This window comes from Telmatherina bonti, assembly GCF_933228915.1.
Source record: "Telmatherina bonti genome assembly, chromosome: 20".
NCBI lineage: Eukaryota > Metazoa > Chordata > Actinopteri > Atheriniformes > Telmatherinidae > Telmatherina > Telmatherina bonti.
Genome location: NC_136618.1, coordinates 26,502,835 through 26,573,324, shown reverse-complemented (window position 1 = coordinate 26,573,324; position 70,490 = coordinate 26,502,835). Strand labels below are relative to the sequence as shown.

Genomic DNA, 70,490 nt, shown 5'->3' with positions numbered 1-70,490 from the left:
GTGGATGGCTGTTTCAAGGTCTTGACGAGTGAGAAAGGATTTGATTTTGGCCAACTGGCGAAGCTGAAAAAAGCTTGCCCTGACCACAGAGTCTATTTGTTTATTGAGTCTGAGATTATTGTCCAACGTCACTCCAAGGTTCCTAACTGTCTGACTGAGATGGTTGGTGAGAGGTGTGAACAATGGAGCTGCATTTGCTGGGCTGGGGGCACCAAAGAGGATAAATTCAGATTTTGACTCATTCAGACAGACACTTGTACTGCTTGCTTCGTTCTTCATAGATAGTTCAGTTAAAGGCTTCAACCAGGATATTTCAGCCATTTTTAACTGTTTTTCACTTATTTTTTGCCATGTTCAACTGTCTTGCACTCATTTTACAACCTTCAAACAATTTCCACACCTATGCGCATTACAGTTTAGCATTACAGTTCAAGCTTTCAGCATGAAAGCATTCACACTGCTGTTCTGCAAGAACAGCAATTTTTCTAGTTCATGTTTATTATTATTCTTCCGCCGTTTTTCGGTCGTTCACTGCTTCCGCTAGGTTCTACCAATTTCAACAAGTTTGGTATCAAAACGTTCAGCTCATTCAGCAGAAGGTGGGAAACAAATGTTCTACTCTGTAACTGTTTTACTTTTTAAAATATTCTACTTTTTCTACTTTTTTTTCTACCATTTAAATTAATGGAAACAGCTGAAAATTCCACAAAAACTTTCGCCTTTTCAAAACGCTACTCCTTCCACAAATTTTCACCTAGAAACACCATTCAAACTTTAAACAAGTCACAAGAAATTCAGCTATTTAAAAATGACTTTTCTTGTCCATATGTTCTACCGTTTTTGAAATATCGCAGTTTTAAAATCATACAACTTTTTTCAAAATCAGATTTTTGCTGTCACTCTAGCTCCACTCCACTGTTTTCAGTTCAACTTTCAACCCCTTTTTACTCCTTTTAAACACCATTTCAGGCTTCAACACTTGTACTCAAGGCTTGTACACTTCAGCGAAAGGCTTCAACCAGGATATTTCAGCCATGTTCTACTGTTATACACTCTTTTCTGTTCAACTATCTACCCTCTTTACTCCTTTTAAACACCATTTCAGGCTTCACCACTTGTACTGCTTCCTTCATCTTCATAGATAGTTCAGCTAAAGGCTTCAACCAGGATATTTCAGCCAATTTGAACTGTTTTACACTCATTTTTCAGCCAAGTTCAACTGTCTTGCACTCATTTCACAACCTTCAAACAATTTCTACACCTATGAGCATTACAGTTTAGCATTACAGTTCAAGCATTCACAAGCATTCACACCGTGCTTCTTGACGGTCACTCACTCACACAACCAAAGTAACACTATTACACCCTGCTGGGATGGAGGTAATGAGCAGCTAATCCAGAGGTTTGGGACATGGCCAGATAAGACTTTTTGAGATACGGAGGTTTGTTTGATCCTTCATTTTCCCATAGGAAATGAATGGGAAATTTGGGTAAATTTTCCAAAAAATGGTCTCCTTTGAAAACTTAAATCTCTCGCATACTTTGGCCGAGAAACACCATTCAAAGTTTAAATAGGTCAGTAGGGTCTTGCCGATAAAACTTCTATTCAGAATTTTGATATCTTCTACCGTTTACGAAATATCTCAGTTTTAAAATCATATGAAACATCGTCCGATCACCTCATCTCTCCCACTCTCGCCCCACTCTGGCCTCACTCCAAATTTTTGAAAACTTTCTCTTGCTCGAACAAATTCTCATAACTCCTGAAGCTTTTGCCCTACAGACACATATTATACATCAAAACCTTGCAAATCTTCTTGGCTTTAACTCAGTCCAAGAATGAAAGAGCTCGGATCTACAGATTTTGAACTACGGCCCTCCAAGCGACTTAAAGTCTGCTTTTTCCCCATTCAAGCTGCCATAGACAACGGAAAAATGTCCTCTCAGCTCCACTTTTTTTTTTTAACTCGCTGTCATTTAAATTCAGTTCGCTCTGGGATCAAATAAATTACATCCCTGTGTTCCTGAAAGCCTTCTGCCACTCACGGTGAAAGAATTATTTTGATATCTGTTATGGTTTTCGTGTAACGTCGAGCAGTTCGGAAGGCTCACAGAGGGTCTGCGCAGCAAAAGTCTCCCCTCCACTTTGTCAGAGTGACAAAGGAAATCAGCAAGGGTGGGGGCCGTTGCCCCGGGCAACTGAGGAGCAGCTCAGGTGTTCAGTGATGATTCAGCACTGTTAATACACAGCTGTTTATGTCCTGTTACTGTACAGATCTTCCTCTCTGTCTGCTTCCTGTACGTGATTTACATACTGATCAGTTGAGCAGACCTCTTACTGTCCCATTTGTGTCCTTATCAGTTTACCTGTCCCCTACCTGTCTCCTATATGTGTCCTGATCAGTTTACCGGTCCCCTACCTATCTCCTATATGTGTCCTGATCAGTTTACCTGTCCCCTACCTGTCTCCTACATGTGTCCTGATCAGTTTACCGGTCCCCTACCTATCTCCTATATGTGTCCTGATCAGTTTACCTGTCCCCTACCTGTCTCCTATATGTGTCCTGATCAGTTTCCCTGTCCTCTACCTGTCTCCTATAGGTGTCCTGATCTTTGACCTTTAACCTTTAAATTGTCTTATCTCCCATTTGTGTCCTGATAAGTTGACCTGTCCTCTTCCTGCCTGCTGTTACTGTCTTGCACTCATTTCAGTTCAACTTTATACCATTTTTACTGCATTTAAGCAACATTTAAAGCTTCAACACTTTCTTCATCTTCATAGTTACTTCAGCAAAAGGCTTCAGCCAGGATATTTCAGCCTCGTTCAACTGTCTTCCACTCTTTTCACTTCAACTTTCAACCCTCTTTACTCCTTTTAACACCATTTCAGGATTCAGCACTTGAACTGCTTTCTCCATCTTCATTGATAGTTCAGCTTAAGGCTTCAACCAGGATATTTCAGCCATTTTTAACTGTTTTTCACGTATTTTTTGCCATGTTCAACTGTCTTGCACTCATTTCACAACCTTCAAACAATTTCTACACCTATGCGCATTACAGTTTAGCATTACAGTTTAGCATTACAGTTCAAGCTTTCAGCATGAAAGCATTCACACTGCTGTTCTGCAAGAACAGCAATTTTTCTAGTTTCTGTTTGTTTCTCATTTATATTTAACTTTATAGATTCATAGTTTAGTTACTATGATCTAAAGTTGGCTTGTATGTGTATGTATATGTGTTAATACTGGCGAGGGCGTATATGTTTGTACGTATGTATGTGTGTGTGTGTGTGTGTGCATAGAGGTGTGTGTGTATATGTATGTATGTGTATATGTATATGTGTACATATGTATATATACGTGTGTATATATATATATATATATATATATATATATATATATATATATATATATATATGTGTGTGTGTGTGTGTGTATACATGTGTGTGTATATGTATGTGTATGTATGCATGTGTATGTGTGTGTATATGTATGTGTGTGTATGTATGTGTGTGTATGTATACATCTGTAGGTTGTTTTTTTTCTTTTTGTTTTTGGGTTATTTTTTTAGTTTTTTTTTTCTCTCCCTTTTCTCTCCCTTTATCTCTTTCACTTTTCTTATGAGGTGTTTTTTCTCCTTTCTCTTTCTGTCTTTCGTCTGTCCTCTCTGGTCCAGCAGTACAAACTCTACAATTCAAACAACAATACAAAATAAATATAGAAATAAAATAAAAATTCAGAAAGTCAAGGGGATCATTATATCTATAAAGCTTCCCTTGGCAGAGAAAATTTGCTCAGCAGAACACAGCATCCAGACCATCATTCTGCTTGCCTAAATGCTGGACAAGACAAATAAATAAATAAATAAATAAATAAAATGATAACTGCCATGTCGTGGTATGAAGAAAACACAGGCATCATGAAAAACCCACCATCATGAATACTGTACTTACTGTGTAGTAGCAGACATGAAAAATAATAAATAAATATTTTACAAACATTTACGTGGCAGGGCATAAGAGAGATATAAGAAAATAAAACACAGGGCTGATTTGTACACAGCAGGAGGTTAAACCTTTAGGCTTGTCCCGTTAGCATTAGCATTATCTGCATTAGGTTAAGTCACGTCTCACCCAGTAGCAAAACTTACCGACTGCACTGATGGTGACCCGCTTAAAATTGCAAATGCCTCTCTCTCCAGCCACAGCAGGGTTGATGCCATCTGTGGTGGGATGTATGCGTATAGTGTGGTTTTAATATGTTACTCCTTGATTAAGTTTCTTTTATGTAGTACAAGATATATATTCTGCATAGTTAGAGTAGTTCAGTAAGCTTGCTTTAGTAGATTCATGCATAAAACTAAGTGTTCTGTTCAAGGCCTGTGTCAGCTTTGACTGTTGTTATCTTCAAGCTGGAAGTTGTTTCGACTAGTGCTGCCAGGCAAAGGTTATTTGTGTATGCTTAAAGAACACTGTAACACCCTGAGCCGGGGGAGAGCTCTCGAGACCTCTCGCTCGCAACATCTGTACATGGTCAATAAATTGAACAGAAAACAGTTGATTCAAAGTTTTATTTCTCATCGGATAAATTCCACGACAAACTGTTTACTTGGTATTTTCACAAATGTTTGCAAAATTCACAAGCAGGTCGTAACCGGCAGGGATGCAGGTGCATTATCAGCAAAATAATAATGTAATCCATCTGTCCCTGGTATTTCGTTCCCTGATGAAGGGGGAGCAAAAACATCCCGGTGTTGGACCGCTGTTTCCACATCTTCTCACAGCTTGTTGAAAACTGCGATTGAGGCAGGTCCAACAGGTGTGTTTAGGCGTAGAAGAGGGGTGTGTTTAGGCCTAGAAACAGGGGTGATCTCCGGGATGATGAATTCCGTGGGGCAAATTAAAAAAAAAAAACACGTTTGCAAGACTTAAACCTTGTGGACAGTTTTTCTGCGAACAAAGCACCCAGAAGGGAAAACCGTCTTCAAAAGAGAGACTTTCGGGGATGTTAACACGTCTGGTCCAATACACACATTTTAACTTGAAAAGCCTAAAATAGTCAATTTAGCTGTGGAATATTAAAGACACACTACAGAAATTTTGCCCCGTCACGTGCCCCTTATCGACGGCTAATCCGTTTAGCATTCTACCTGAGCTGTTGCTCTCTCCAGCGCACAAAAGACAACCTTAACATGACTCTTGTTTTGTCCATTTTTTTTCCTTTAATCTTCTTTTGTTTCTTTGCTAAATCAGCAACGTTGTGTGTTCAAAACAGCCAGTTCCTTATTATAGCGTGAAGCGGAACATCACTTGGAGGATAGTGTGGTTTCTCAGCCTTCTACCGGCAACCTGCTGGGTAACAGCTCCACTTGAAATGCACACGGCAGACGTCACTGTGTCATCAAACATCGGGATGCAGAGTTTTAAGGTCAGAAAATAAGACAAAAATATTTTAAAACTATACAGAACATAAAATTCTCCATAGCAGGATAAATAATGCATTACTTATAACAACGGAAATGTTTCTATTAGGATGTCATGTACAAAAACATATAAAGTCAACATAACTTATACATGGCTCTAACAGATTCATTGACCTTTTAAAGTCCATCTAGGTTTATCGGCCGACTCAAAAAATCAAAACATTACTATCACCATCAATTACGTAAACAGATTCACCTGGATGGGCAGATTTATTTTCTTTTAACGATTTTACATAACCTGCAAAAACAACAATAACACCTATGTGACACTAACGCTAAATAAACCAAAGTTACTGAGATAGTTTATTCAGAAGCTGTTTAAAGCGTCGCTTTCTCAGCAGCACACTGAAGTGGGAGCGCCTGCTAAACTTACATGGGAATTTGCTGTAACCTGGAAAACTGCTTGGGACCAATTCTCCATGGTTTATTTTGGGTTTTTTTTTCCCTCCTTTCACTTGTGACGCCTTCCACAGATTGCGCCCTGCACTTGCCCTCTTTGGACGCCTCTGGATTTTAGCTCGCTTTCATGTGTGTCCAAAGGTCATCTAGAAGTATCTGACAATTCCTTTCATCAGAGCCTATCTGTGTGGTGAGATAGCATTCAGGAAACAGATGGACATCCTCACATCTCCCTCCCTGGACATACTGAAGGTCAAGGCAGTAATGGTAAGAAGAAAAAATTGAGTGATTTTTAATTATTTTTGTCAGGGACAATGGCTACAGTTACATGGTGTTTTTTAATTCAGAATTAATAAATTGGAATTACATAATTAGGAATTAAAATAATTCTGAATGAAGGTTTACATGAAACACGCCCTCACTAATTCCTCTTTAGAGCGGCGGGTTGGGAAGGGTTCTGATTGGACAGAGCGTGACGTATATGACGTATACTGGAAATAAACATCATTTGCTCCCTGCTTCTCATCTTTTCAGTCGTAACTTGTAAAAACTACATAATAAGTACCAGTTTTGGTGCATTTTTTGTGATAAATTTGAAGTACCAGCTCAACACGAGCATACTACACTTTTTGCAGCAACTGAGAAGGAGAAGAAAGATAGACCACCTAACACGGGAGGCAAAACAACATGCGTCATTGGGACAGGACAAGGTAACGAGCATGCTCAGAACGACCAGAATGAACTTAGAGCAGAATTAAGGTTTAGATGACAGAGGAATTATATAGTTCGGAATTAAAATGTGAATAAACCCGCCACTTGAATCTGTCATGTTTTTCTTCCCTGATCTGCTGGCACTCGTCAGTGGAAACTCTATCCACCTGTTCACCTAGTTTTCATGTCTCACAACCTGCTTAAGTTCTCTCCAATCTCTTCCCCTCTGCCAGATTATCAGCAGTTTCATGTCTAGTTGTTTTCCCAGCATTCTACGGATTGGCTCCAGTTGCCGACCTACTGCTTCACGTCCCAGGATTACCCACCTTGCCTTGCCCACGATGAACACCTCTAGTTTCTCGGATTTTCTGGTCACAGACCCTTGCTTTGTCTTCGGATCCTCGAGCCTTGACATTTGCCCTGGATGAGTACTTGCCATTCTGTTTACCTCCTGCCTCCATCCAGACCTTGTCTCTGCAGCTTGGATTCTAACTGCTGCCCATTCACCTGGCTTGATCCTCTGCTCATTCTCATCTCGCATTCCTCATTTCCAATAAACTGGTTATTTGTTTACAGCTCCTTGTGTGTGACTGAATTTCCGGATCCTCACAGTAATTCATTACAGAATCAGAATTGGGTTTAATACCTAATAGAAATTTGCATTAGGAATTAAGTGTTTACATGGTTGTTTTTCATCAGTTTAAAGTGGAATTAACTCTTATTTGGAATTCAAGAGGAATTGAAACTCCCATTTAGAGTTTTAAATAAACTTAATTTTTTTATACTACTTGTTCTCCATCAACTCAGTTTGCTGCAACTGTTTTGGGATTATTTCTTCATACACTTTTATTAATGTCCAGTTAAGGTCAGAAAAAGGCATAGTTTGGCTCAAGTATTTCCAATTATTTTTTTTTTATTTACCAGAAATCATTTGTGGTTTGCAGGTGACAGTAAAAATGAAAAACATTCACAAATGGTGTTGCTGCTTCCTGATCCATAACGCTTCTCTTCTGCAGGTGGGCCAGACCACACCCATCACCACAAGCATGAAGCTGCATCTCCAACCTACAATCAGAAAACTTGACGAGTCTGACTGAACAAGTTTATCAGAGAAATGTTTCTAGAAGTTTGCTGGTAGCCCGGTCCATCTGTGACTGTTCATGGAGAAGCTGACAGAAAACACCAGGGCGGGTTTTAATTTAATGAAGAAGTAAATAAAAAATGTGAAAAAAATGAAGATTTTGTTAATCTGCCAGGACTCGTGGGCACATAGTCTGTAGGCTGTAGCAGGATTTGAAGGATGTGGAATTGACTCCAAAATAAACTGAACATAAGGTAACACAACAACACTGTAACATGTTTTTTTTATTTAATTAAGTGGTTTGTTTACGATTCAGATAAACAAGCTTATCTAAATATTTCATACTGTCTTTGTGATCCCTGCCATGTGTACACCACCAATAGCTAAATGCCACGCAGATTACCAAAGTAGGAACCAGTTCTGCTATTATCAGAAACGGGTCAGGACTAAGTTAAACAGATGAACAACTTTTTTCTTCTTTTTCTTCCTGATCAGATAGTTAGAAAGGAAGCATTTTTGAAATTCTTGATCTTTACTTTTACTGGTCAATAATTACATAGCGGCCATGTGCTCCGAACACTGAAGCTCGACTGTGTGAGCTTGGGGATGGAGGAGTCCAAGTCTGAAAACCTACTAATAACCAGTTTCCCTCTTCTGGTTCTGGGGAATGTGTGGAAGGGCCACAATGCTGCGAATCACTTTGGTCCCACTTGCTATCTCACCCACTAGATCCTGTCATGTATGTCTTGCATATTTTAAAAAAATGTAATGTCCAAAAATAAGAAAAAAAGAAAATTTCAGTGCGCTGTTGCACCTCTTTTCTATCAAAGTCTAGCAGCTTGAAGGATTTGAGGCATGTACTATGTTGAGCTCTCTACTGTTTGCTGGCAATGTTGGCAGCAGAGCTTCACAATAATGCAGACCCCAGCGCCCTGTCACGTCCAAAAAAAAAAAAAAAAAGGAAACACTGCTTAAATGCATGCATTATCCTGACCACTTAGTCTGATTAAGGGTCACGGAGAAGCTAGAGCCTGTCATTTTTACCTGCAAAACTGTTTTTGCAGGAGTATCCCACCGTGGTGGGCAGTTGTTTTAACTATGTGACGTTCTCCAGATGGATTGGTATGCTTGAGTTAAGTGCAGTTTGAACAAAAACCAAACCAAGTTAGAAAAACACTGTCCAATCCTGTGTGTTTGACAGTGAGAGATATAGAACTTATGTAGTTAGTAATGTTCATCGAATGAGCTGTCTTACAGATAGGATTACGATTAATTTCTTTTTATGACTCATAAAAACATTTTTCTCCCAGAGGGGAAGAGGCTTTCAGGTGTTACACTGAGATGGATATATTCATAATTCAAGAGCTCCATCTTACCTTGTTAATCTACAATATCAACGTTCTGACTGTGTTTGTGTCCAGTGCCATGAGGATGTCCATATCAGTGGCCATCGACATCAAAGCCTCCAAATTGTGTGTTGGCAGATGATAAACCTACAACATGTCGAGCTGCTGGAGAATTTAAAGCTCCATATCGGGCGGTTTCTGCAGTAAAAGGTTTTACTCACAACACCGGCCTTGTCCTTTCTTTCACTTCCATCTTTCACTGTTCTGGTCATGTATTTGTCAAGATGGGATGCTTTCAGCCTGCTCCATTGTCTTGGTAAACTCTTGAGTTGTGATTGGAAATTTCCCACTAAAGCACTGGCATCCAATTCAAATAGGTGTTTGCTTAAGTCTTCCGGTCCATAATTAGGAAGCGTGGTGGTGCTGATCTTTTTCCAGTTCCTAGGGTCCAGCCAGACCAAATCAGCAAAGAGAGCACCATGAGCACCATTCTGTGGATGACCTCAGTCCTTTGCCTTTTATTCCACTGAACTGGTGAAAATCTGCTCTTTTCGATTCAATCATTAATGTGCTTTTAAGCAGACCTTGTTATTGTCCTAATAACAAAATGACTTCCAAACAGTTCCATGGTGTATAATCTGCATGCTGCCTCATTCTCTGCGTTTTAGTAGCTGTGACCTGTCGCATGTCTTCTCTTCCCTAACACTTTTCACCACAGCGCGCTCCAGTACTCTTGGTTCTTCTGAGCAGACATACAGCTGACTTGTTAAAAAATATTCTGCACAAGTTTGGTGTGCAATGCTCTTCTCATGCTCTTCTGCACACCGGTGTACATGTCTTCAGTCTGACGTTTAAGTAATAGATATGCCGCTGTCAGTTCTCCCACAAAAAAATCTTACAAAGAAAAAAAACAAAAAAACAATGCACTGTCTCTTCACAATGTGAGCCACTGAGCCACTTTCTGCTGGTGCCATTTTTACAGTTGAATGCCTTCTGGACGACTGGATTCGGAGTATATACTTTCTGGATGCTGATCCAGAAAGTTTTGTAGCATGTAAGAACATAATGTTTCTCCAGTTCCCTCGCTGGCTTCTCCTTCTCCATGTTGACCCTCTCCTCTTCTATCTCAACCTGAACGCAATAAAATGATTAAACCTCTGTATTGACTAGGCATACGCGCAAAAATCTAAATGAATACATTTTTTAGTCTTTAATTTTTGTAAATCACCCATAAACACCTGCACACAAGCTGCCTCCAAAATCCATTCATCATCCCAATAATCAATAATACATGGTGAAACCTGAGAGCTGCCTGATGACTCACTGTTAATGTTAGTGAATGATTATTTCAATAAATATCAATCAGAAAATTTAGTTCAGGACGACTTAACAGAACTATTTTATAGTTTTTACCACTGATCACATCATGTAACCAGCTGTTCCCCTGGCTGGCATCACCAACGTCATTATTTAATTATTTTACTTGACTTCATTAACATAACACAGCAAAATTCAAAACGGTTGTTTATTGACGTGTTATCATATGATCAAAACTTTGTAAATAAATAAATTAATAAATATTGAAGTCCAAATAGTACATGTGCCCACTGGGAAAATGTCCAGTTTGCCAGATGGCCAATGTCTGCCTCCTTTTGAATCTGTTGGAAATATTTACACTCAGTGATTCTGATTAACGTTGTGATGTTTTATGTGTCATGTCTCTCTAACATGACCACACTGTGACAGCTGTGTACGTGAGTTTGTGTTAAGAGAAAGAAACATAACAGCTTTCTGTCTGTATACCACAGCAGCCACGCAAAACTCTTTACTTTGTGTATTTGAAAAAAGAAAAATAGGCATTCACACAACAGCAGAGATACAACTACCAGATGTAAAAAAAGGACCAGAAATGATGAAATGTGCATGCCAGGCCTTAAGTGGAGATTAAAACTTTGTGACCACAGCAGCAAACACATCATCAGATCCACTGCATGCCAGTTGGTGGTTATCATCATGGAACCTGTGCATGTCTGCTGACGGCATAAATGTTCTACAAGAAACAGAATCTGCTTTACCAGACTGAACAAACGAAAAAGATGCAGCAGCACAAACATGACACGAAAGTCGGCCAATGTTGTTATGCTGTTGCGGGTAAAGCAGGGTCTGAGTGTACAAGATGTGTGTATGAGTGCAAGATATGAGTTGTCACTATCACTAAAATATTCAAATTCTAGTTTACACGGACAGGACTCGCCTTGCAAGAAAATTACTCTGTAGTAGCACTTGTCAAATCTTGAGGGCTTTATCCAGCCATAACTCTTAAACCACGTTAACAAGACGAACGCAGCCAAACGTTTGCATTTAACTGTCTCAGCAGAGGCTACGGTTACATGATGTTTGTTCATTCAGGAGTAAGTAATTGGAATTATTTAATTTCAAATGATTAATCCAAATGAAAGTACTCCCCCTTTGAGTTTAAATACATACATATGAATGATTTGAAATGAATAAAATGTGAATAAACCAGCCATTAACATCAGAATTAATTCCAAATTGTCATTTTCACTAGGAATTCGGTGTTCACATGGTCATTTTTCATCTCTTTAAAGCAGCTTTCATTTCTATTTAGAATTAAAGAGGAATTAAAATTCTTTGTTGAATTGGAGTGTATCAGACACTGCCCCCAGTATGAAAGTCCACCCCCACCACTGACTGAAAGATAAATACCTTCACAGACATTTATTTAGGAGGAGTTGTCACTTTGGGTTAGCAGGAACAAAAGAAGCATTCAGACCAAAAAGTTCTAAAGGCTCTTTGAGGTTTATTGGGACTGAAGGGTGTCCCAGAGGGTAACACACCTCAGAGAGATTTTTCTTAAGAAATTCATGAAGAGATGCAACTGCCATGCAGAGGATAAAAGATAGGAGGAAAATCAAATCATTTCTTTCAACCGTTCTGGTAAACATGATGTTATTATATAAGAAAAAGGACAAGCTTGAAGTCCTAATCGTCACAGTGGCGTAGAAGTGAGGAACCAAGTGCAGGAAACTCCATCAGGTTTAATTAGTTAAACCAAGGCAGAACTAAACTTGAACAAACGCAAGACTAAACATAACGGACCAGCAACTGAGAACACAAACCAAACGGAGGAAGTAACTAGACACAGATGAAATTAATCGGAAAATCATGAATAGGAAAGTCTAAGAAACTAGACAAGAAAGAACTAAACAAGGAAATCTACAAACTAAAACAGGAAACCAGAACTAAAATACAAAATAAGAGACCATAATGACATGAATAAAGGACACAAAGGAATATTGGGAATGCAGTATTAGATACCTTTAGTAATGTATCCCAGACTCTAATGTGTCTCTACATTAAAACTGTACAAGCAGTTTAAAACAATAAAGTTAGAAGAAAGATAAAGCAGGAGGTCCTGCAATCCCTTTTAACTTTCACATGACAGAAAAGGAAAAACCGTTAGCCGTCAGTATTTTTCTACACTACCCTCCAAGAATCCAGCTCCAACAGTTCTGGATCTGAGCTGGAGACGGATCTGGATTGGATTGTCCAGAAGAGTCCTGAAAAGCTGCTGAACCTAACGGACAGTTCTTCACACCTTCTGCACAACACTGAAAAGGAACAACAAAGTCTGTTCAGACAGAGGCTTCTTCAAGTATGCGACGAAACGGAAAAGGAAGTCGTTGCCACCAACTGAGTAATTTTTAAAGAAAAGGAAGAAAACATACACCGTCATTATCCCCCCTCAAGGAATGAACGTTTTTCACATCACTCATACTTTTTTTTTTTCGTGTCATCGTAATGGAAAGTTCTTATTTTAGCTTAAATATTATACAAGGTTAACTTCATTTACATAATGTTCTATATTCATCATGTCACCTGTGTGTGATTACTGGAAAATGACGCACAGTGTCATTTCCTGTAAAAGCCTTAAAGTAACAGCATTGTAAAAGGACAAATTTTTGATTAGAACTTTAAAAAGTTTCTTGTGTAAAAGCAAATACTGTTTGACAATGTTCCTTGTGTAAAACTGAGTAGAGGTGTTATTACATCACTAGAGAGCTAGTCGAGCATTGGTGGTGCAAGTGACCAGAAAAGACCTCGGCACATGCACAAATATTACCAAATATCAAATGTTTTTGATTTAAGGTCCTTAAATATGATCAATGCTGCAGATGTTACTGTAATTTTAACACCAGCAAACTGCTAACTTTTTATTACCTCCATGTATATTGTTTACATCTTACAAATCAGAGACTTGTACATGGTCCAAATATAACAGTGAGACCCTTGTGGGAATCCTGCAGTTGCAGGTGTAACTAAAAGGTTGGTTATATGCGCACAAAAAGAAAAAGTAAGTGTATCCTCAGTCATGCTGAAATGTTTTATTTCTCGGGCTGACATTTCTCATCTCTGGAGAATTTCTCTCTGTTGCTGATATTGCCTCTTTATCAGTGCAGTGCAGTGTGCACAGCTTCCACAGTCCTGAAGGCTTTAACAGAGTCAGGAAGTGTTATCAGTTTGTCAATTGTCCTGTTAATCAATCCATACCATCGGCTGCTGCTTCAACCCAGCCTCAGCTGCGATTGCTGTGTCAGGTGGAGCAGAAGCAGGTGAGTCTGGACTGATCGATCCTCGACAGTCACAGGTACGGCCTCCAGCTGACTCTCGATTAGCTCAAAGGGCCTGACGTGGAGCCGAATGTCTGAAGCGCCCGGGGGAAATCACCGCACACTCCAGCGTCAACACCAAGATTTTAATAGATGCACTTCACGTTGCTGAGTCGAGCAACTTTTAGATGTTTGAAAAGTAATTACAGTTTCATTTACAGTGTGGAGTGAGAGCCCCTCATGAATCACAGGTTGATGATTTTCATCTTCTTTTTAATTCAGGAAATAAATCACCTCAGTTGGTGGACTAAATCGACTGTTCAGCTAATCAATGCCTTGCATAGTTACTGTTGCTGCTCTCAAATTTAGTATGTAGTTTACAATGATAACATCAACAGATTAAACTCTTGTTCCTCGACACAGACAGCATCAATTTTGCCCGCTGAAATGACAGCTGCTGCTGGATTGTTTTATTGCTGCCGAGATGGAAAACCATTCAAGTCAGTGCTGACTCAATGAGTGGTTTAGAAACACTGTCATCTGCTGACTTGATTTATAACCAGAAACTGATAAAGTGGTCTTAGATATGCACATTATCACTACAAAACCACTGAGACACTCCTGCGAGGTAATCTGGTTCTAATACATAGAGTGGTTTAATGCATAAATAGGCTCTAAAACTAAATAATTTTATCCAGATATAGAATTAATCTATTACAAACCTACTGTTCCAAATTATTATACATGTGCCAATTTTGTTCGTTCATCCTAAATAATAAATGTGAATGACAGTAAATACAATTTATTAACAAAAAATAGGTGTATAATATTATAGATTTTATTGAACAAAACTATGTTGAAAGAAGGGGCTGTATTTGTCAAGCTTGTTAGAATTGCTCCTAAGAACACTGTTAAGCTTTGACTTATGCATTGGAAAAAAAAGAAAAAAAAAAAAAAGCTGGTTAAAAGCTGCATTTAATTATCACATGCCTCACTCACATTTTTAGCAAAGTGTAAGACTGAATCTTTAAGAGCATGTCGCAGGTTAGAATCCCACCCTCCTCCCCTTAAATCAATATGTAGAAAAATATTGCAGGAACAAATGTTGAATAAAAACACGTATAAATGCACCATTTTGGGCTTTTGGAGTAGTTTCTGTTTGAATTTTACGACTGTATCTAAAACTGCAAGACAGGGAGTGACATAGGAAAATAGTTGTGCCAACAAAAGCGCCGCTGCTGTGAAAAGCCCCCAATCGCAAGAAGTGCAGTAACAGAAACTTGCCTGTAGATGGCGTGTATTCATAGGTACCCTTAAAGGGGCTTTATTATGCTATTTCTAGTTTTCTGAGCTTTCTACAGTGTTGTAGTGTTGAATACTCATCAGACATATGAGCGATGCCGTTTTTTTATCACCTAAACACGCTTGAGTTTTTCAGCACTCTATACGTTTGGTTTCCATGGCAATGGAAACAATCGGTTTTAAAGAGTTTTTTCTACTCAGAAATTTTAGTGACGTCCTGGGGGATGGACTCAGTGATTGGTCATCTTCTCTAGGTTGTGCAGGTTCACGAGAAGAAAGTCACGCCCACCTTCACTGCTCAGTATCACTACTCCTAGCAGATGACCAATCAGACGCAGCCTGCAGGCAGGACATAGGCCAGAGCTTTCTCTGTTTGCTTGTTTCTGGCAGAGGCTGATCAAAATGAATGAAGGGGTTTGTTAAAAATGGTTGATTATTTCTTGCCCTTCTGGTCTTGCACATAATAAATTGGACTGAAATGTGCATAATAGAGACACTTGAAAAAGAATAAATATACGCCATGTAAAGGTGAGATGCTGTTACTGTGTTTCCTGTGATTGGGTGCGTGTCATGGCAGGGGTGCTACTTTTTTCACAAAACATTGCCTCACTTCACCTTTTCCATTTGCTTTTAAATCTTTCCCTTCCCCAAGCTGCTTGGAGAATGTGATTTGCTTAATAATGTGGAACAACCTCCTTAAGTAGTTTCCTTTTAATTTAGCTCACCTGTGAAGCTAATTATCAAACAGACAAGAGAAACAAAGTAAGCTGAATCTTTAACACACAAACCAGAACTGAAGTGTTTAATGAAGTGAAGTCCTTTGCAGAATCATGTGCAGCACAGTGGAGCAGAAAAACCGAGTCTTAAGGGTTTTGATTTCATTTTAAGAAGCTGTTGTTTTAAGTCAACAGCTTCTAAAAGGATTACCTTGTCATTTTTGGTCACTAGGGGGCGCTAAACCTATAATTTCCCACAGGCCACATGACACAATTAAACAGTCTCCATCTATGTTGTATGAGGCAAACTCATTTTCATCTTTGTACTCATTCATTTCTGCTACTTTTTTTTAAAAGAGGATGGTTTTATTATAATCCCTATGTTGAATAGTAAATTACAGCTATCTATATTAGAAGGCTATTGAATTATGTTTCTTATTATTATGCTAACCGGGGAGCCACAAAGTTTTCTTACCATGTCGTCAATTGACTTGTTATCAGCAAGAAATATCTTATGATTGTAAATGTTGTGATGCTCTTGGGAAAAAAAACCCTTTAATTTATATTTAAAATCAATACTGACTGGGACAGGATGACTCTAGAATGACATCAGATGCGTATAGGCCACAACTACAGCTAGCAACACATGACACACACATATACACACACACACACTTAACACATTTACACAAAGAAAAAAAATGCATTATTACTATATTTAAGTATCAAATGAAGCAGTAACCTTGGCATACCTCATGTCCATAGGTTATTGTTATGAATACATCAGCATTAGCCTTTAGCTTATGGGACATTACAGTAGTGCTGCTCCCTATTGAATAATGTGTGAAAACCATAAAACTAAACCAGATCAGTTGCTAATCGTTCTGTTTCTTCATTGAGATTTACATGAATGAAGTGCATTTATTGCATGCAAACCAGCCCAAATTGCACAAAATGTTTAGGGAGTCATCTTAGCTTTGGTATGTAGCTGATTAGCTTCAACTAGCCGCATTTAGCTTCAACCACACAGCAAAATAAAGATGCAGATATATACGGCAACATTCTGCAGCTCATCAGACACTTACTGCCATTGTTTTGAATAAATGCTGTCAGAAAAATGTGAAAAGGTACGTCATATTTTTGTATATTTCCACAACAGCCAAAGAGCTAACTTACCAGTCTAATAATACAGAGGCAAACAGAGAGCGGGTTTTGCATTCACACTGTTATTTCATCAGACTCCAACAAACAAATTCTTTGTCAAAGTTGACTCATGTCTTTCCGCAGGAGCACTTCCTTTCCCACTTCCTCTTCCTGGCTTCCTCAGACACCGTTTTCTTACTTTGTTCAGTCATGACAAACTTCTGTTGGAAGAGGAGGAAAAAGCAGCACAATGCAGAGCCCTCTGTGTTTATAAAGCAAAGAGCTCCAGGTCACATGATCCCACAAGAGATGGATCCACTCCTGCAAAGTTATAATCTCTGATTTCTGAAGAGGGAATCCCCTTCGGATCACTGACATGCATTGAGAACTGTATATATTGACCCCAGAAATCATACATTATCGATTGTTTTAGGCTCATGTTGGGGTCAAAAGTTATACAAATGTCTGTTTAATTGCAAACTCAACAAAATGGATCATTTTTCTCCATAAAGAGATGACAAACCATATTTGTTCAATTTATTTGTGTTTTCAGAGAATGATTTCCCATTAAACCAATTTAACTGATTTTCTTTGGTCTCCTCCAAAAAGAATTCAAACTTTTGCTGAGCTTGTGGATGACGACACAAATGATAACATTTAAATGACACCAACAGTACTTGTACGCTACCTAGACCTATTTCAGTGATGGAGAACAGCGTCTTCCAGCAAATAACACTGAAATATTCACATTTGCACACACACAAATGGTTATTTAAGGCAGTGATTTTTGAGTATATAAAGCAGAAACATGGAGACACCCCTTGTTACAGCAATCCATTCTCTAGGTGTTTTGTTTGTGTTTGTGAGAAACAAAAGGTGCATGCGTGTTTGTGAGTCATGCATCCTCACTGAGAGTGACAGAGTGCTTACTGATGTAGCAGAGAAGTGCAATGCGAGTGTCCAGTCTCTGTCCAGGGATCACACTGAGCCATCAGACCACAGTGCTCTGCAGCTGCAATCAATTTGAGTAGGAGGCGAGGGTGTGAGTGACTGAGTGAGACTTTGTGTGTGTGTTGATTCCCTGCAGAGCAGAGACAAGACTTCCATTAGAGACAGGACTGCTGCTTACCAGCTGACCCAAACTGTGGAGCAAACTTCCTCCAGAAGATATTAAATACCAGAGAAGAAGCACCTCGGCTGTGATTACCATGGAAATCCAATGATCATTAGAAATTTCTTATGACAGTCACTTTACGGTGCAAGCCAAGAAGAGAAGAACTGATATATTGTAGTTGTTGAAAATACTAGAAATTTGTGCTTGGTGTATATATATATATTATTTATTTATTTATATATATTTATTGTAGCAATACCTATTGGAGGTTAGACCATTGGAAAATCAGTTTATTTTACTTTAAGGGTGCATTCTCATCGGATAGTCCGCTAGACTCAGTCATACCGCGGAATCGACTCAGTTGTAGGCAGGTCTGTCCATGCGGACCGAGATTGCATTCATGTTACACTTTGGTGAAACAAGCCAAACCATTAGAATAATAAATCCCCATTCTCACCAAAGGAGGTGCTGCACTCGTATTTAGCAAAAGAGAGGACAAGACTATATCTATTAGTGCTTTTACTTGTTATTGTTCCACGTTTGACTACCAGCCATTTCTAGAGATTTACATATGTTGTTATGGTTATTGTTTACCCACAATGCAACACTACGCTGATTGGAGGAAGTGACTTTTTTGTGGCTTGCACTTCCCGTAATTGAGAATTTGTTTGGAGCCTTCACATTTCCCCAAATGAAGTGGAGTTTTGATGTGAATGTACCCTAAGTGGTGCCACATTTGTAAGGAAAAACATTTAGGGAGGAGTGTGTGCCAATGCTGTACTGATTGCTGCTGGTGGGGGAAGTGTGATCATGTGGGATAGCATCAACTCCAACTGGAAAAAGAAGTGGCTTACAGTGGCAATAAGATATCTCCTGTTAAGTTTTTTTTTTCAACGTGTAGCAGTTGGTTGCCTGATTTTTCTGGTTTGGTTTTGATTGTATAGTTGTTTCTGTTATTTTATTTTATCTTTGTCTTCTTTTCTTAACTTTTTCCTTTTCTCTTTTGTTCTCTCCCTCTTCTTTCTAGCATCAATATGTTATTCAATAGGCATTTAAAAAAATTGGTAGTGATAAGTAATTATCAAAGGGGGTCTGATATTTCCAAAACTCTTTTCACTGTGTACACATGAAGCAAATCTGCTCAGCTCAACATGGACGCCAGATCATCATGCTGCCATGGTGCTGAACAATACAAGTTTTATAAGAAAGTGTTTTCACCCAATATAACTAAAGACCATAGACATGATTTCTAACCCTAACCAAACTGATTGCCTAAATTTGAACAACAAAGAAGTATCTGTCATAATGCCATAATGACAGTTTTTTCATAATGTGTTGTGTTGTATTGATACGTAACTATGGCAACCAGTTACAAAACACCCTGAGACGTTTGTGATGCTTTTCTAAAATGTATTCTACCTCAAACCCATAAACATTACTCCTAAAGTAACTAACCCCTAAACATGACTCCTAAAGTCTTGTTTAGGAGAACTTTATTTGTGACGCTCCAGGAAGTTGGAAAAAACTTTTAGTAAAGTGTTGTCTTGATCTCACACAAAGACTTTGTGATGAACTTGACAGCTATTTCTACTCTCAGGTAGAGTGTCTTACTGCTTGTTGGAACAGTATTTAACAGGTTATTGTTTGCTGTGTGCCCCTAAAGAGCATTGGGTCTTTATGAGAAAGTTGCCTGGCAGGAGAGGGGAAAGATGCGTGGCAGGGGCCTGAGCCAGACTCACGACTCACAAGCCAAGTTTGACAGCATCAAACAGCTTCAGCCTCTGTTAATGGGGCTCCTGCTCAACCAGTTGAATTTCCCACTGTTCCTCTGAGTTGTATTTAAAGATACGGACAAATAGCAGAGATGAAAACTTTCAGACAGAGGCTACTGTTGATGTAGCTTCGTGTCCTTTTGTGGATGACTCCACACCCGTTAGCTTAGAACTGCTCACTGTACAGCATGCTCCCTGGCTTTTAGTTTACATTTATTGCTAGATTATTGTTCTTTCCAGCCTGTTTAGTTTTTTTCTTGGGTGGCAGTGAGGTTTGATCCTTGCCTGTTCTAGGTTTTTCCCTCTCAGCCGACCTCTTCTCAGTGTCACTGTCTTCACATGGAGAATACACACTTTTATTTTATTCTTAATTTGGTCCTCATGTGTCAGCTGTTCCAGGTGGAAAGTATATTAATTTACTCTCAGGAGAAAAAAAGGTGCTTTAGGGGTAAAAATGTATATAAAAAACAGAAAATATTGCAGTCTGTTAATCCAATAACTGGTTCATTCACAACATGAGGCTGATCTTATTTTGTTACGCTTTTATTTAACATTCTATACTTATAATTTTGCATTCCTTCATTAACTTTAACATTTTTTTTTTTTTAGCTTCTTAATATTGTAAGAAAAATGTTTTTTTGAAGAAGAATCACCACAGAAAACTTCAGCAATTCTGAAAAGAAAATTTTCGTTTATTATAAAACAACATAAGCAGTTTGCATTTCACATTTTAAACCTCTCTATACCTCATAATACAGTCAGCGTCAAATAAAATAGTATCAGCATAAGCTCTTACAGCTGAGCATAAAACAGAAGGACGGCTCACCACTCACCACCATGTGGCTCTGAAATGCTTTTCCTTCATCTCTACATTTATTTTTGAGTTAAATACACCTTTTGCCTGATTTAAAAGCCTACATTGCTGCAACAACATACAACATGTAATTAATATCACCTTCTGTGTAGATGCTGATAAGCTCCCACGAAAGATGGCCTGACTGCAACAGCTGCCGGTGGCAATGAGCTCACTCGGCAGCATCCTGGTAATCGACTGAATGACAGTAAAGCTCTTCACTTTGTATTCATGATTATCAAACAGCAAATTCATAACAAGTTAGAACTGTTAGCCTTACAATGCAATAAATATCCCATTTGTGGTGATAAAACTAACACCCTGTTTTCACCCATCTTATGAAAAGCAGCACTAAAAACCTCAACCATCTCTTATTCAGAGTAGTGTTGTAAAGCAAAGCCTAAAACGCCTTTCCTAAAGGTAACCTGTGGAGCGTTTCACCTCTAATGGCACTGAATAGGTTTGTTTTTAAGAGTCATTAATCAAAAGGTGGCTGTACTTTGCCAGCAAAAGCAGCGAAGAAGACGGATTGCTGGTTAACTTGGATGTAATAAATGCAATACTCAGACTTTTAATACTTTGTCTACAAGAAAACTCCACAGGGAACCTTTAAAACAAACAATACACATGTATCTGATATATTAGCATTCATGTCAGCACCATCTTCACATTTATTACATAAAATGCTTATTTTTTTCTGACCAGCAGTTGGCATGTGTGTCGACACACTCAGCTACTTATTATGTACATATTATCTTTACATTTTCACAAAAAGATACAGCCATACATCGCATGATACTTCCCTGATTTTTTATATCGCTTTACTAATAGCTAAAAGGCATGGGTGTTAACAACATGCACGTGGTCCATTAAAATCTGCAGCAGTTTACCAGCAACAAAGTCTCAACACATAAACTGTTCAAGTAAATGCTGACTCATCCAACGAGCAGCTCTGTTAGCTAGTAATGAGCATGCATGTGTTTGGTGCAGTTAGTTAACAGGTATTCACAGCAGGGAGGGAGACACATATACTGCCTCTTGTCTCTCCGTTCATCAAGAAGCATTCTGAGTTGCTGAAGGGATGAGTCATCCAGGAAAACCGGTCCAGATCGGTTTCAGAGATGATCAGTGCTTGATTGGAGCTCACTATGTCTTCCTGTTGACCCAGAAAGAAGAAGTTGCATCTGTGTGATTGTTGCATACCCAAACTTAGGATTCAATCACAGAACTCTGTAGCTCCCACCTGCTTTTAACTTATTGTTGTGATTCTTATAATTATCATCGTTGTCTGTGGTGGGAGACAGAAGTTTTTATTTAAAGCAGTTTAGCTTTAAACAAAGCTAAAAAAAAGAAGCTAAGAGCTAACCCAGAAATAACAGGAGCTAACCAGCTAATGGATGTAAGCGGGCTAAAGCTAAGTCATATTGTTAACTGGCTAAAAACCAGTTCTACGTTCTTCTTACTTGAAGAGTGAGGTCGGGTACTTGTCAATCAAAAAAGACCCGCCCCTAAATATTCCAAACTTTGACATTAAATTACTTTAAAACGGGCGAGTTAGAAAAAAATTCACTCCCCCCACAGTTGACATGAAGGTAAACCTGACCTATAAACTAAAAATGGATTTTTGTACCAGGCTGTAAACATATTTATTTCTGCTGTGAAGTTGGTCTTTTTAACATGGGAGTCTATGGGGATTTGTTCTGTTTTGGAGCCCCTAGTGGATGAAGGGGGAACTGCAGTTTTGTGCACTTCCGCATAGGCTTCACTTTTAACCGCCGGGGGCTCCGTCCATCTTTCATATACGGTCTATGGGTTAGAGTTAGGGTTAGAGTTAATCCAATCAAAATGTTGAGGGGGCGGGGTTGGACGTACAACCCTGCCCAATATCCAGCCCTGCCTCATTCTCCAGGCTGCAGCCAAGACCCTCTCACTGTCACCAAAAACCTGTTCCAGGGGTCATAATAACGACAATGTGTGTCAGTCAGCTGGTTTTTGTTCATATGAGGTTAAGTTTGTGATGTGGTTAAATGTGTGTTGTGCTGTTGGAGTAAGAGTGCATCTTTTAGGATAAATATTTTTAAGGCTGATCATTAATTGCTAGTAACAGAGTCAGGCCGTGTTGATACTAATTAATCTTTGCATTTTAAAGCTGTTGAATAATATAATAGTTTTTATTTAATCTACTATTTTGAACAGCACTGTGTGGCAATAAAATCAATGCAAACACCTTTGAACCAATTTGTTCCATTTTGTTTAGCAACATGTATGATAACAGTAGTTTTCCAGTTGTTAATGGTCAAGCAAAAAGTAAAAACACCCCAACAAATTAAAATATCCCTTGCAATATACACTTAATACTAAAAGATAAATGTCCATTGATTTTACTGACATGTGACACGGTGTCTCCTGTTAGCCTGTCATGGTACTGTGTTTCACAGATTCATTTACAGTTGCAGTCAAAATTATTCAACCCCCAAACCAACTTAGGTTTCCTGGCAAACTGTCCAGCTGTTAGACATTAGACAAATCAAGCAAGACCCCTTTATATAGCTCAACACAACTGATATCACTTGTGGCTTCTCCAAATTCATTAGAAAATGACACTTTTAATGACCAATGCTGTCTCAAAAATGTTCAACCCCTTCATGACAAGCATTTCTAGTACTTCGCAGAGCATCCTTAAGCTTTTCTAACCAGCTGCACGTGTGATTTTGGTGACAAAAGTATTCATTTGCCAACGTTGTCTTAATAACTTTACATCTGTCTCAAGATTCAGGGTAGTGTATTTTTGTGATAGGGACCAAAGAAAATACCAGACTTGGGATGAATTAATTCTGATTTGAACATATTAATTTGCAGGTGAGGTTATGTACATCCCTAGAGCTTCAATGATCAACATCATATCGCCAAGGTCCCCATCTGTGGTCGCCACCCAGTCCAAGTGAACCTAGTAAGCTCATGTGAAGGGGGACACCTAAAGCTTTTTTGCTGAGACCCATGTGCCAAGGCTCAGCCACCAGGCACTCAGCTGGACACCTTCCAAGCCTGGCTCCAGGAAGGAGCCCCAGGCTCTCTCTTCAGGACAGGGTTTCTAATTTATCCTGGTGTCAGTTTACCTAGGCTTTTGGAATTGCTCTTAGAGTGACCCCTCCCCTGAGCTTACTTTGCCTTTGGAGACTCTCCCAGGAGCAGATGACATCAACAATACAGCCCTCAGGTTCATGTAGGAACTCAAACATCTCTATCATTGTAAAAAAATTATTAACAGAGGGGATTCGCCAAATGGAGAAGGTGGAGTCTCCTTGGCCGGTCTGTAAACAGATCCTGCACCAAGTGGAGGAGTTTAACAATCTCAGGGTCTTGTTAACAAGTGTGAGAAGAATGGAGCGGCAGATTGACAGGCGGATTGGTGCAGCATTTGCAAGTATATCTGCATCTCTTCTTCAGCCTGTTGTGGTGAAGATGGAGCTGAGCCAGATGATGAAGCTGTCAATTTACAGGTCAAGCTATGTCCCTATCCAATACTTGTGGCCACCAGATGTGGGCGGTGACGGAAAGAACAAAATTACATGTTCAAGCAACCAAAATAATTTTCCTCTGCAGGGTGTCTGAGCACTCCCTTCGAGAAAAGACGAGAAGCTTGGTCATCTGGGGGAGACTCCAACTAGAACCACTGCTCCTCGGCATCAAGAGGAGTTAGAATGGCTCCTCTATGCCTCCCTGGCGTGTCTCACCTGGAGGATGCCCCAAAGAAGAATCAGGATATGCTGGAGAGACTAGGTCTCTCAGTTGCCATGGAATGCCATGGGATTCCACTGGACAAGCTGGAAAAAATGGCTGGCTAGAAGAAAGCTTCTTTGCTTTAGCTGCTAGCTAACCATGGACATGTGGTAGAAAATGGATGGATGGATGGATGGACGGTAACACAAGAACTTGTCATCGACAGAGATGTTGTCTTCCTGTGGAGTAAAGTCTTACTTAACTGTTAACATGTGCCATAAATACCAGACTTGATTTTCTCTATGAGCTACATAATCTTAGTTATTGTGATCCGAAGCTTCTAACCAACGGTTAAACTTACTTTACTTTACTCCAGTTGGTTGCTTTGATGGATATAATTTAGGTCTCTCTATTGACAAAAACAAAAGTTTGGCCCCTCTAATTGAATTCTTAAGTGACCATTAATAAAATAAACTGGGATAAAGTCTTGCTTATTGGTCCAGAACCAATCAGAGCAGCGAGTTTAACCCTAACGCATCTTTATAGTACAAAAGAAAAAAAAAACAGTTATTTCTCATTTGTTCATGGTTGTACATTTCTTACCTGTTGCGGTGTGGTCCATATGTGTCCAGCATGACGGTGCTGGCCTGCTCCAGGTTCCACTGGCAGCGCTGCAAAAGGTCCTCACATTCGGCTCTTGAACGCAGTCCCAACCGAAACAGCTGCTCCACCTAAGATGTATACAGTTGGAGAGTATTTTAATACCTGAGCAGGTACACAAAGTTGCTCACTGTGTTGACTGCTGCATTATTCTGCTGTCATGGCAACCACTTTATTCATGTACTTTTGTAGTGCTGCTTGGTTTTTCAGTGATTGCAGTCACTTCAGAATCCAGCTGCTCCCCACTGACATTGATGCTGTACCGAGGGTGTTTACGCATCTGCGATCACCCCATTTTCCAACACCTAATTAAACAGTGAGGTACAGAGACGCTGGAAAAAGAAACTTTTAGCAGTATCAGATAAGAGTTCAGTAGTTTGCAACGTACAATAAAACCAGGATAACAAAATATAAACAAACATAAGTACATTATTGTAGTAGATCTGTTGTTTAAGTTTACCATTATTCTCTTATTACAAATGTTTTTTTTTGTTTTGTTTATTAAATAAGGAACACCTGCAGGATATTTGCACTGACTGCAGCGTCACAGATGAAATTCCCACAGCTTGAATATTATTTTTTTCAATATTTTTATGTAGCCCACTCTGTTTTATTTATGATTGAAGCAGTCTTTGACTTGCACACAAAACCCTTGCAGCACCTTGGCTGTAGTCAAACAGCCGGCATCAATGCAGAAACATGCCGGAGAGCCTTATGACCCACTTAAGAGGAGCTGGTTTGGAATAACACTTGACTTGCAGACCCTCAGAGCGCTTGAGTGAATATGGAGAAGAGGAGGGCAGTGGAGCCTTAGTTCTCACTTTAATGAACCTATTCTTGTGCACGTACAGCCTTTTGTCCTGGGCTCTGCAACCATCCCTTCAGCAACCGCAGCGTGCACTGCATCCAATATGAAGCTCCTTAGATGTTTTGTTGAGTGTAAACTCTAACATGACCATACTTCGTGTAGCCAGGTTTTTATTTTGCTTTTGAAATGACAAAAAACAAAATTTCTGAAACGCCTCAGGTTGTGATGAAATGAAGTCAAACCAAATACAGACATGTTCACGAGTTACGGCAACTTGCTAATGTTCAAACCAAGCATCAGAATGTGGAGGCATGGGGATTTAAGTTACTCTGAACTAATTATCGGTTTGCAAAGATACATCTCTGAACGCACAGGATGAACCTTGAAGCAGGTGGGCTACAGTAGCAGAGGACCATTCCTGCCAGCCCGGAATAGGAAACTAATGCTACAGTTCACACTAACTTATCAAAACTGAATGGTAGCAGACTGGCCTGGACTGATGAGTCTCCTTTTCAACTCCACATTCAGATGATAGTGTCAAACTTTGGGGAAAACAACATGAAAGCATGAATCCATCCAGCTTTGTATAACCAGTTTAGACTGGTGTAGGTGTAATGGTGTAATGAGGGGGACTTTTCTTGGCACACTTTGAGCCTCTCATTGCAAACTGAGCATGTTTGAACACTTGATTCTGAGTATTGCTGCTGACCATGTCCGTCCCTTTATGACCACAGTGTAGCATCTTCTAATCCACAGGTGTCTGTTACAGGAATGTGTTGTACACTATACTCCCTTCCCAGATGTTCCCTATTGTGCTGATGTGTGGCAGCCTCCTCCAGCCAATCCGGTCTGGGAGTGGCCTTTAAAAGACCTCAGGATCTGCGCATCTGGGCCTTTTGGCCACCTGCCATTCACACCATGTCTGTGTTGTGCGTCACCTTACTGACGTTGTGGTTTATCTGTTGGTTAGGGTTGTTTGGTATAACCCTTAGCTTTTTTTTTCCCAGATTGGCCTTGTAGGGGAGAGCTGCTATTTTATTTTGTCAAATGGGGTCCTTTTCTCTTGTTTATGTTACTGTAGGATAGGTTAGATGTAGGTTTGTACTCTGTTTTGTTTGGTGGGTAGGTAAGTTGTCCTTTTGTTTTGTAGGCAGGGGTGTTTTGTTTGTTATGTTGGCCTTGGCTCTCCCTGATGCAAACGGCTGTCTGGTGTTGAATCTGTGACTGGCTGTCTGTAAAGAGTGAATAAATGTGCCCAACTCTGGACTGTTCTCTGTGTTTTTATTTGAGGTTGTAAACCTCACTTCGTCAAGTGTCACTCCTTAAGGATGTAACAGTCAAACTCTGGTCTTCGGGGAACGGTATCCTGCAGGTCTTTGTTGTCTCCATGCTCCAACACACCTGACTGAAACTCATAAATAGGTTGACAAAAAGCTGCTGGATCTATTTGATTTGAATCAGCTGTGTTGGAAAAGGAAAACAACAAAAACCTGCTGCATACCGGCCCTCGAGGACTGGAGTTTGACACCCTTGTTCTAATGGATACTTCCAGCAGGATGATGCACCATGCACCACAAAGCTCTAATCATCTCAAACTAACTTTTTAACATGACGATGAGTTGATTGTACTGCGGTGGCCTTAACAGTCACTGCATCTCAATCCAATAGAGCATCTTTGTGACTGTGACTCACATATAAAGCTCTCCATGACCAAGCTCCATTGTACATAAAATATATTATGGTTCCATTTATTCCAAATAGAGCACTTCGCTCTCAGACTGCAGGTTTACTGGTGGTTCCCAGAGTCTCAAAGTACTATGGGAGGAGGAGCCTTTAGCTATCAGGCTAGGGGGGATTGGATCGAAGTCATGATTCGATGCAATCAGTTGGTTTCTATCATAGGATATGTATGAATTGGCTTGAAATGATGTGTGTGTACAATGCCCTGTGACATTGTTGTGAAGTGGCTCTGTACAAATAAAGCTGATTGAATTAAACTTGGAGGAATGGGAGATTGGTATCATTGATGTGCAGGAACTGTATGATGCTACCATGTCAACATGGACCAAAAATCTGATTGAATCTTTGCCACCAAGAATGAAGACAGTTCTGAAGTTAAGAGGTTCCAACCCAGTACTAGCAAGGTGGACCTAATAAAATGGCCCATGAGTGTATATTTGTACTTTAAATAAATATAGCCGCAACTATTTTCCATTTTCTTCCACTTATAAAAAGACATTTGACTTCTGCGTCCTTCTCTATTTCTTGGTCATTAGAGAGTTTGTCTGTTACCACAAACTGATATAAAAATGAAAATATATGTAGACTGATAAGTTTACCTTTAAATAGTTAACAGCCTGAGGAGTGTTGCAGTTGTGATTCTGCAGAGCCGTCTTACACTCCTCCGTGGTGACGCCGTGCACTGCTCCTTGGACCTGTCAGTGAAGTCACTCATTCAGCTGATTCATGTCTGACTCTATGGATTGTTTCATTTTAATGCATTGAAGGAGTTTCCCAGTAAGGGTTTCCTGGGTGCAGACAGCAGGAGTTACAGCTATGGCTGGAAGGAGTTAGTTAAAACTACTGTAAACCTGTCTAAATGTTCTTCAAACCAAATGGGTTCCAAATCTTTTTCATTTTAAACTTTGTCACTTTTTCTTCCCTGTATGAATCAAGATGCAACAGATTTCAAATTAGCCAAAAGCAACCTTAAGTTTTCCATCATTCACAGTCGCATCCACATCCTAATATTTTCAATTTAATGATGTTCTGTTTTAATCTCTGTTAAAAGTCATTTGAATTTGTGTTACATCTGCTGCTTTTTCGAGAATAGACCTCTGCTAATTAAAAATTTGTAGATAAAGGGAGACCAATCAGAGGCTTTCATTTGTTATTGTTAAATTGGTGACTTATCACTTTCCTCCCTGCAGCAACGACTGGCATATGGTTTATGCAAAAACAATGAAAAGCCATTTTAAATAAATAGCAAAAAGAAATATTTTCTGCTGCCCTTCCTCACCTGTTTGATGCTTTGGTCAAAGGAAACTGCAGCTCGCCCGTTGTTGTTGTTGGAGGAGGCGTTTGGTTTGGCTCCGCCTGGCTGATACTGCATCATGGGTTTAACTGCTGCCATGTTGGCTGCGCCGTATCTGGTTAGAAAACAAAAATAAGGAAAAGGACCTTTACTATGTTAAATGAAAGCTACATTTACCTTGGACTCAGAGTCACCAACTAACAAACCTCCCTCTGAAGGAAACAGTGCTAAATAGAGGAAGAATAAACAAGTTAAAAGCATATCTAGATATGAGAATCTCACCTTTCCAGGAAGGCTGGTCTCTCTGGTAGTGGAGCAGGAGCAGCGCTTGGAGAACTGTCAATTAATGGGGAGAGGCCACGCCCCTCGCGAAAGGTGAGTGGGTCCAACGAAGAGGTGGCCGAGTAGGATGAAACTCCCGGCCGTGAGGGATGTAAAGTAGTTTGATGCAAAGAAGCTGATGGTGGGGAGCTGGAGGACAATAAGGGGCCCAGAAGTCCAGATGCCCGGCGAGGAGAGACGGTCAGAGGAGGAGGGGGGAGCGCCATAGGTGTGGAGGACAGTGGCGGCACCAGAGGAAGAGGAGAGGAAGAGCGAGATCCTGGCTGAGAGAAAGCGTGGTCTCTGGGTGGGATCTGAGGAGGTGCTTCTTCCTCGTCGCCCAGTGAAATGGAGCTGGAGCGGGCCTGCTGGTTGGTGGTGCGGGTGGACACGCTGTGTTTAGAGGGACGCAGTGGGGGGATGGGGCTGCGGGGAGGCAACACAGGCCGATCCTCGAAACAGCAGGTGAAAGAGCAGGAGGAGGATGAAGGGGAGGGAGGAGGCAGACAGATCTGTCGGTGGGGACCCAAAGGAACCAGAGGCATAGGAGTTGGAGAGGATGGGAGGGAGCGTCCGGTTGCCATGGGAACCTGAAGCTTCACCATCACCTTTAAACGCAGGAACAGTAGCAGCAAAGGAAACATGGTTTATGAGTGTTTAGATCAAGTGACACTCTGCTGCCTCCTGTGTGAGAGACTCTACCTCTCTCTGTAACTCCTGGAAGAGGTCCGCTGACTGGGACTCGCTCCTGCCCGCCATGCTGGGCCCTGGAGTGACCAAAGCTTCTTCCGTCAACCCCTTGTTGATCGACCGCACCTCGTGGTCCTCCGACTGGTCGTCGAAGTCTGCCGTAACCTCATCATACGTTGGCTGAGGCAGAGGCCAGTCCAGGATGGAAGGAGTGTCCTGACAAATGGATGCAAATATTTGTAACGTTATCAGACGCACTGAGTGACGGACAGGAGAGGACTGGACATGATTTCAATTGAACAACTTTTAGTGGTTTTTGTTTCAAAAGTCAACATTGGGATTATACATTCAGCACATAAATGTCCAGCGAGTCATCAGCGACTCCCAGATTCAGCTAAATGTGGTCTGCCGCTTCCCAGTAGAAGGACAAGACTCATCTTAACGCTGTGTTTCTCAGTCCAGGTCTCCTGGACCTCGTGTCCTCCATGTTTTACATATGTTCCTCCTCCAAAGCACCTGAGTCAGACTATATATGTTCCTCTTTAATTTCTTTGCAGTCTGCTAACAAGCCCTTTATTTTATTCTGTTGTGTTAAAGTAGGGTTGCCTACAAAACATGCAGGTCAGGGGGTCATGAGGACCTGGATTGAGAAACACAATCTTATAAAGTGTATCCATGTCCAGGTGGCTTCAGAAAGGAGCACCTGGTGGCAGATGGTTTAGTACATATTTTTTAATCATTATGACTTTTATTTTCATCCCTTTCTTCTGGTCTTCAGTTTGTTGATTATTTTTTTCTCATCTGTGTCTGCACATGGGTGTTAAAACTTCATGACCTTATATGGGCGTTTACCTGCAAATTAGAGCACCTGTCAATCTAAGTGGTAAGATACATGCGGTTTTGTAGTCTATGAACACATTTGTGAGTCTATCGTTGCAGGGTAAGGGAGCTGGAGCCTATCCCAGCAGCCTTCTGGCGAGAGACAGGGTACACCCTGGACAGCTCGCTAGTCCATCGCAGTTTCTCTACTTCATTATTTCACATAATTGTTTTTTTTGTTGTTGTTGTTTTCTAGTTGTCTAGTCCAGCATTTAAGCAAGAATTAATGTCTGGATTGCTGTGTGCCACTGAGAAAATTTACTTTGCCAACTTTGGAACTTTTTAGATATAATATTCTTTATTCTTAATTTATTTTTCTAATTATTTTGAATAACAATTTGTATTACAGAGTTTGTATAGTACTGTTGGACCTGACCAGAGAGGATAGAATAGGGACAGAGGAGGACAAACAGTTTTAACTTGTTAGTTTCTGGAGCACCAGAATTATTGTTAAATATGTAGAAGACTTTGTCAAATGCAGGTAAAATCATTCAGGCACAACTATCAAGTGTTTAAGTGTGGAATGATCACATATTGTTTAGGTTTTTGTAACAGGGTTTTGCAGACATTAGGGGTCAATCTGATGTCCTGTTAGTTGTAGCTCTCTCGTTTTTCTTTTACTTAGAGCAGGTAAGTGTGATTCAGTCACAAGTGGTTATTTGACATGTTTGGAAATCCAAACCCTACTGTACAGTAGGGTTTGGATTGTCCACTTAATTGCCAGTGCATCGACATTGCTGTTGCTGCCATCAGTTATAAGAATGAAAATCAATCTAATGCCTAGCATAGGGAATAAAAAACATTATACTGCTAAAAAAACATACAGGAACAACATTTTCATTCCCAAACTTTGATCAAAAACAGACGAAAGCTGCGGGGTAAAATTACTGTGAAACCCCACTGTAGATCACTAAAGCATGAACATGTGCGCAATCAATCAATGAGCACCAATCACCATCAAACTGCACTTCCCTGGGTGCATCCAAGAGGAAAGGGGTTATTTATGACATTTGTAGGCTGAAGTGTGCACTCTGCCTTTGGAGAGTACACAAAGTGATTATAAGCACAGCCTGCATGCTCTTTTTTAAAGCTTTCTACAATTTTCTTAGTTGGAAGAATTTGTGGAGCTTGTATTGTTGTGTAAGGTCCCCAATGTGTCTTTAAAATCTCTGAACTGCTGCTAAATCATTTTTTGTGTGTGTTAGTAGGTTAATTTAAAAGGTCAGAAGCTCAAATTTACAGATTAACTAGAAAAAGTGAACAGAAGACCCTCTCCTCTTCTTGCTGGGTAGCTCCATTGGGGGTGTGAGTGTGCAGCAACTGGAACAAAACCAATCATCTTTCCTCCCAACCTCAGCTCAATAAGCTGTTCAAGGAAATTGTCTACATAAATTCAGTTCCCTGACTGAAAGTGAGGTCAATGACCTTTGTCAGTTAATTACAACACAACATTTGGCCATGATTTGTCTCCATAAGCAAGGTCATAAAGCTAAAATTAAATTAAATTAAATTAAATTAAATTAAATTAAATTAAATTAAATTAAATTAAATTAAATACTTTATTTATTATAGAAACAAATTACAATGTTAAAGTAAGATTCATTATTAATATTTATTTATTAAAATAAGAACAGCAACAATAATAATTATAAGAATTTAATGTTTTCTTCTAGTTGCTGCCAGGTATGATCTCTGACACATTTTTTTTTGTCTTGCAGAGGACAGATGATGCTTCCCACTGAACACACTGTAGTTTTTCAGTGTGTTGTGTAGAGGATGTGAAGAATCGTCCATTGTGTTCAGCAGCTTGTGCTTTCCTGGAAAGTCAGCTCCAGCGGCTACAGAGTTATTCACAGCAGAGAACCAGAATTATATTCTGTCTGTTGTACTGTGCAATGTATACTGAATTGTGCAACCAGCATGGGTAAAGCAGCCTTACTGAAGCCCATGTAGCTGCAGTGTCAGTAACACAACAGAGACAGAACACAAAAAGTGTTGCAGTGGCTAAATTATACTAAAACAAACAGCTAGCCAGCTGAACTAAAGTGCTAACTAGCTATGTGGAACAGAAAGAGCAATTATTGTTCCAGAAGCAGCTAGCTAGTCAACCCAATACTACTGGGATGCTAATTTAGTGGAATAGTAATTGCTCCAATTGATAGTTTAACCGAAACAAACAACAAGCAAACATGAATTATGTTGCTAAGCAGCTTTTTGAAGCAGCAGGTACGCCGCTAACTGGCTAAACTACACAACTAAAGATAAACTAAAGTTGCTAACTTACTAGCTAAGTGGCGCTATAATTGCTCTGTTTTAAGACCAACCTAAACTAAATTTGCCAACTCAAAAAATAGAAAAAAAATTATTACCAAATTATTTTTAGGTAAAAATTTATTTTCTTAATCTAGCAAGCCAAATTGAGCATGAATGTTGAAAGAGGTACTTTCAGCCTATAGTACACATTGGTCATTGCACTTAATGCTTTTTGTGATTTCTCTGTTAAGTATATAATAAAAATGAGTCTTTTAACCAACTGGCAGATTAAAAAGTGCAGCAGTTTAATATTACATTTTGTGAATAATGAAAAGATTTTATGATATGTACTGTCAAAACTAAAACAATAATTACCTGTTCTCTCTCTCATTCTCTAATCTTTTCCATTGAGTAACATTGTGGTGAACAACTTGCAGATATAACAAATATTAAAGACAATGATCCTGACACCTGTCTGTCTGTCAGGTCTGCAGCAGCGCATTAAGTTTCACCTATAATTTTCTAAATGCAAGTTCAAGCTTTAAAGATGGCATCGTCCCTCATTGATGTCTAAAAACAAGGTTGCATTTGACATCTTTAGAGATTTAAAATGAAACTTTTTCTGAAAGTAAACTTCCTCTTTCATGCTGCGTTCAGGCAACACAATATTAGTCTGAAAAAAATGGAACATGTAGAGACTTGGCACAGACATGCTCTTCCCTGATGAATAATGTTCGCTGCTCTTACAGCCTTTCATGGACCAGCAAATGTAAACAAACAACATCTGAGGTTGTTTGTACAAAGCTGGGGGACTTTAACTGGGAAAAAGATTGAGATATAGAAATACAGACCAAAGCGACTGGACTCCTTTTTTGGTCAAAGTCTCAGACAAGTTTTGGAAGTTTTGGTGTCATTAAATATAATGTACTTATTACCAAGGAGTTATGAGGTGTCCACTGACGCAGCAACAAGACAAAGCCATGGGACTCATTTTTAGCCAATACTGTTTATTCTTTTTCAACTAAAGCATTTCCAGTGCTGGTTTAGAGCCACCGCCCACTTAAAACCAGTTCTTCCTATAGTGCTTCCACACTCCTGACTGTAGGAAAACCAGTTCAACAGCAGGACACCCTCTAAAGCAGGAGTCCCCAACTTTTTTTGTACCAGGGACCAGTTTCGCACAGAAACACTTTCTCAAGGACCGGGTAGGTCGGGTAGGGCGTGAAGGTTTCAATCACAAAAACCCTAATCATTATATTTAGTATGTAATCTGAATGCAACAATTACATTTTATATTAGGCACTTTCATGAACTATTACACTATAATATCAACTCACCAAAATGTAGAATCAGTGGGAGCTCTGGGCTTGTTTGCCTGCAAGTTTTGATGGGTGATGATGGGAGACAGTGATACTGGAACTGTATTCCTTATATCCAGTCTACTCTGAAGTCTTGTTTTTGTTTTAAGTAATTGTTTCTGTCCTTCATGCTCCTGTTTTTTTCTTTTAAAATATTCTAAGAGCTTTTCTTTCACTGCTGGGTGTTTTTTCTCCATGTGGAGGTGAAGTTTTGATGGTTTCATGGCTTCATTAGCAAGTCTGTCACCACATATTACACAGAGTAGGTGTGGGTCATGTGAATCACCTGTTGCGATAAACCTGCAACTCAGGTAGGAATCTTGGTATTTTCTTTAAAATGTAGCTTTCTTTTTGCAGGCAGTCTGTGACCCTTCTGCTGTTGCATCGTTGTCTTGTTTACCTTTTCTAAAGAGACTCCATTGAACTCTGTTTCTGTCTCATTTTGCGATAGCTAGGTTGCATTGGTGATGCAGGATAGATACGCGCCAAAGAGTCAAGCGCGGAAGTTAGGCAAGAGTGGAAGTGGTTGTCTTTCAATATATGACACCCAAAAGCAAAAACATATTTTTATATATAATAATCAAGATTATTCATTCTTTGCGGCCCAGTACAAAATGATCCCCAGACCGGTACCAGTCCAGGATCCAGTGGTTGGGGACCCCTGCTCTAGAGGCAAGAACCCTGATATCAAGGGGCAGAGGGAAGGGTACGGAGACCAGGTAAACCTATAAAACCAAATATATCATATCTTATACATGTGGTTTCTGAGACATTTTGCATCATTTTATGGCAGAAACTTTACTCAAAACTTTGATGTACACCATATGATACTGGTCTCCTGAACCCTGGCGGCCACCAGAAAGCAGAAGACTACACTACAATCATTTTAGCCAAATAAATGGTAATAAATGATAAAATATCATAAATTAAATGGTTACATTTTTTAAAATATTTTGTTAAAGGGTCAAATGAGGGCTTAAGATGTAAAAAAAAAAAAAAAAAAAAAAAAAAAAAGACTTTTCTCCTCAGTTGTTCTTAGGTTGGGCTTTAAAGGGTTAAACTCATTACAGCTTTTTGACTTCAAACTTTAGAGCCCATGTAGCATCAAGTCTGCTTTATTTTTCTAGGTAAGAAAAATAAAACCTAAGCTTTGTAGAAGTAAAATCAAAGCAGCCGGAGACAAAAGTTAATTATTTTCTCTAATTTTCCTCAGAGCCTTACAACGCAGCATTCACAATCACCATCTGCTATTGTATTTGCAAACTATGATTTTGAAGGTCTTTCTAACAATGTCTCTCTGACCATGAAAAATCACATATTTCTTCGCTAACACAGTAGTGAAACTAGGCGTTTGTGACTGGCTTTCTTTAATCTGAACTAGACACAACTCTACCTTCAGTGTGTCTTCGTCTGGTTGATGTGTTTCTGTGAGCGGAGAGGGTGTGGTTGAGCTGAAGCTGTCATCTGTGAAGTCGATGAGCGACACTTCGCTTTTGGCCCCGCGAACACCTGCTCCCTCCCACGGTCTAAGCTTCAGACCCAGAGACGCTCCCAGCTTCTTCAGCCCAGATGAAGCGCTGGCATCATCCTCGTCATCGTAATCGTCCATCACCAAGTCGTATAATGGCTCTGGAGATACATGCAAACACCAGAACATCAGTATTTGCTTTGCGGGTTGCAAAGAGCACTGAGAACGAAGAAAAACTCACTCTTGAGCAGAACTGCAGGCTGGGGTGGACGAGGAGGTGGCTGCTCTGTTAACGACAGATTAAAACCTTCAGGTTATATTCACTAAAAAAGGAACGAACTTCCACTTTTCTCACAATCCATTCTAAATAAGGGAAGAAAACTCACTCTTTGCGCGGTTAGGGAGTTTGGTGGGTCTTGCAATGCCAGAATCGAATCCCAGGACATCAGGGGGGTCCATGGGATTCCCTAAATACAAACTGGAGACAAACATCATTTTATTTTATGATTAGTTTGCAAAGGGAAATTAAACCAAGTGCATAAATAAATATGACGCAGTGAGGTTGCAGCCTTTTATAATCTCATAAACTCCTCTTTACATAGACACTAAACATGGCTGGAGTAATTAAAGTTGTTTACTGCTGATGTACAGACACTCTGCTACTGCAACAGCAGTTTGTAAAACAGTTGATCAAGGATTCTTTGAGCTTTGTAGCCAACGTGGGACCATGAAGAGTTTTTTGTGTCCTGTTTTTTTGCTGCACGCTTGCTGGATTACACACGGACTTCTGCTGCCCTCTGCTGGGCAGCTGCAGTAAAATCAGAGCTAAATGACATCCATGTAACATCTGAGGTGCAAAGATGTTTGTAGATCATCATAGTTTTTCAGAAAGAAACATGACTTGCAGTGTTCTTAATATATAGGTTCACTTTCAGTTAAGCTTATTTAAATCTATTCAGGCATCTTAGACATATAAAATAAAATAATGGTATTAAACAAAAGACACCATATAAGTGTTTGAAAAGGAGAAGACAAGCCTGCTTCTTTAGCCCAGCCCCAGTACATTCATTTAATGTAGTAAATGAACATATTTTTTTCTTCAGAGACAATGAAAATAATTTAAATGTACTTTGACTTTTGATAAAAACCAGGAAATTTGAGCATATTACTCCAGTTTTCACTTTAACTATATTAAAGTACAGCAACCCTTTATGAGCCACAGAGGTGGTGTGGGACAAAAGAACAATAGCTCTGGTATTTTTGCCCAGACTAGCTGATGTATGATCATGTACATCACTAATCTTTGAGCTCCCTACGTGAATGTCAACCATGCGACTCCATCTTAAAGTGTTTTTTTTTTGTCTGTATAATGTCCATAAACACTTCCACAGAAGCTGCCTGCAACACAACAATCAGAAACTTGCTGATTCCTCATCAATGCTGATGAATGATGGTTAGAAAATAATATAGATTTAGGGCAGAAAGACATTAAAGAGCTAACTCAACCTGGGTTTGTTCTCAGAACAGATACTTTGATGTAAATGCAGTGCAGCTTACTCTACCGCCACCATCATCATCATCATCCACAGCAGTGGATGAAGGTCCTGCTGGGTCAAACTGTCAAATATGTTTAAGATATTCCCTGGTGTGTATTTTTTTTAACCTTGCACAGTTTTTTTTTGCACCCCCTCTCTGTTTTCCTTCCTGACAGGTAGCTGCACCAATCAAGTAGAGTTTAAAGTATCTGATAGTTCAGCCTGGTGTGTGTAATTAAAGAACCACTGGGCTGCAAGTTAACGTGTCTTATGGGCTGATGGTCAGGAGAAGTTTTGTGCTGACTGAGTGAATGAATTAGTCAGGGACCACTGCAAGAGAGGGTGATGGTTAAACATTTGAGTGGGCCAGTCCAGTGTTAGTTACAGACTTCTACGGACCAGTCAGACCAATAAATAAATTGTGTCGGCCCTAAAAACACATCGGCCCACTAGGAAAATGCATTGTATGCCAATTTGTGCCTGATGAGCTCTTAAACACTCTGAGTTGCTGAGGTTGAAGGCTTTTGCTCGTCTGCTTTTTCAGACTTAAGTCAGAACTGCGTTTTCTGGCTTTTTTTTCCACACATCTGTCTTTACTGACCTGTTTTTTTATGTCTTTAATAAGTTGAATGATATATATATATATATATATATATATATATATATATATATATATATATATATATATATATATATATATATATATATAATTAATTAGAGAGATGAAACTATCTGTTTGTAAAGAATGCTGCTCATAAGCAAATACGCTCAAATGCTTTATTAGTATACCATCCGCATTTATGAAAAGGAAATCTTCATGTACCTGATGGTTCAAACAAGCAAAGACATTGTTTGTACTTATGATAATTTTCCTTTTTTAAATTTAATTTTGGTTGTGAATGCCACGTTTACAGTAAATGTATGAGGACAATGTATATGAATATAGGGAAACAGAAACAACTGGAAAAGAAGTTTAGGAAGTGCAGATAGGCCAATATGATATGTTGTTTGTTGTACTTTAAAAAAGGGTGATGTCAATCCTAAAAATATAATATTATGAAGTATTTAATCATACTTTTTTCTCAAGAAGAAAAAGGATAAATTCTAATTTACTGAAGAAAAACTTTTGAGTCTGAGTTTATGTTGTGTGTGATTAACCTGTCTATGCGGTCTGCGTGTCCCCAGCTCCTGTTGGGGTCTGTGTCTCCGTGTCCGGTGTGGATGAAGGAGTGTTTCAGTGGTCGGCTGATGTCCTGAGCCGACAGACCGGCGACTGATGTCACCACATGACGAGGAAACTGGCCGACACGCAGCGTCCGTCTGTTCTGACCTCGCCACCAATAATGCTCTGCCCTGAAAACACATCAAAACACAACCAGGCAAAACAGCAATGTCAAATCTGCTACTTGAGATTTCAACAACAAAAAGATGCATCACAAAGTTGTGGTCATCTGGGTTTCAACTTTGGGAGGTTACCATAGACTGTATGTAGAAAACTGGACAGAGCCTCCATGATGTCACCCATAGGCTTCTGAAGAGCTGAATTAAAGCTCAGTGGGCGGTTGCCTGGGCGGTCTCTCCCGGAAAAAAGAGGTGGAGCTGAGAGGGGATGTGTGAGTGTCCTGGTAGATGACTCTGAGCGTCATTGAGCGAACTCCGAGCTTTCTGTAGCTAAGAGCTAACCGAGCTAACAGGAGATAACGGGAGCTAAACAGCTAACGGAGGTAAGCAGACTAAAGCTAAGTCACGTTGTTAACCGGCTAAAAACCACGGTTGTTCTACGTTCTTCTTACTTGAAGCGGGATATCGAGTACCTATCAATCAAAAGGACACGCCCCTAAATATGCCGAATTTCGAGATGAACTTACTCTTAAATGGGCATGTTAGAAAAAAATTCACTCCCCCCACAGTTGTCATGAAGGTAAACCTGACATATTAAACCGAAAATGGATTTTTAAACCAGGCTGTAAACATGCTTATTTCTGCTGTGAAGTTGGTTTTTTTAACATGGGAGTCTATGGAGATTTGCTCTGTTTTCCAGCCCCTAGCGGATGAAGGGGGAACTGCAGTTTTATGCACTTCCGCATAGGCTTCACTTTTAACCGCCGGAGGGTCCGTCCATCTTTCATATACGGTCTATGGAGGTTACAGAAGGAAAACACAATTCAGACAAACACACACAAAGACTGAAGAGACCATATTTCTATGGTGAGTCAGTCATTTTCCACAATGCCAGGAATCCACTGTCAACAAGAGGTACTTTTTTTCTCTTGAATTTGTTGGATGAACTTCCTTCTGGGCTCAAGCATGACTTTCAGTCATTTTCTCTTTGCATACCAGACTGAGTTGAAAAGGACGAGTTAAAGTGTTGCAGCCATCTCAACCCTGTTTTGATTTAAAAAAAAAAAAAAAAAAAAAGTTACAAACTGACCTTCCTTCGATGATGGTGATGACATCATTCATTTTAATCTCCAACTTGTCTTCCTCCTCAAAATCCTGCAGGGCTCTCATGTCTGTTGGCATGGTCTGCAGAGGACAAGCGTTCCCTGTTTTATTACTACCATCAGCAGGAACAAGAGGTACTGTGCAGACAAGACTAAAATACTCTGTTCCCTCCTAGCTGAGCAACCAAAAGAAAAAGAAACTCCCTCTTCTGCAAAGTTCTCTCAGATGTTTTGAGGTAAATCTCCTTGATGCTTTAAAAGCAGTTCTTTCACAGCAGTGTTAAAGTCATATTTCACTTTGTTGCTGCCTTCAGCTTCACATTTATTTATCTGAAATCAATTCAGTCATTAGTTAGCTCTTGTTATTACCTCCGCCAAGGAGGTTATGTTTTTGTCACAGTTTGTTTGTTTGTTAGAAACATTACTCAAAAAGTTATGGATGGATTTTGATTAAATCTTGGGGATATGTTGGGGGTGTCACGAGGAACAAATGGTGACATTTTGGTGGAGATCTGGAAGAGTTTCTGGATTCCTGTTTTTAAATAAAAAGTAGAAAGCAGACGCCGTGCTACTGACTATCACGTCACGGTATGCAGTGGGTGTGTGTGTGTGTGTAATGTGCGTAACTTTGGCCATGATTGGCCGATCGGTATGACCAACCCCTCTTTCTAATTGTGTGATACGGTAGAATCACGCTGATGTCATCATGTTTACATAAATGTGACCAATCATCACTGACAAAGCAGGAAATGTTTGTGATGCTGAATGACTGACACCTGTTGTCGTCCAATCAAACTGATGTTACCGGGCAGAAAATTGCGCTTTTGTCCGCCTAACTGCTCCCGAACCACCGTGGGAAATGTAGTTGCTTTACTGAATGCAGTTTTATGTCGGTGGATTAAAGTTTTGGAGGCAAAACAGCAAAGGTAAGACAGATTATGTAATGATGTTGTAACCAAAGGGAAAAATGTAACATCTAACATGTTTTCTCCATGAGAGATTCAAAATTCCCACTCTTCCACTCAGTCCTTGAATGCACTGGTCACATGACAGTTCACCTGGTCTCTCCAGCCAATCATGGTTCCATACTTATGCTACCTCACTTCCTCTCAGCTCAGTAGTGTGGGAGAGGAGTTGAGGACAGCTGCTTTGAAGGTTGGTTTCAAACAGACATACAATCTATTTAGTAAATCTTGTATAAAGTCAACTATGCATCATTGTAACTTTGTAGAGGCCAACTTGATCTAAGGACTGGGGGGGCTGTGCCTGTCATTTGGGCATCTATGATCTTTGGAATTGGTGAGTCTGAGCTTTGTCTGAGCCTATGTAATTTGTTTGTGGTGTTAGCCACCATTAGCTAAAATTAGCATGCTAATGCTAACATGTGATTGTGGACCAGGCCTTTATCCTGTTGTTCATGTTAGCCTGGTGGGTTAAATACTGGCTTTAGCATTAGCATTAGCTATAGCATTAGCCATCTTGCTTTTTGCTGCTTGTACTGTTTTATTTATGGGTTTGGTTGCAGTGTAAAACCTGAGCATTTCCAAATGTACAGATATTGAACATTTATTTGAAACTTTGATATGAATGTGTACACAGGATTTATTGTTAACAATATGAATTATCAGATATTTAATTGGTCCTGTTCTCCAATGCAGGCCAGGTGCCCTTTAATGGGTGATGTGATGGCGAGCTATTATCCAGGAGCTTGAAGACCCTGAGTCCCTTTCACTGGTTGGGTAGGAGGCTAAAGTAGCCTGTCTCTCTCCCACCTATTCTTCACCCGTTTCACCAGTCCACTTCTCAATCTTTCAACAGTTAATCACGCGTTTCCCATCATTCTAAATTAGAATAACTCTATGGACATTCCACCGGTGCAAACGAACTGTTGAATATCCCCCGAACAGGAAAAAGAACTCAGGACTATGGACTTTGGAAATTATGTTTGATTTATTTTTATTCCTTTTCTGTGAAATGGTTGAGGATGTAACAAATAAGAAGTGTATTTGATATTTCTCATTGTAAATATTGTATTATTTTTTTTGGGTTTTGTGGTTAATGGTTTTAGTTATTGTTTTGTTTTGTTGCAACTACTTTCAAAATATATTACTTCTAAAGCAACCTAATTGTCTTGTGTCACTTACCTTTGCCCTCTAGTAGCTGTATCTAGTCTTCTGATTATTTACTAGCCTATTGCAACTTATATATAAATTAGAAATTATAACAGTAATGCATATTTAAATTCACACTTGCTATAATGTTTTTCAACATGATGCATAAATTCAGCCTTCTTTCGACTCTGGTTGAGTGAATCTTGGTCATAGCGACATTAAACTGGTATGACTGGAACCTGTGGGATGTGTGCTTTCAGTAGAGGTGCTGTTTGTTTGTTTCCATGCCGCTGGGTGGACACGAGGGTCTAATATTTTTGCTTACGTATTTCTGCAGACTTTGTTTACTTGGTATTTTAATTACCTCTGCTAAGGAGGTTATGTCTTCACCGGAGTTTATTTGTTTGGTTGTCTGTTTGCAACATTACTCAAAAAGTTATGGATGGATCTTTATGAAATTTTCAGGATATGTTGGGGGTCTCACAAGTAACACACGACTACATTTTGGTGGAGATCCGGAAGCGATCCTGGATTCTGGATCACTTTGAAGTTATGTTGGGTGTTAATAACAATATGCCTGGCGGAGGTCTGCGCTCTCCGAGTGCTTTTCTAGTTTAATGAAATGAATGAAATGAAATGAAAAATACTTTATTAATCCCCAAAGGGAAATTCAATAAATTTAATAATAAATAAGAGGGATTATAAAACTTGATTATAAAACACACTAATTTAACTGAACTGATCACATAACTCCACACTTGTATTGAACCTGCAGTGATTTAATCACTTTAACATGAAATAAAAACTTGTTATTGTAGCACATAATCATCATATCATCATAAACAAAGTGATCCAAAACCTTTTGCCTGTTTTTTCTTATAAAAAAACTGTATGAGTCAACAAAAACAGGTTGTGGTGCATGTTAGGATGGAAGTAGTGCCATACCTCCACAACACGATATTTGTGCAAACAAAGAAAAATAAACTGAACATTTCCACATGCTGGACCAAGATACTGAAGCACCACATCTGCTTAGATTCCAAGACACTGTAAATATGTTTCTGTATTGTTAAAGTGCACTTTGCTTAAGTTAGAAATACATAATATGCAACAAAGCTGGTTGCAACATTTGCAAAGGGTCAAGTCGGTGTTGGGCAAAAATATGATTGACGAATCAACTCCTTTCTTAACCCATTTATCAACGCAAACATTCAGATTTTAGTTCAAACACAGTGACTTTATCAATGGCCAAACTGTTTCAGTAAAAAGCAGTTTTTACTTGCAGATGACAGAAATGTTTGGCCTGTTTCTGTTACATAGAAATGAGTTGGTATGAAACAGTAAATGATAGTATGTGCAACCCCCCTTAAAGGGGCAGAATTCCTAAATCATTCACTTAAATGAGATTCATGAGGTTACAGTAGTTTAAAAAAAAAAAAAGTGCTACCTCAAGCAGGAAGTCTCTAAGAGCGATGAAGGTGGGCCTGTCCTCTGGTTTGGGGCTCCAGCACTGCAGCATGACGTTGTAGGTGTCCTGAGGACAGTCGTCAGGCTTACACAGCCTCTCAGCCTCCACATCCACCTTATGAAGGATCTGCAGACAATACATATGAAAGGTTTCAGCTGTTTTTAGTGGTAGCTTTTCTCAAAACACTAAGCTATATATATATATATGGACCATATTTTCTGTGCAAATCCCAAATTTATTCCCAGTTAAATGTAAAAAGAAAAAAAATGCACCTGGCTTCCATTAAGGCCCAGCCATGGCTCCTGTCCGTGAGTGAACATCTCCCAGAGAGTGACCCCAAACATCCAGGTGTCAGACGCATGAGAGAAAGTTCGAGACTTCAGCGACTCTGGAGCACACCTGGAGAGGTAGCGATGAAGAAATCACGAGGAAAGCGATTATGAGACAAGTGGGAAGCTGGAAGAAAAGAAGACAGCAGCAACCTGTTCTCACCATGGGAAAGGAATTTTGTGGCCTTCCTCCATGATGTACTGGTCAGTGTGTGTAGGTAGCGCCCTCATCAGGCCAAAGTCGCCGATCTTTACAGTTTCGTTGGTGGAAAGCAGGACGTTGCGGGCTGCTAGGTCTCTGTGGAGGAACCGCTTCTGCTCAAGGTAGGCCATCCCACACGCTACCTGCACACATCCAAACAGGTCACAGACCAAACATACCGCTCTGATTATTTATCTGACATGCTTTTAAGTCACAAACCCTCACAGACCCTGAGGTCTTCTGGTACTGGTCTTCTGGTACTTAAGGTGCAACAAAAAACAGCACCAGGCGACATTCATTACCATCCAGGTGAAACCATAGACTGTATATAAAAAGATGGACGGAGCCTCCGTGACGTCACCCATAGGTTTCTGAAGAGCTGACTTGAAGCTCGGTGGGCGGTTCCTACCATCGCCATCTTGGCAGGGGCATGCGTGTCATCCCGCCCGGAAAATACATATATGGCCAAAGAGGTGGAGCCGAGAGGGGGGCTGTGAGCGTCATGGTGGATGATTGACATTGAGCAAACTCCTAGCTTTCTGTAGTTAAGAGCTAACCGAGCTAACCCGGCGATAACTGGAGCTAACCAGTTAACGGAAGTTTGGCCAAAGCTAAGTCACGCTGTTAACCGGCTAAAAACCGTGTTTGTTCTACATTCTTCTTAATTGAAACAGGAGATCGGATACCTGTCAATCAAAAGAACACGCCCCTAAATATCCTGAACTTCGAGATTAAATTACTTTTAAATGGGCGAGTTAGGAAAAAAATTTACTCCCCCCACAGTTGTCATGAAGGTAAACCTGACCTTTTAAACCTGAAATGGATTTTTGAACCAGGCTGTAAACGTGTTTAGAGGTGGAGCTGAGACGGGTGCTGTGAACGTCATGGTGGATGATTGATATCGAGCAAACTCCGAGCTTTCTATAGCTAAGAGCTAATCGAGCTAACCTGACGATAACGGGAGCTAACCAGCTACCAGAGGTAATCGGGCTAAAACTAAGTCACGTTGTTAACCGGCTAAAAACCAAGTTTGTTCTACTTTCTTTGGACTTGAAGCGGGAGATTGGGTACCTGTCAATCAAAAGGACACGCCCCTAACAATGCCGAACTTCGAGATTAAATTACTTTTAAACGGGCGAGTTAGAAAAAAATTCACTCCCCCCACAGTTGTCATGAAGGTAAACCTGACCTATTAAACTTAAAATGGATTTTTGAACCAGGCTGTAAACATGTTTATTTCTGCTAGGAAGTTGGTCTTTTTAACATGGGAGTCTATGGGGATTCGCTCTGTTTTGCCCCTAGTGGATGAAGGGGGAACTGCAGTTCTATGAACTTCTGCATAGGCTTCACTTTTAATCGCCAGAGGCTCTGTCCATCTTTCATATACGGCCTATGGGTGAAACCCAACACACAATGACGTGACAAACAGCAACAACACCGGCAGTGTCACGCATCCTGCTCTCAGGTTGCTTGTCTGTAAGAAAACTAATTGGTTCTGATATTGGAGGGAATTTTGGCAGTTTTACTGCAGTACGTGATACGTAAAGCATGATGGAAGAAGAGTTGGGAGATTTTACTCAAACTGAGAGAAGTCTTGCTGGTAACTCTACATTACAGAAGACAAAAGAAAACCTGGGTTCATCCTGGTTTGCGAACAAGCAAGCAGCACGGTGAGCACCGTTGTTTGATGGCAGATCTCAAAGCCGATCCAGAAAAAAAATCATGTCGATGAAACCCTCTCTGATTGGTTGTAGTGCCGTACGACAGCAACAAAAGTTCAACATTTTATTAACTTTCTTGTGTCGCGTCGCAAGCCTCTGTGTGCACATCTACATGAATGAAATTTCACATGCGTGAATGTTGACCTGGAGGACAGCAGAGATGTTCGCCTCATTGTGCAACTTCCACATGAGCTGATGAAGAAGCGAGGTCGTGTGTCAAGCCCATTAGAACTTAAATGTAAGGCGAAGCCTCATATTATTTAATCTTTATGTTTTCACTTTTTAACGAAAGTATTTTCAACCATACTTGCTCAGTCTGCAGTGATGTTGTCGAGGTAACATCCCTTGTCCCTGTGGGGGAGAAACCGTCCACTGTAGCCTCATGGTTACAGTATGGGGCCAAAGTATGACCCGATCTGAGTGGCTCTTGTGGTGTCGCCCTCCAAGGTTGTAGGCTAGGGTGGCTTGTGGTGTGAACGGGTCCCATAGACTGTATATAGGAAGATGGACGGAGCCTCCGCAACGTCACCCCTAGGTTTCTGAAGAGCTGAATTGAAGCTCAGTGGGCGGTTCCTACCATCGCCATCTTGGCAGGGGCATGCGCATCATGTAACCCGGAAAGTATAAATATGGGCAAAGAGGTAGAGCTGAGAGGGGGGCATGGTGAATGATTGACATCGAGCGATCTCCGAGCTTTCTGTAGCTAAGAGCTAACCGAGCTAACCCGGAGATAACAGGAGATAACCAGCTAATGGAGGTAAGCAGGCTAAAGCTAAGTCACGTTGTTAACCAGCTAAAAACTGCGGTTGTTCTACGTTCTTCTTAATTGAAGCGGGAGATTGGGTATCCATCAATCAAAAGGACACGCCCATAAATATGCAAAATTTCGAGATTGAATCACTTTTAAACGGGCGAGTTAGAAAAAAATTCACTCCCCCCACAGTTGTCATGAGGGTAAACCTGACCTATTAAACCTAAAATGGGTTTTTGTACCAGACTGTAAACATGTTTATTTCTGCCGTGAAGTTGGTCTTTTTAACATGGGAGTCTATGGGGATTTGCTCTGTTTTGCAGCCCCTAGTGGATGAAGAGGGAACTGCAGTTTTATACACTTCTGCATAGGCTTCACTTTTTACTCCTGGAGGCTCCGCCCATCTTTCATATGCGGTCTATGACGAGTCTCTAAAGCATTGCTTCCTCACCTGGTCAAGCATGACTATCTTTCTTACACATTCTTTATATGAAAAAAATGTAATTTGACTCTTACTTCTCAGAAATCACTGCATTGAGAGTTTGCAATGAATTAAAACCCAAAAAGCAATAAGTTTTCTTCTTCATGATTTCTTCTGGTTTCCCCTGACCTGAACGGCGTAGTTGCACAGCAGTGAGATGAGGATGTGACCCTGACGCTTTCTGAGGCGATCCAGCAGAGAGCCCAGAGGTGCCAGCTCAGCCACCTAAACCAGGAGACACGCACAGAGAACTGATCATGTTTACATGTATAAACCTGGCATGAAGACAACAAGAAGCTGAGGATGCCTTTTCTTCCCAACAGAAATTTCTGAGCTCATGATTTGAGACGGCTTTGAGACATCTTCAGCTTCAACTGAGCTGATCTTTTATCATTATAAAACGTACTGTGACAGTGTGTGTATTACCATCTTCATGGGCTGTGTGAGGACGATCCCATACAGGCGGATGAGGTTCTGATGGCTCAACGAGTGCATGGCGTTCACCTCCCTGATGAAATCATCCAGGCCATCTGAGTCCAGCATGTCTGCCTTCAGACACTTCACGGCTACTGACAACTGGAGACAAAATCATGCTCCCATCAAAAAACACTTAAACCGATTATCCTCCACATCTGTCCTTGTCTCACCACTCTGCCGTTGGGTCCGGTCCACTCTCCTCGCCGCACCACTCCAAATGTTCCATCTCCGAGCCGCTCGAACAGCTGAAGCTCCGACTCTCTGATCAGGCAGGTGAGCGAGGCCCCCGGCTCGCTATTGGCCGGACCAGCGCCAGACGACGCCCCCTGAGGAACAGGCTGCTGGGGGTCGGAGTCGGGTCGTTTCACTGGAAACACCTGCGAGTCCAAAAGAAGAAACTTTTAGTAGGTTCATCTTCAACTGATGAACACACATGATTCATTTGTGGATGTAAACAGTAACTGCAACAACATGTTATAGTAACTAGGGTTGTGACAATATGCTTTTTGTCCCGATTCGATTCAGATTTTTTTGGGTGACGATTCGCACAATTCTTTGATATTGCGGATTTTTGTAGATTAAAAACAAAATAGATGTATAAAACTTTTTGTTTTGCTCATAATTTTTCTTGATTTCAATTAGGAAATAACAACACAGTAGCCAGACCATCATTCTGCCGCTATAATGCCCAAGAAGACAATTAAAAATGTGGTCGCCCCCTAAGGTCGTAGGGTAGGGTGGCTCATGGTGTGAACAGGTCCCATAGACTGTATATAAAGAGATGGACGTAGCCTCCGTGACGTCATCCACAGGTTTCTGAAGAGCTAAATTGAAGCTCGGTGGGCAGTTCGTACCATCGCCATCTTGGCAGTGGCATGCGCGTTGTCACACCCGGAAAATACATATATGAACAAAGAGGTGGAGCTGAGAGGAGGGTTATGAGCGTCATGGTGGATGATTGACATCGAGCGGTATCCGAACTGCCTGTAGCTAAGAGCTAACCGAGCTAACCCGAAGATGAAAACAATAAAAATTACAAAAATCTTATAGTGGATTATTTTTATTTATTTGAAAAAAATATATAGTTTTTTTCTTTTTTAACAAAAAAAAACGATTTTAAAATTATGAAGCAAAAAAATCCAGATTTTTGTACTTTTCGATTCGATTTTTCCCACCCCTAATAGTAACTCAACAAGTTTAGAAAATACAAGACACGCTGTAAAACGGTGGATTGTGAGAAGATTTGTGAACACTGACAGGTCACACATGACTTTCAGGGGAGAATTCCAGTAGGTCATGCGGGAAAATGAAAGATCTGCAGAGACCGCAGAACGGTGTGAGGCAACAAAGGTCAGTCAGACAGAAGAGCCAAGTTATTTACTTTGAATTGGCTACACTGTGAAACACAAAGCCAGTGGATCTGTAATGATTTAATCCTGTTAGCATGAGGGAGGAGTGGAGTGGGAGACTTTTGGATGTAATGGAGTTTATGTAAAACTTTAGGCTCAACGGGATGCTGTTACAGCAGTCTGGTCTGGGTGTGATGAAACCAGGAATGATGATTTCAGCTGTAGAAAGGAAAGAGACTGGTGCAGACGGGGATGTTCTTCAGGTGGCAGAATGCTGTTGGTAATTAGGTTGATGTATTTGTGACCGGTCGAGCTTAGCATCCTGTCATCACCGTGGGTGTAGCTTTGCGTTGTGAAAATGACCAGAGGAACCAGCGCTCCAATTCAGCCCAGATCATCGGCATGTTTATCCTGCACAAAATGACATGAAGTGCAGCCGTATGAGGAGCAGTAAAACGGACAGCTGAGCCGACCCAGTACTCCTTCCTCTGAAGCAGACGGAGGGAGGAAGCGTTATTCACGTGACGACATCACGAACAGTTACAAGCGTAAATTAAACTACCAAACTCACAAAATAAATTTCGCTAATACTAAAGAAAAAGGTAACATACTTAAAGTGGAACTATTATGTGCATTTCAGGCTAATTTATTTTTATTTCTGAGACCAGAAGGGCTGGGATTGATCGAGTTATTGTCACAAATCGCTTTATTTACTTCAGACCGACCCTCTCCGTAGGCTGTCAGATCAGCCTGCGGGCAAAACGAGTGGATTGAGACTCTTCTGCATTAAGCCCCGCCTCCCGCCACTACACTACATCGGGAGCGTGCACCGCACCTGCTTTTGCTGTCATTGTAACATCTAATAAACAGAAGGATTAAGCGAATATAAACTCAATAAAAAAAAAAACACAAAATACAATGTCAACACATAGCATACAGCCCTACATGTTGGAACCTGAATCAGACCCTGAAAATGAAGTGGAAAACAGCAACCCACAGCAACGAATGCAGCAGGATGTCTCTCTTTGGTAAACTCACCAGCCATCGTTGGAAATAACTTTATCCCACGTTTTCCACCCGCCTGATGTATTTGTACATGCCCTTGTTAACCATTCATTCATTCATTCATTTTCCGAACCGCTTATTCCAATTCAGGGTCGCGGGGAAGCTGGAGCCTATCCCAGCTGGCTTTGGGCGACAGGCAGGGTACACCCTGGACAGCTTGCCAGTCCATTGCAGGGCCACACAGAGAGATGAACAACCACACTCATGCTCACTCCTAGGGGCAATTTAGAGTGACCAATTAACCTAACATGCATGTCTTTGGATGGTGGGAGGAAGCCGGAGTACCCGGAGAGAACCCACGCACACACAGGGAGAACATGCAAACTCCACACAGAAAGGCCACTGACCAAACCAGCCAAGGATTGAACCAGTGACCTTCTTGCTGTGAGGGCACAGTGCTAACCACTGCGCCACCGTGCAGCCCCCCTTGTTAACCAGTAGAAGGTAACCAATCACCGAACCTTATCCCCCAGGATGTCACAAGGATTTCCAAGTAGAAAAAACTCTCTAAAACGACACGTTTTTCATCGCTATGGAAACCGAACGGAGAGAGTGCTGGAACTCAAACTCAAACTCAAACATGCGTTTAGGTGATAAAAAACAGTGCCCTTCACATGTCTGATGAAGATTCAACACTGTAACACTGTAGAAAGCTCAGAAAACTCCAAATACCATCAGTGTGCAGAAACCGAAGATGAATGAACGTGTATGTGCTCTACTCAGTCTTCCTATGAATGTGTGGGTGTGTGTTTGGCTGGTGAACCACAAAAACACGTGGGTCTGGACTAGTCAGAGTGAGACAAACCAGATCAAGTTATCCTGACAAAGCATTTGTGCCGTTTGGTGCTGCACCTTGCTCATCCAGGACTTGCGTTTGTAAAGGGCTCTTCTCCTCTTCACCGCCTCCCAAAGCCTCCTCTGACCTGAACAACACACACACACACACATACTGAAAACCTTCATAATAGCACAAAACACACTTAAAATCCATTAATAACTGTCTGATTTAAGAGTGTGTGGGATAACTGAGACAGAACAGGAAACAATGGCAGTTTTGGGTGCTGCTGTCGAGTTTAGGTGGACCCACCAGGGCGTCCCATGCCGATTTTCTCCAGATCTTCGTTCTTGACATAGTCGAAGTGGGAGAGTCGTGTGACGTTGAGCTCATCTCGAATCCGCAGGAAGTACTGCTGCAGCTGCACGTCAGTCAGGAGCTCGAGCAGCCACTCTGTGCCCTCCTCACACTGCATCTGCATACACACACACACCTGCATTGCAACTGTGTTTGTAGGACACAACCTTACAGCGTTCAGCTGTAACCCGTTCTGAGTGTGTATGGTGGCTGAATCGTTCAGATATGGAGTCTGATGTAACCGGTTACAGTGTTATCTGCAGTGGAAACAAAGGAGCTCTTCTCCGCCACAAATTATTTATGAGTGTGATGCATCGGTTTGAACACAAAATCCCTGCTTTTGCAGCTCTGGTTGAACAATTAGCAGCCCTGCAGTTTTCAGTTAAAAAGGATTTAATAATAAACAATAAACCATTCCTTCATCATATAATGAAAAAATCAAACTGAATCCATCTTTGAGGACTTCAAATCTTTTGTTGTGCAGAACTAAGTTCATCCAGAAGCCATTGTGAATCTGTCAGACGTAGAAAAACGCTGGCAATGATGAAGAGAAAATGATTATTTTACTGCCAGACCAAAGCTTTCATGTTTTCTGCAGAGTTGCTGGGGATGATGCCTTTCCAGGTAATAAAACAAATTCGTCCTGTTTCATGGCTTTCATTTGTCATAATTTTTTGCTACTGAATCCAAAGCATTTCCATGTCTCATGTTCATCAGTGAGCTCGACATCAGCGTCGTCAGGATCTAGATTCAAGTTGGAATTATCAGTCAATCATATCTAATAGCAAAATGTTCAAAATGTTTTGCGTGCAGACAAAAAAACATGTGTTTCTATTTGCAAAATCAAATGTTTTATTTACAAACTCAACGTGTTTTTCAGAGTAAAAAGATGAATTTTAATAGTTTTGCTTGTAAAACAAACGGTACCATTTATATATTTAGATGTGTTCTGTGGATCATAAGACTTTTTTTTTTGCCTTCACACAGGTTTTATTTAAGAATCATTGTTTGTGAAACAAAACATTTAGCTTGTTAATGAAATAGTTTTGTTTCTCTGAGCTCAATCTTATGGGACACATGAACACTAAAAGTAAAACGAATCTTTATTCTATTCTATTCTATTCTCCAGTCATTTAGCAGACGCTTTTATCCAAAGTGACTTACATATGAGTGAGAACAACACAAGCATGAAATCAAACAGTAGAGGACATCGTAGGAAGGTGCTGGTGGACTGTCCAGTTGGACGCAGGTCCTTAAATGAACTGATACAGTCTTTTTGTTTTGTTTTATTGAGCTGGTTGCAATTAAAAATACTAAAAGTAGTTATGTGTGTGTGAAAGAAAATATGTCAAATATCACTCTCATGGTCAGTTTAACCTTCCTAGAACCCTAGCACATTTTCTATGCTTTACAGGGTTTTTGTGGATAATTTTAGTTGTATTAACACGAATAAAGAAATTGCTATATGTATGTATTTTGGACTAAAGTTGTGTTTTGTTGTGTTTTAACCCCTTATCATGCTAGATAACAAAACATAGTCAAAACTTTTGTTTTTTAACATTTTCAGAGATGTTTTAATGGATTTGTGACAGTAAGGGACTGGAATTGAATTCTTATTGTCACTACTTTATCCATTTATGTTAAATATAGTTGTAACGGGGCAATGACGTCAATCATAGTTGAATATATTATTGGTATGCATGTGTGTTACATTGCATCCCCTTAAAAATGACCTTACATTTAAATACGTGTCAATGCAACACAGAAATGATGCAAAATGGTTAATGTGTGTAATATGTATCTGTGTGCATGTTTAGGGTGTGTGTGTGCTACAAATTTACTGCAGACAATCTATGTCGTGCGGAAATTTCATAACTTCTGCATATATCAAGACATCACCATGCACAAACGCAGAGTATCTTGCATTAATATTTTGAATCCACAACAGTGATCTGGAAATGTTTAAACTGGAAAACACCTTAATGTCTCCCAAACTGAGGATCATTCCATCCCAAACGGCTAGTATGAGACAGGTCGGTTATGTCCCCAAGCAGAGCCGCTAGAAGCATGACCAGGTTGAGGTGTGGGCGGAGCTGCAGCAAGAGGAACACATGCTCCATTTGGAACAAGAGAAAGAAAAACTACGTATGTGTGTTTGAGTCTGAAGGTTTGTGTGTGTTGATGTGTGTGAATGTGTGTTAGTTCAGATTGCGTGACTCCTTGCAGACAGCCAATCCACATTGGGAGCAGCTGCTGCAAAACAAGCCCCTCTTGACATGGCCGAGTTAGCTCTCTCTCTTCCCTGAGCGGTGCTGAAATGAGCCCACCTTCCAGTCAGGAGTAGGAGGCAGAGGCTTTTAAAAGAAAGTGCCCCAAACCCCGTTCAGTCAGTTTTATTAATAAACACAAGGTCAAAGGAGTGTTTTTTGTGGCGGGAGAGCTTATTTTGGCATAACACCACCTTTTTGCATCATTCTGAACCAATTTTTCAACATAAAATTAACCATTAAAGGGTTAAATTTAAGAAATCACATAAATGTTATTAATGCTGAGTACTTAAGCTAATGATAGTATATAACAAAGAGTTAAAATATGTATTTAAATGGTATAATATACTGCACTTTTTATGTATTAGGATAAACTGTGCGACACTTAGATCACCTGACATTACACAAGAAGTAAAACTGCAACAAAATCAGTTTTAATGTCAGTTTTTGATGCTCTCAGGCTGTGATAACGCCACCCAAATCAGAAAAATATTTCACAATTATGGAATGAATACCTATAAAAATCAAGTTTTAATGAGAAAAATGGCATTTAAGGTTTTAAATTTCAGAATCGCCCTGCGATGGCCTGCCGAGCTGTCAGGGGTGTACCCTGCCTTTCGCCCAAAGTCTGCTGGGATAGGCTCCAGCTTCCCAGCGACCCTTCCTCGGATTAAGCGGTTAGGATAATGAATGAATCATATCAATATATGTTGACCACTGTAGCCCATGATTATATCCATAAAAAATGGTCAAACTAGAAAAAGACTGATAGCACAGATCTCTGCCAAGCAGCTCATTTCCACCCACACTGTGATTTCCAGCTTATGTTTGAATCCTCATTTCATCATTCATTTTCTATGTAAACACTATTAGATTCCTAGATACACTGATGATGAACCCACAGTGTCTCGGCGTGTATCGGTATGTTACGATGTTTGTTGCAGATCTATGTTTTGATATCTTGACAAAGCTGTTGGGAACTTCTGTATCTTTTGGATCTTTTGGATCTCCTGACCATTTATTATGGAGTTATATGCACATTTATTGAAAATGAAAATGGAAACGACAAAGAATCCTTCAAAAGACTCCTGGATCCAGATGGTGATCCAGATCACTCCCAAAATTGAAGGGATAGAAAGTCAGACCAGAAAACATGCTGAGAAAAAATAACCTAAAAGATCCATCCAATTATTTTTAAGTAAAGTTACAAACAAACAGATAAACACTTACAGAAATATAACCTCCTATGTAAAGGTAATATTACTGGGAATTATTAATAATTTTTTGTCCTAGGAATATTGGAGGGTTAAGACTGTTTTGATAAAAAACATTTCCCACCGTATGTTGACTGATGTGATCAGCTCAACCTTCTTACTTTCTCCTGACTCCCTTCTTCATTCACAAAACCTCATTGATCAATCAGTCAAATCACCTGGACAACTATTTATTATGTAACTCAAACAATTTATATGATTTTAAAAGATTGTACAGGTTTTTACCTAGAAACATTGATTTTTTTTTTCCCCAGAGTTTGACTCACCCTTAAGGTTGGGTGAAACAAGAACGGCCATTTTTTTCTAGGATTTTTGTTACACTTGAGAATTTCGTTTTGCTTTTCGTGTGAATTTTAGTTTATCTCTGTTGCTTTTATTATTTCCGTGCTCTCTCTGCATCAAACACAAGACCTGTTTTTCTGACCTGGGAGGTCAGGTCATGTGCATAAGATTCAGCCTCACAACAAAAACAAACTCATCCACGTTTTAAAGCTAAAAACAAAAAAAAAAGTAAAGTGTCCATCACTTTGCTGTCAGATTTATTTCTTTAAATTAATTTTCTTTTCTTTCTTTCAGTCTTTTCGTCTTGAAAACAATGTGGACTCTGTTTGCTCAATCTTTCACGGGTTGTCAGTCATTCATCATCAGATTTATGGGTAAAAATATGTCTGTAAATTCATCTACAACTTTAGCTCTGCACATGATTTAAGACTTTAGCAGGAAAAAAAAAATCTTGCTGTTTAATCGATTCGATCATGAGCAGTCAATTAAACAACATTATTTTTACGCTGAATGATTTAACTAAGATGTCTATTTTTGGCAGACCTCCAGTACATGACACTGGTTTGTGCGACTAAAAGTGTTTATAAAAGAAAGACCGAGCGGCTGCAGCCAGATATGAACGTGTGAATGATCATAAAAATGCTCACACCCCCACAAACACCCATCTGATCACACAAAAACATGCATACTTTCATCACAGCAACACTCACAACTTCAGGCTTTACCATTTGTCCCTTGACACTCCTGTTTCTCTCCTCTTCATCCTCCCCCTCCCCCTCTCCTCTGGCATAGGAGAGCCGCTGGTACATATAGCTCTCCCCCATGCTGCTCCAGCTCCTCTCGTCCTTGTTGTCCGAGGCTCCCCTGTACCTCCGCTATTCAAACGAGGTGTTCGCCGCGCCGCCGTGCTTCCTCCAGCTCCCGTGTCTGCTGCGCTAATCTCCTTTCAGCTCCATGACCTTCTCCGTTCAATCGATGCCCGCACACCCGAACACAAACACACCGAGGCTCCTTCCTGTCGTATCACCTTAAGCTATCTATAAACTCACTCCGTCCTCCCTCCCACTGCTCTCTTCCTTCCCTGCTGATTCACGGCTCCCTGCAGCATCGGACGCCTCCATACTTCTCTCTCCGGCGTTTCCTCCTCTCGTCTCCATCTGCTCCTGGCTCAGGAGCCGAGCCCACGATCTGACGTTAAATAATTCAGCAGCTCTAATGAGGGAGAGATCTTAGGGGGAAGGAGGGGAGACAATGGAGATACAAATAGGTGGACAGATGGGTGGGAAAATGGATGGACGGTCGGACCAAAGAGAAAGGATGTGGAGACGGTTCCCAGCATGCATTTAAAGAGATGCTGACATGCACATGGTACAGCAGCAATGCTCAGATGATGTAGAGAAAGCTTTGGATTGATTACTAGAACTGATTTAACGGATTACAACACGCATGTCAGGTGGTAGCTACTGATTATAGAAAAGATGCTGTTTTTTATATAATTATAACACAGCATCTGTCTTTCTTTCTATACATTCTCATTTATTTCAATTATAATTTAAAATGTATCTTTTGATTCAAATGTTTTGATTTATATATGTGCAAACTATGATAAAACAGCTCAAAGAAGTAGAGTGAAACTAAAAAAAAACTGCTTGGAGGAACTAAAAATGGAAAACCTGAGATGTTTTCATGTACATGACTTGTCCATGACATGTGCGATACAAATAAACTTGCCTTGCCTGGTGCTTGCAAATTGCAACGACCAAAATCAAGACATGCTGCCGCTAATTAGCTCACATAATTACTTAAATGAGGCACATCTCTGTGTGCAGCTCCAACACGTGGTTTCATTGCAGCAGCACCTGTTATGAAAGGACTTAACAGCATCTGTAACGCTGCAAAGCAAGCAGCTCTCAGCACAGCTCAGAAACAAAGCTCTGGAGAATTAGATAAGATAGGCATCTAACAAAGGGACCAAATGTAAACTTCAACAAACAGATATTATTGGTATGCATGTGTGTGTGTACTCAGCAAACACAGCTGTCATAGGAAAGGGGTTACTCGAGTAACAGCAAGTAAATAAATGAAAAGAGAAGGTTCATTTATTTCCTCAGCTGCTTTTCTGGACGTGAAATGAAGGAATCAGACGGTAAAATAACAAATTCTTGAAGAAAAGCTGTTTCAGGGATATATATTTAAAGAAAACCTCTTCTGTTTTGTTTTGTTTTAAAATTATTATTATTTCTTGTTCCCTTTAACCTGAAAAGTGGTTCTGTTGTCTCAGAATCTCACTTAAATACAGTCCAACTGCTGAAAGTAGGGCTGCAACATGTAAGAAAAAGTCTAAATCGGAGGGAAATCTTCACAGTAATACAGATTTTTTTATTTAAAAAATCTGTTTTTCTTACTGAGAATTTATTTTAATTAATAAAAAACAAGACATGATGGAACGTCTTCAGCATCATGACGTGTTTTTTCAAAAACTTTCATTAAAGTCTTGTTTAAAACATACAGCAGTCTCTATTTTAAAAGAAAATAAGGTGGTTCTTTTAATAAATTTCACTGCAAAAACTGAAATCAAAGTAAGATTAAAAATCTTAAACTGAGTACACATATGTTTATGTTTTTAAAGGTAAGATAATTCTTGATTTTTGTGCCAGAGAATTCCTCCTGTTTTGGGAAGTCTTGACAAGCCAAATTTTCTTGTTCTGTAGGCAGATAATTTATCTTATTTTAAGCAACATTTACCTAATTTCTGTATATTTTTTCTTGTTTTTTAAGGCTGAGTTTTTTGCAGTGCAGCCTTGTATTTGGATAAAATTTATTTATTAAACTGTTTTTTTCTTAAAACCAATTGAGACTGATGGAAACATGAAGGTTACGTGCAACATGTATACCTTTTTGTAGGTTTTAAAGCTTCAAAATCTCATTTAGTTCCACAGATATATACAGCTGTAGCTCCCACTCTGCCATCCTTTCCCCCTCACATGATTTATGCTCAAGCAGGACGAGGATGTTAAACAAGCCATGAGAAAGCACGGCTACGTGCTCAAAACTCCTTTAATGAGTGCATACTTCATCAATTTGTGCCTCATCAGCACCCTTCACCAGTGGCAACAAGAGATTTAGACTTCGTGATTTAGTTCGGACAATGTGGAGTTTCTTCCTTAAAAGTGGGTTATATCTGAAACAGCAAGCTGTTCTGGTGGATTTCTCTCTCTGCACTTCTAGCCAAAAGGTTTGTGATGTCTCTGTGGAAGAAATCTTCATGTAAGATTTGAGAATATCTGCAACTCCTTTTCCATCTGTAACTGACTGTCTGTAGGGAAGCTTGATATTTCTGCTTGGTCCTGGCGGTTCTGTGGTACGTTGGAGGGAGGAGAAGATGCAAAAGGCTGAGAAAAAGGAGCGCTACCATTAGCAACACGTGACAGCAAAGATAGGCTAACTGGTGCAGAAACTGGGGGTGGTTGCAGTACATGTAGGTTATTATGTGGCTGAGTCCTGCATGGGTGTGCGTGCCTTCATGTATGACAGCGTGCTCATTTTATGGCCTAAATGAGAACAAAATCTGAGCTTTTCCCTCGGTGGTGCACACAATTTATTGAGGCCATTCACTGAAAATAGCAGATCTAAATTTAGCTTTCTGTTGGTGAATGACGTGGAGCGGACATGGCTGTTTCAGTTTCCTCTCATTTAAGCAACAAATACTGGAGATTCAATCTGGACGATAACGGCCCATGGTTGTTGGTGTGACTCCCTCTTTATGATGCTCCATATTCTCAGTATGAGACAGATCTAGACTGTAAGCACACACACACTCTATGGGGTTCCGTTTGTGTCAAAAAAAAGTATATGTAATATGTGTACATGTTGTTGGTTTATGTTGTGCCAATGTGTATTTGGTACATGTCTATGGCCTAATGTTTTTGACAAGTGTTGTTGCTTTTTGTATATGTCAAAATTGCATATGTATTTCTTGTATTTCTTGCATGTGTACATGTTGTACATGTACATGTTGAACATGTATCTGTTGCATTTGTATTTATTGCACATATGAATGTTGGATGATGTAAATGTTGTACATGTATGTTGTTGCATGTGGGTTTGCTGCATGTGTAGACTTCATATTTCGCTGCACTACCTTCTGATTGGCTAATGTCGTTGCTTTCTGTTGTTGGTCAATGCTGTTGGTTTGTGTCGTTGGTCTCTGCCGTTGTTGCCTTTGTCACAAATAAATGCTGAAATAGGCCATGTCTGGTCTAAGTGTTTATTAGACATCACAAAAAAATGTTAGAATTTTAAGAAATACATATTTTTAAAAGCTTTCAAAATATTTCCATCATAGCATTTTTTTTTTTTCCTTCAGGCGGTAATTCGGACAGCAAAGGGGTCCTAGTGCAAATAGCTCCGGGATAATGATGCTGGCTACTTTTAATTTTAATAACTTAATAACTTTAATAACTTAATTTTAATAAAGACGTGCAGCGAAATACGAAGTCTACATATGCAGTAAACACAAGTGCAAAAACATACATGTACAACATTTACATCATCCAACATTTATATGTGCAATAAATAGATATGCAACAGATACATGTTCAACATGTACATATACAACATGTACATATGCAAGAAATACATACGCAATATTGACATATACAAAACACTTGTCAAAAACATTAGGCCATAGACATGTACCAAAGACACATTGGAACAACATAAACCAACAACATGTACACATATTACATATATTTTTTTTTTTACACAAACAGAACCCCATAACACTCTGCTCATGAAGCTTCCTTGTTGGGAGCTGTGCAGAATAAGATTTTTATCTTCTTGTTTTAAAAAGCACAGCACATCCAGTAAATAATGCCACATCAGTTGATGCTCCATGTTTCTTTAAAACTGAAGCACAGTTTGCGGGTGATGTATCAACTGTGTTAATGGGCTGCAGGTGCAAACATGGTTGAGGCTTTATTTAAATGAGGGTTTTGCGTGTGACGTGGTTTGCAGCTTGGTGAGTTTGGAGAGATAGAAGGACTTAGAGTAAAGATATGTGACTGATAAATGCTGCATGGTGTGAATTTATGCGAATTTATGAAAATGTTTATGCTGTCGATGAAACGATGCAAACAGAGGATGATTTTAAAAGACGGTATAAAGACATTAGAAGGTGCACAAAAGAAAAATCAGCATATAATATGACAAATAAAACAGGTGGGGTGGGGCGTAGAGTATATGTAGTCACCTTTAAAAACAAGCATGAATAATATCGGCCTCATTTATTTTGACTAAAGTTTTCATACACTGACCTACCTACAAGCCAGCTGTCACTCACCAGCTTGCAACTTTGGGAACAGACGACTGTTTTTTAAATAAAAGAATGATCCATTGACATATTTTGCACACGGGCACAGTCACATCATCCAGGTACTGAAAAAACGAGTGCATTTAATAATTTAATAATTTAATAACCTAATAACCATCCAGCAAAACACATGAAGTTTAAGACTTGGACAGCACATCTGGGGGATCACAAAACCTTACGACAAAAACCACAAGATGATCATAATAACCAATAACAACCACAGTAAACATCCATGCAATTACACACAGACTGTTTGCACGTCCTTTTGAAACATATTAAAAATAGTTTTATTTTAATACGTTTACATTTTCTCCTCTCATGAAATGCAACCCGAAAGTCCTATGAGAAATATTCATTGTGGTGTTATTCACATACTGACTGGATGCAGACACTATTTTGCACCTTTGAAAGATGCAACCCTAAGTTTGCACTGGTAGGAAATCAGCTTTATTGCGTGTGCAAAGTTTATTGCACTTATTTTAGAACACAAAACCTTTATTAGTCATGCAGACATGGTCAAGGGGACATGTTGAAGTAAAAAGTAGTATCAGAATGAGAGAAAAAGTGGATTTAAGTGACTTTGAATGTGGAATGGTTGTTCAAGTCAGACAAGCTCTAAGGCAGGGGCACTTTTAGACATAACATTTTCCAACACACCTGAATCAAATGAATGGCTTGTTACCAGACTTCTGCAGAGCTGGATGATATGTAAAAGAGGGAATTCAGCTTTTTGATTCAGGTGTGTTGGACAAGGGTTGCATCTAAAAGTCGTAGGATGGTGAATCTTGAGGAATCCTGTTCTATGGGTAACAGAGAATCGTCTAGCCAAGAGAAACCATCCAGCGTAGCTGCAGTGTCTGGATCATAGACCGTATATGAAAGATGGACGGAGCCTCCGGCAGTAAAACGTGAAGCCTATGAGGAAGTGCATAAAACTGCAGTTCCCCCTTCATCCACTAGAGGCTCCAAAACAAAGCAAATCCCCATAGACTCCCATATTAAAAAGACCAACTTCACGGCAGAAATAAACATGTTTACAGCCTGGTTCAAAAATGTATTTTCGGTTTAATAGGTCAGGTTTACCTTCATGACAACTGTGGGGGGAGTGAATTTTTTTTTTTTTTTTTTTAACCTGGTGGGATGGTGGGACCAGCTGCTGCCAGACAGCCAGACCCACCCTCCTCAGCATTCCCTTGTTTATGTGAGTGTCTGTGTGTGTGTGTGTTAAGTGTGTGTGCTGCTTGTGTAAATGTAATAGTGTCTAAGTTGTGAGTAAAATCGAGGGGAGAAAGACCCCAATGGGAGGGGATGGGCAAGGGCCACCGCTGTAGCTCCTGTCCACCCCCCATGGCTAAGGCGCCTGTCCCCTCGAAACCCTAAATGTATATTGGTGTCTATGTTGCAATTAAAATTTAGTGGGGCAGGTAGTCGCCGGGGTCCATCAGAAAATGCCCATTAGGGTTCCTGGGACCACTGACTTCACCCGCCCCACCGTGCCCTATATGCTGTATGTATGATGTCGGGTGGCAGAAGAGGAGGGGGGCATGGGGAGGGGCACAACCAGGGGAGAAGGACTCCTCCCCTGGGCGATCAACTCCTCAGCTGGCAGCAGTAGGTGCCCCCACCTCACCAGAACAGCCCCAGGGCAGAAGGGCAAGTCCCGGCCCGCCAGGTGCCGTAGGAGGCAGCACCCCGGTTGTCCCCCCATCCCCGGCGGCCCAGCGCCAACACTCCAGGGGCCGGAGAGTTGTAGATTTGAACTGTCTGTCATATTAAAAGCATTTAGACATATTTTCAGCCAAGAAGGTTGACTGAGACTGATAGATAGGTCTGCCTCCCATTTGGAAGTTGGCAAGGAATTTGAATCATCTATTTTTGACATCGACCAGTATATTTTTGAAAGTAACTTTGGGCTACAAAGTTCCATAAATTCTGCTACTGTGGGAGGAAGTTTGATGAAGGGGGAATTTCATAAGTATAATGGATTTGAGTTGCTGATATTCTAGAAATCTGCTACTATTAATTCCATATTGTGATGATAGAGTGTCAAAAGATAAAATTCTTCTGTTATGGATAATATGCTCTAAATAATTAATTCCTTTATTAATCCATTGTTTAAAGTTGATCATATTTTTGTTTAAAAAAATGTCAGGGTTGTTCCAGATAGGTGTGAGTTTACATGGGATTATTAATGAATTGTTTTTTTTAAGAAATTCCCACCAAGCTGTCAGAGAGGTGCTAATGTTGACGCTTTTGAAGCACTTTAACTTTTTTACACTGAAGCTGAAGAATGGAAGATTAGAGATTTCCACATTGTCACAGAATGTTTGTTCTAAGTCTATCCATGGTTCATCTAATGGACTCGGTTTAAGCCATTTTAAGATATATTGCAGCCTATATGCTAAGAAATAATGTTGAAAGTTAAGTAAGTCTAAGCCTCCCCGATCTTTAGGTTTTTGTAACGTTTTTAAACTAATCCAGGATGGTTTATTCTTTCAGAGAAATTGGGAAGTGTATGATTCTAGTGATTTGAACCAGGTGGAGGGAGGTTTCATAGGAATCATGGAGAACAGGTACTTGATTGAATTCTTTTCTAACTCGCCCATTTAAAAGTAATTTAATCTCGAAGTTCGGCACTGTTAGGGGCGTGTCCTTTTGATTGACAGGTACCCAATCTCCCGCTTCAAGTCCGAAGAAAGTAGAACAACTGCGGTTTTTAGCCGGTTAACAACGTGACTTAGTTTTAGCCCGCTTACCTCTGGTAGCTGGTTAGCTCTAGTTATCGCCAGGTTAGCTCAGTTAGCTCTTAGCTATAGAAAGCTCGGAGTTTGCACGATATCAATCATCCACCATGACGCTCACAGCCCCCTTCTCAGCTCCACCTCTTTGCCCATATTTGTATTTTCCGGGCGAGACGACACGCATGTCCCTGCCAAGATGGCGATGGTTGGAACTGCCCACCGAGTTTCAATTCAGCTCTTCAGAAACCTATGGGTGACGTCACGGAGGCTCCATCCATCTTTCTATATACAGTCTACGGTCTGGATGAACATGCCGTGGTGATGTTAGAAGACAGAGAAGAGCGGGCAGATTGGCTGGAAATGAAAGATAGACAACAGTAACTTAAATAGTCACCTGTTAAAACCATGGTATGCAGAATACCATCTCTGAACACAAAAACACACCCAACCCTGACACAGATGGGCTACAGCAGCAGAAGACCACAGCGGGCATCACTACAATTTGCTCAGAACAGGAAGCTGAGGATACACAGGCAGGGTGAAAATTAAGTGGAAACATCACGAAAGCATGGATCCATCCTGCTTTGTAGCAACAGTTCAGACTCGTGGAGCTGTAAAGGTGTGAGGGATATTTTCTTGGCACACTTCAGGCCTCTAAATACCAGCTGAACAAGTTTTGATGGTGACCCCCTCCATCAGTTTATGACCACTTCTTCCAGCAGGACAATGCACCATGTCCCACAGCTGAAAAAAAATCAAACATCGGGATTTTTGCAGCAGAATTTTAAAATGGATACTTTTTTTTTTTTTTTTTTTTTTTTTTTTTTTAAATTAAATTTCAAATAAATAAAAATCAGTCATTATAAAATTTTGTACATTTTTATTATTTTTATTGATCTTTTTACTTGTCTTTATGGGTATTATTGCAGCAGAATGATGGTCTGTGTTACTAAAATGAATAAAAATTACTAGCAAAGAAAGTTTTGTCTTTTTTTTTTTTTTTTTTTTACTTTTTTTTTTTTTGTTAGTTTTTAGTCTCTAAAAAAAATCAGCAACATTGAAGAATCGCGAGAAAATCCAATCGGCACCCAAAAAATTGCAATCAAATCAATGGGGACAAAAGCATACCGTTACAGTCCCAGCTGAAATCATCCAAAACTGCTTCTTCAACATGAAAATGAGTTCACACTGAACTCCAACAGCTTCCACAGTCACCAGATCTCCATCCAACAGAGCATCTTTGGTATGAGGTGGAACTGGAGATTCTCATCTTGTATGTGCAGGCGACATATCTGCACCAACTGGGTGATACGATCATTTCTATGGAGCAATATATCAGAGGGATGGTTCCCACACCTTGTGGAACCAATGCCACGAAGAATTAAGGTAGTTCTGAAGGCAAAAGTGGCTCCAACCCTGTGCATATATGTCACCATTTAGTCTATCACATGCATTGACGGATCAAGCCACACATGCTATGGACACTAAGGCGTAGCCATGTTAACACAGACACCTTTCTCTGATTAAAACCCAGATGGTTTCTCCTCTCTTGTAGCTACAACCACATGTCAGTTTGATGATAAAATAAGAGGCGATGATATTATGCAAAAAATTAAAAGAAAGTCATTTTTGGCATAGAGTCATATGACAAGTAAGTTTCTTCCCATTCAGGAAATTTAAAGTACAGTTGTGCTCATATTTATTCATACCCTTTCATTAAAGAAGTAAAAAAACAGCTGCCTGTAAAATAGGCTGAAATTGACGAAAGTAATAATAAATTAAAAAAATTATGAAAATCATTACGTTATTTTCTAATTCTGGTTCAATAGAATTTTTTTTTTTTTAAAGCAAACAAATAAGATCATTTATGACATATTACATCACTCATAAACTAATATTTTGTTGAACAATCCTTCAATGTTTCCGCTCCAGTCAGGTGTTTTCTGTTCCTCTCAGTCAGACTTCTGCACCTGTTGACAGGTATTTTGTCCCACTGTTCAACAGAAAAGTCTCTAATTTGTCCAGGACCAATTTGTTTGTTTGTATTTTTTTTCTTTCTTCAACTCAATTAAATGAAAAAAAAAAGTGTCTTATATTATTAAATAATATTTTTGCAAATTTTTAGTTATTGTTCCTTTTTTAAGTCTCCAGTTATCTGAGTGACTGTTGTAAATTCAGCCTTTTCTTTAATGAATACATATGAGAACAGCTGTATATCTTTTTCCAGCTGTCACGTTTAATATTTTTGACTTTCTTATTTACACCAGTAAAGATAAACTTTGTGTAAAGAGTTGAGCGGCACATGAGACTATCTCACTAAACAACAAGCACAACTGTATGTTTTTCTCAACCTGGTGAAAAAGGGTGACTTACTTTATGACAAAAACCAAAACAGACTTCTGAAAATGTGACACCGCCCACTTACAGTCTAATACAGCTTAACATGCGATAATAACGGTCTCATGGGCTGGTGTTACGTTGCAGCTGTGTGCGGTCGTCATCAGTGTGTGCAGAGACCTGTTCTTACCCTGCAGAGGTCTTCTGGCCAATCGGCTGACTTAACTGGAGGTCACCTGCCCGCAGCCATGGACGTAACGGCGCCGCATCTAAAAGAGAACAAGACAGTCAGCACAGACTGGAACTATTCTATCATTATCAAAAGTGCCTCGACAAGATCTCAGAGCTCCGTCTGCTCCTGCAAAGAGAGCAGCAGCTGTGACGAAGTGAAGGAAACAGAGCAGAGAGTGACAGGGAGCTCAGCAGGAAGGCTCAGAACCACCTGCTGCTGCCTCATCACTGAGAGAAAATCCAAGTCGGATTCACAATGTTGAGCTCAGAGCGATCCACATCAGTTTGGCTTTAGGTTCTTTACACAGTCACCTACTGAAGGAGGCTAAATAAGACATGGTATACTGGTATACTACACTTGGTTTTGTTGTTTGTTTGTTTTTTACTTCTGTCAATATTTTCTTTTCTACATTTAGCAGACACTTTATTTATTTATTTGTTCATTTCATTTAATGTTCAGTTCAACTTTACATTGTTTAACATGAACCAACAGGCACAGATAGAAGATATTTCTTGTGTAATCCCCACACAGGGGTGCCTTTAAATTTAAAATTCTTCATTTTCTGCATGAAAATGTAAGAAAACTTTAGAGTCTTGGGGGGGGGGGGGGGGGGGGGGGGAATATGACCATGTAGGGTCAAGACTTTCATTTGACCAAAGGAAAATATGGACTTTATTCTTCTTTAATCATTTTTTGTTTACTTCAAATGCCAGAAGAAGTTGTGAATGGATGCTGGCTGTCACTGACCGAAACTCTTCCAGACATAAAAGCGTTCTTATCCGTGTGTGGATCCAGTGGCCGCAGGTGCAGTGATGACTGCACTACCGGTGACTACTTCAGCATTGTGTACATGTGTGCATTTTAAAACGGTTCTGATTCCACACCTATCAAACAAAACCAGCAATACAGTTTTAAAACTCACTTCAAACATTGCTGTTTGACCCTTCAAAGACACCGTAGTAGTAAATAGTACATTTAAATAAAAAACAAAAAGGGGTCTTATCGTGTCATGATGTGAACCTGATTAAAGAAGATGAGCAGAAACATTTCAGCTCTCTTTAACCAGAATTAATTGTTCTACTCTGACTCATTGTAGTAAATACAACAGGAGAGTGGGGCAGTCATGAGCAACACAGTACATGAAGTCACCCTCAGTCAAATGGTCCGTGTGTGTCTATGTATGTGTTGCTTTTTCTTCTCATGTACCAGTGGTTATGCTTATGTCCTAGCTGTGTAACAACAGAATCTCTCCTTGTCTCAGCTTAGTAAGAAGTTTGACTTGATCTCAGTTAGTAAATGAGACATTTCTCTGACCTACTGCATGAACAGTTTTCCCATCCAAAGATTTATTTATTTATATATTTGTTTAATTTCATTTCATGTTCACTTTAACTTTACATTGTTCTACATGAACAAATAGACACAGATAGAAGATTAAATCTAATCTGCCCCATAAAACACCTTTCAAATAATAATAATAAATTGACTTCACTAAATTAGATTAACCCCGACCCTAACCATGTCACCACACACTGCTTCAACAAAAAAAAACCAAAACAAAACATCTATCTTGTGTATCTGTAGATAGATTCAATCACCTATCCACAGATACAAAGACAAAGACAATGCGGTTGTTTCTGCAGCATGTTTCTATGGTAAAACGTACCACGTTATAACAGTTCTGCAAGAGTTAGGAGTTTCCCTCATGCAACACACCTGACTCACAACACTGGGTATTTAGCAGACTTGAGCAGAGCTTCATGTGAAGCTTTGCACCAGTCTGCTAAAAAAAAAAGCATCATGTAAGTCAGGTGTGTTGCAGCAAGGAGACTCCTAACACTAACTGCGGCTCTCAAGGCCCGGAGTCGGCCACCACTGCATTATATGGTGCCAGTTCTATGCTTGTATGAATATGTATATCGTTTTTGGGTTTTTTTTCTAAAATCATAAAATATATTATTTTAGTAATTACATCCCAATAGAGACTTAATTTTTCTTGATATATACATTATTTTCGGTCATTTTTTTTTTACACACTGCCCCTTTCAGCCGAGCATCAACCCATATTTTTGCAACTACAAAGACATTTGACTGAATTATTTTCCACAATAAATACGTTTTTCTCTAGTAGCAAGAGACAAGTCAGGTAGGGATGCACTGATACTGATACCAGCGTCGGTATCGACTCAATACCAAGCGTGTTTACTCGTAGTTGATATTAATAAAAGTGTACCAATACTACGACCAATACCACATTAGTCAACCCAGTGCAGACGTGTTTTAAAAGAAATAAATGCCTTGAATGTTAAAATGTGACATTTTTTGTCACACTAAAAGCAAGATCTTTGTTTCAAAACCACACATTTATAGTTGTATTTAGGTAAAATGTGTCAAATCAGAATAAAACTTGTTGAAATTGTTAGATCTGTAATGTTATATTTGTATTGATGAGGTAACTTCAGAAAGGATGGGTCATTTATTACAACCTAATGAAATCTTATAACCATAGTCACAATAATGTTCACATAAACAGATTTGGTATTGTATCCGTATCGGCAGATATTCGAATTTCGGGTATCGGATCTTAACTCCCAAAAAGTGGATCGGTGCGTCCCTAAAGTCAGGGTTGGGTCCAAACTGTCCTGTTGTTACTTCTGCAGTATTTTCTGCAACTGCACATGATGCTGAATTGGCCAGTAAGTTTACAGTGGATCCTAATAAAATGCAGGATAAGAGGCTTTATAAAAAAAAATTTTTAAAAAGTCAAATCTTAGTTCTGCTTTATATTTAGTACAATTTAATTACAACAGAACTTAAATGTCCAAATGCACTTGTTTCCCAGACGTGCTGAGAAGCAGACTTGAGTCTTCACAGGGTGATCAATGCTGCTGACAGCTGATCAAACCAATTACACTAAAAGCACATATTAAATGGTGACTTGGTGACATAAAACTATATATATATATATATAGTTCTTTCTAAAACAAACATTACGGTTGCCAACTAAAGTCAGGTCTCCTGATGAAGACAGCTAAGATTTTAATTGATCCTCAGTCTAAAGCTGCTTAGCTCTCCTCGCTCAGGTTAAGTGGACTCCTATTGGTCCAGTTCTGTCTTCAGCTGTTCTCCTTGATTTGCTTTCACTTGTTCAGATTCCGTGTTTTTGCTCCAACATGTTAATATGGAGCAACAGCAGAAAAATGAGCCCCGGCGTACAAACCTATGAAGACTTTAAGGCTTCATGGGGGGGGACAGCGGCTCTTTTCCTCCGGTTAGTCTTCGCTCCTCCTGCCGCTCTCAGCTGCCTCAGCCCGGCGAGATGCTGAGCACTTTACCGGGAATCGGTGGATTTCGTCCGGATCAGTTATCTCCTTTTATTCTCTCAGGAACCGGAACGCTCCCAAGTGCGCCTGCCGGAATGTGAGCGTCACTGTGCGTCAAAAACGTAAAGACGCTCCGCTGCCGCAAGACCGGAATTACCTACATCAGCACTTCCCATTTAGTAGCTGAAATAAAAGCACTTTATATATGTAAGAAAATCAGCCTTTACTTTAGTAAAAAGGGTGTCAAATCTAGTTGAGGATGAGATATATAGATGCCCATATGTATACATGTATGAATAAAAAAATAAAATAAAGGAAAAACAGATGCTTGAAATTAAGCTGAAAGATTTATTGGGAATTTTGTCTTAGATTTGAAAATGGAAATCACATTATACACCTCATTTTTGCCAAGCAGGAACAAATCTGAACAGTCAGGAGAAATTCGTTTTCTAGCAACCAAAGATCTAATTCAGGATTTGGAAACATTTTTTTTTTTTTTTTTAAACTAATTCTAACAGATGACAAAAAATGACTGACTCAAGTGTCAGATTGAGGAAATAATATTTAAAATTATCTTCATTTCCTACTCTGTTACATGTTCTAAATCATTTTCACAGACCTGAAAAGCACAAGAAGAAATCGTATTAAGAGCCGTCTGTGTAAAAGCTCTGATTCTGAATACAAATCAACAGTGAGCGCAGGAGAAATGCATGCAGGTGGACATTTGGCTTTTGGGGTGGATTTGTGTAGTACAGCGGTATTATTAGAGCCACCGTCAAAGAAACAAGAGGTTCAACGTTGACAGATCTTTTTTCTTCACCAACAACTACAAATACAGTGCATTTAAAACATCCATTGTTGAACTTTCCCATCTGGAAAAGCCTGAAATCTACATTCAAACTGGATTCAATTCTCCAGGGGAGGCCGTCACTAAATCTTATGATGAAAGCATCTTCTGTTTATTCGTGGATCTGCTAGTCGTTCTGTAACTTCAACCCCCATCTTTGTCTCTTCAACTTGATTTTTTTCCTCTTTTTAATCATCTATAAAAACAAATACAGCTGTATTTAAGGAAGCCTTTGCAGCTGCTTTTAGGAAAAGCAAAATGTGAAAGAATCTGAAGCATAATGAGCCGTTTTCTAAGAGGAGAACAGGCAGAGCGGTGCTGGAAACAGACTTCAGTGATGCCAATTTGCAAGATACTGCATACTTTTAGCAGCAATAGAAACTATATCCATCAGTTCTGACTGAAAAGTACAGAAATTTTTTATTTCATGCAATTGTATTTAAGAGAAAAATGTGACATTTTTGTCACATTCTGAACTTCAATTGTTCAAGCCAACATATGACTAATTTATTTACATGGAGACAATGTCTGGAACAACAGTATATGTATAACACCAGTTCAGTTTACATTACCTTATGATTTTAAATCATCTAAAATCACAATTGAAAGTCTGCATCCATTACACACAACATCCCACCAGTTCTCAAAGCGAAATCACAGCCTGAAAGATAATTATGTTGCTATCTACCTCCCCGGTAAAGTTGATCCTGTATGAATGAGGTTCTTTCCCATCGGACCACAGTATAGATCATAATTAAACACCTAGAAAACATCAAAACGTGGGGACTTGTTGAAGGTCCACAAGATTGTTCTAACACTCAAATAATCCAAAAAATAAACCAAACACATAAATATGTCAAGTATAAAACTCTGGGAAACACTGTTCCCGATAAGTTGTTCCACCCTGAAGTGAAATATGAGAGACACTGCTCCCGATAAATACACATACAAAATAACTCACAAAATGGTAGGCAAAAACTACCGTCACTTTTCATCATTATGGAAGGCACT

The 70,490-nt window shown here is 39.8% G+C and overlaps 2 protein-coding genes across 2 annotated transcripts in view; both read right to left on the bottom strand.

Annotated features, from left to right (window-relative positions):
- Nucleotides 1-21,513: 21,513 nt before the first annotated feature.
- tnk2a (tyrosine kinase, non-receptor, 2a) lies at nucleotides 21,514-50,923 on the bottom strand (the record flags this gene model as incomplete). Its single annotated transcript, XM_079260268.1, has 19 exons — nucleotides 21,514-21,705; nucleotides 24,873-25,000; nucleotides 28,077-28,172; nucleotides 28,757-28,886; nucleotides 29,054-29,700; nucleotides 29,795-29,998; nucleotides 35,666-35,901; nucleotides 35,982-36,026; nucleotides 36,127-36,218; nucleotides 38,434-38,628; nucleotides 39,707-39,801; nucleotides 43,278-43,424; nucleotides 43,571-43,697; nucleotides 43,791-43,972; nucleotides 46,912-47,007; nucleotides 47,209-47,358; nucleotides 47,430-47,636; nucleotides 50,526-50,596; nucleotides 50,761-50,923. 19 exons carry the CDS (start codon nucleotides 50,921-50,923, stop codon nucleotides 21,696-21,698), a joined length of 3,021 nt encoding a protein of 1,006 aa, XP_079116394.1. The 3' UTR covers nucleotides 21,514-21,695.
- Nucleotides 50,924-69,017: 18,094 nt separating this feature from the next.
- Nucleotides 69,018-70,490, bottom strand: part of tfr1b (transferrin receptor 1b) — a 15,624-nt gene continuing 14,151 nt past the window's right edge. The window contains exon 19 of the mRNA XM_079260200.1: nucleotides 69,018-70,490. This exon is cut by the window's right edge and continues 1,173 nt beyond it. The gene's annotated coding sequence lies outside the window, so the exon portion shown is untranslated.